The following is a 72,089-nucleotide window of genomic DNA, read 5'->3' as shown; positions in this document are numbered from 1 at the left end:
TCAATCTAACCTATATGAAGTTGACTCTAGTACATAATCAAGCGACTCTTAAAATGAGTTTTGATTCACTAAAATATGACAACCAAACTTGACATACCAACGCTTGGTGGGTTCAACCGAGATATGCTCTAACAATCCCCCCCCCCCCCCCTTTGTCAATTTTAGTGACGAAACTCTTACATCATATGGATAAACAAATTACAAGAATTCATTACACATACGCTTGATTCCCGAATTCAACAGCACAATAACATGTATACATTCAATCCTTAAATGCCGTTGTTGACATTATAATAACAAAGCCAATACTCCCCATAAAGGTAAGATAGGTAGATTTTATCAATCCGCACGTCTTTGTTATTCCCTTTGTAATGATATGTTACTCCCCCTTAGTTTATGCTTTCACTCTTTCGTTAGATAAACGTTTAAGCACCAATGTCCTTTCCCTTAGTGATACAAATCAATATAAATCAATACCAGTATCACTTTTTTACTCCATATATTTCTCACCCTTTTTGTCACAAAATGACAAAGAAACGAAAAAATAAAGGACAAACCGAAAAGAATCTTACAAATCTCAAAATATACTTGCAACCTATAGTGTTAAGCATGAGGGTTCCACAAACCATTTTTGATAACCAATATCAAAACCAAAACTACAAAGTAATTTTATTTTGATATGTTATCAAGGAAAAAATTGTCCGAAACAATTTTCCCTAATAGTTTAGCAAACCAAAAATCAACTAAGCACCTTAGTTCCTTTGCTAAACCGATTGTACAAATACAATCGCTTTATTCGATAAGACCAAAATAAAGATAACTCTATTTTTATCATCAGGTTCTAATTATCCATATAACTTAGACCTTTAACTTTTAAACAAGACAAGTACTAGGTTAGTTAACTAGTATTTCTTGTTAAGGCATTCGATTAGACTTGAATAACCAAAACCTCCACTTTGGTAAGTCTAGCTAAGATCATAATTAACTTAGTTTCTCTTATCCGGAATCGAATTGGACTAAAAAATTCATCCCGTAAACCTTTTCTTTCGTTAAGCCATAAATAATTCATACAAACCAAATAAATCAACTTGCATAATTATTCACCTCAACCGGAAGCAATTGAAACAACATAGACATTAAAGCACCGCAATTGCACCAAAATTTTGTAAGCTTAAACAATTAATACCACACAATAAAGCAAGATAACAATAGTTTTTCTTAACTGGAAACAATTGAACCACACACATCCATACACAAATAATGGAATAAAACATCAATTGTACCAAAATTTTGTTAAGCAAAAGCAATAAATATAGGTAGTAAAATCAGGCTTTTCTTAAACAGGAAAACAATTAACTAACAAGATTGTTACCTCAAATTTCGCATCCTCTTCTCCAATATGTTTGCATCTTCGTCCAGGGAGAATTGATATCGAAATATCATTATGTTGTCATCCTTATGCAAAACAAGAGAATAACAACAACCAACCTTTACCAGAGAAAGGTTGAAAAAAAAATTTAACAATTGCAAGCAAAAGTTGAAAACCACCGAAACACATATGCTTTTATGCTAAATCAAAACCGATTCAACATATTATGACTTTTTCACATATTGTTTCTATCAGAACCCCTCATGATCCTTTGATAAAGCCTACCAACATGGGATAAAATTTAATCCTGCTAAATCAAAAATTCACCCAAACCATAAGGGTTCACAACATATGAGATCCAATATCAAGGTTAGAAAAACCGAAATCAAACATCCCATAAACATACATAGCAATAATATAAAGCATTCAAGCACAGGCTACGTAAATCAAAAACTATCACAAGAAAAATTATATATCAAATAATTTTATTTATAATAAGATAGTTTTATTCATAATAGACCTAATACAATCATTGAAAGAAATCAAAAATTGATGTCTATTTTTCCTTGCAATTCAATTGTTGGGAAGAACATTCCTTGTGACCAAGTGTTTTTGACGCTCTTCTTCAATTTCCGATTCTTGATTCCAAAACTCTGATTCAATTTTTTGAATTCCTTCAAGAGTTTCTGGATCTTTTCGAGCAGCAAAGCCCAGCTGTTTCTGAAAACAGTCAAGTTGTTTACCAAGTTTTTCAAGATGAATAAGAAGAGACTTTTTGTAGGAACTTGGTGAAATTCTTCTAACAACTGTTTTATTACTAGATTGTCCTTCAATCATTTGACCTATAGTCTTATTAGAGACAGCTGTAATTCTTCTTATGTCATCAAACTCATCTCCTTCGATGAATTCGCAAATCTCTGTAATTATACAGGAAAAGTGATAAGCACGTAAGTGCAACATTTTTACTCCCATATTTATACTAGCTAGGTCTTGTTAGTTATCTAATAATATCGTTTTAAGTTAATTACAGAAATTACAAGGAAATCTGATCACCGAAAAGATAAATGACTAAAGGGAAACAAAATGGTGTTTGCGACAAAATCATGTAAGCTGCCACTCAAGGCATCAAGGAAACAGGGCCTCATTATCGTGGTCCACTTTATTATTTGTTGAGGATGGTCGCACCACCAAAGCCTCATCGGACCAGAAGTTCGAATGGTGAAAGAAATGTTTTTTCTTACCAAGCACGTGAAACTCCACTACGGAGTAAACAATGAGTGACTATGTGGCAACTCCCTCACCACATTCTTTGTGAAATGTACAAGGCATAGTCTATTCCTTATCCTTAGTAAAGGGATTTCATTTCTCATTTCTGCTAGCTGCTGTTACAATCAAAAGAGATAGATTTTGAGCAATTTCAGAGATGGTTACCACTGCCAATCAGTGAAAGAAGATGGTGCGAGTTTGAAATGAAGTTGAGCTCGATCTGTGGTGTTTTGGAGTTTAAATTTCAACCAATTTTCGTTTCTTCCGAAAACAACAGATCTGGGGGTCTCGATGGATGGTGTTTGGGGTTTTTTGATTGAGCTTGAAAGTTAATGGAAGAGGGTTCTTAGAAGGTCAGAATAAGGGGTGCAGTGATTGAATTTGGATGTGAATCAGATTGATCTTGGGGTGCAAACTATATGGGTGTTTGACAAGTTCTTGGCATGGCATCGATTGTTGAACTTAAAGAAGAAATTAGCTGGCTTAAATGAAAGCAGTGGTGGTTTTACGGTGAGTTATTCTCGAGCAGGTCAATTGAGTGAAATCAATGCAGCACCAACAATTGAAATTGGGGGTTCTCGATATGGATTGAGGACTAGATTCAGTGAGAAGAGCAGGGAGATGATGATACAAGATTTGTGGTGTTTTATCTCTTACTAGCAATGAAATTGTGGTTTGTATGACAACTGATTTTTTGTTTTGGGTTGATTGATTTACTTTCGAATCAAGTGAAGAAGTGTCATAGATTTACATGGAAGACTGAATTAGTGCTGCTGCAATTGTTGTACAACTATGAATGGAGAGGTGTTATTGCAGTTGGTGGATATTTTGCTGGCTGTATGGAGCTTGGTTCTGAGATGGAAGCTGTTATTGTTTGCCTTACAAAGACATAGGAGAAGATGGGAACGAGCTAAGTTGAATAGTACTGGTGATGGTTTGATTTGAACTGAAATACAAGGTGGGCTTGATGTGTTTGAGAAATTTTCGCAGTCAACTCAGTTGGGTGATGATTTATAGATGAACTAAAGATGGAGCTGGATGCAATCGGTGCAAGGAGTGGCCAGATTTTGAAGTCCTGGAGATATGGGTATTGGACTGGGCTTGAAAGCAATTATCTGTATGGTGTTGGAAGGGTTCTCATCACCTTATATATATCCAGTTACAACAACATGAGGTGGGGGGGTGTTTACATGGAAGAAACTAGGTTTTTCTATTTTGGCCTTCTGCAATTCATATGCTTTACTTGTTATTATCTATATCATTTTTGAAGGCTTTTAAGAAAACCATGTCTAGCTAAATCTCTTACTAGGGTGAAGGATGAACTTGTAGATTAAATTTGCTTGTGTTCTAAAACAAGGGTTTCCACCATTTTAAGCTTAATGATAATTGTTTGATTTTCTCCTAATGATTTGTTTTCTATTTGATTTCTCATGTTCTATGCCATGTATAGTCCATTGTTAGATTGATAGAAACTCTCATTGAACCTTGATTATAATTGATCCATGAACATTGTTAAGACTATTTATGCCATGTATAATTAGTGCTTAGAGTTTCTACTTTAGGTCGAGAAAAAACATAGATTTTGATAATTCTTCGATAAATCTTAAACGTCACATCTTCCATGTACTAGCTAGGTTTGCTATTATACATGAGTTTAATGAGATTTTTGTGGAAGACATAAGTGAAACTTATCCTACAACGTATTCCGTAGCCCTAATGTTACCACGTCCTTGATTTACAATCTTTATAATTTTGTTTTATTTACTCGTCATCTTATTTTCTCAATGAAACAATCTCTGAAATATTGCATCTTGATTAGTTAGTTCTTGATATTAATTAGTAGGATTCTCACACTCCTTGAGGGAACGAACCACATTTGATGTTGTCTAAATTTTTGACACCGTGCACTTGCGGATAAACAAAGTCGGTTTTCCTTCCTATCAAGTTTTTGGTGTCGCTGCCGGGGAGTGGATGTAAAGTACTCTCTGGTTGATATCATTGATTTTCTAGTCGTAATTTAGTTTTTATTTTCCGTACATAGTTTATTTTTGTTTTTCTTTTAGATTTCTTTTAGTTCCCTTTTACGTAGCTTGTTTGATTATTTTTAGGTACCTTAGTTTAAAGAACGCAGTTGGAATCTCTCCAAAACAGGCAGAAAAATAAGTCTTTCGCGAAGCTTTACAAGGTAAGTTTAGACTGAATTTTGCATTTTGTTAGCATATGAAAGATCTAATAAGTAGTTGGGATAGAGAATAATTATTCTTCTTGTTAAAGTAACCCGTTACACATGACGAGAACAGATGATGAGGGTATGAATCCTCCGATTAAAAGTTTGAGAGACTATATGTACCCTACCAGAGTCTCTCAACTTTCTTGTATTATTTTGCCTACCACCACAACAACTTTTGAGGTTAGAGCAAGCACCATTCAAGCACTTCCTAATTTATATGGTAAGGTGAATGAAAATTCTTACCACCACATTAGAGATTTTGTAGAATTTTGTGGTGCAATGAAATTCAAGGATTTAGCTAACGAGTATCTCAAACTTATGTTGTTCCCTTTTTCCTTGAAGGATAAGGAAAAATCTTGGCTGAATGCATTAGCTACTTCATCAGTTAGCACTTGGATGACATGATTAATCTATTCTTGTATAAATTCTTTCCTAGGCATAAAATTATTGTCGTTCGTCAAAAGTTGAATAGTTTTTCGCAACAAGAAGGAGAATCTCTTTATGATTATTTAGAGAGGTTCCATGATCTCGTGCTACAATGTCCAGACCATGGATTTGATACTCCTAGGCTCACATTGATTCTCTATAAGGGATTAGATTTCAAAACACTGACTTCGATAGAATCACTTTGTGGTGGTAATTTCCCTGATGAGACTGTCGAAGAAGGTTATAAGTTTTTGCATGAAGTAGCCGAAAAAATTCAAGAGTGGGAGGATAGAGAACCCATAATGACTAGTAGTAAAGGGGTTCACAGAATTGTTAGTGAATTATACTCTGAGGCCAAGATTTTTGTTGTGTTACGAAGACTCGAGTCGTTAGAAAGAGATGCTAAAATAAAGCATGTGTAGTATGTTACACATACATCTTCCATTACTGATGATTTATCTAACCAAAGAATTTCTAGTTTGGAAGAAAGTATGAGTTTGTTTATGCAGGATACTCAAAGATCTATGGCGAACTTATAGTAACAACTAGATCATATTACTAGCTAGTTAAATGAGCGAGACAAGGATCAGTTCCCGAGTCAAATACAGCTCAACCCAAAGGGTTCTGTTGAGGTAAGCACATTTGGTGCTAAGCCTACTCATCATTTCCAAGCCTTCTATACCCTAAGAAGTGGACGGGTTATGGATAACCATGTTCGTGATGTTGAGGAGAATGTACAAGATAGGAACCTTCCTACTATTACACAGGTTACTCCTTCAACACATAAAGAAGCCAATGAAACTGAGAAAGGTAATTCTGAGATTTATTATGTTCATCGTGCTCCTTTTCCACAAGCATTAGTACCTCGTAATAAATGAGTTATCCCTAATGACATCTTAGAAGTGTTTAAACAGGTTCAAGTTAACATTTCTCTCTTAGATGTCGTTAAACAAATTCCTTCGTATGCCAAGTTTCTAAGAGATATGTGCACTGTGAAACGAAAATTGAATGTACATAAGAAAGTTTTCCTTACTGAACAGGTGAGCTCGATTATTACACAGAAAACTCCACCCAAATTTAAAGATCCAGGTTGTCCTACGATTGCTTGCACTATAGGTGAACATAGGATTGAACATGCATTGTTAGATTTAGGGGCCAGTGTGAATCTCTTGCCATATTCTGTGTATGTGCAATTAGAACTTGGTGATTTGAAACCCACTAATGTCACTCTCCAACTGGTTGATAGGTCAATTAAAATTCCTAGGGGAGTGGTAGAATATATTCTTATACAGGTTGAAAGTTTTGTTTATCCCATTGATTTTATTGTTTTAGATACTCAACCTTTTTCTAATACTAGTGGGCAGATTCCTGTCATCTTAGGTAGACCTTTTCTGGCTACCTCGAATGCAGTTATCAATTGTCGCAATGGAATCATGGAGCTTACTTTTGGAAATATGAAAATGGAGATAAATGTGTTTAGCCTTTCAAATTCGTATGCGATTTCTGAAACTTGTGAACATTTATGCATGGTTAATGGTGTGGATGATTATACTCACTGTTATAATGAGAATCTCGAAAACATGTCTGAAAACTTTGCAGGTTGTAAGGAGTTAACAAAAACTGAATCATCAGATATTTGCTCATCTTGTTTTGCCAAGCCTGATAAACTAGTTTTTCGTGAGACTAGAAGTAGTTTTCAAGATGCTTATATAAGTGTGAAACATATGGATACTGGTCAGTTAATTCACAATAAGAAATTAGAACCAAAAACTGTTTGCTTAGCTCCTTTTTCCAAGTCCTGTGATCTTGTGCTTATTGACATTGCTAATGCATTGCTCCCTCCTAATCTAAAACCCAATTTCGAGTCTCCACTGGGAATCAAAATTGGTAACCATTCTGAACTTATTGTTTATGGGAGTGAGTTATTTATGGATTCACATATATTTTTTGGTGTTTATAGTGCTTGAAGGTTCATAGTTGTAGCTGAACTTGTGTGTTGGGTTGATCCCCACCTTTTCAGGCTTTACATATATGCTGGCAGGTTGCTGTTATGCATCATTATTCACTTTGTTTGAGATTACTTGCTGCGCAAGCAGGGAACAGACATCATTCGCTTTGTGGGAGTCAACCCATCAGTTTTGTTCCGTTTACTCTATCTTCTATTTTTTGTTTGCCTCTTGCATATCGCATTTTAGAATTTCCCACCTTAACTCTACGTTGGATGACTTAATTACATTGAGGACAATGTAATGTTTAAGTGTGGGGGAGTGGTTAAGTATATATAGATTTGTGGTAGGCATTCATTTTCATTATGAATTTTCAAAAAAAAAAAAAATTGCATAACATGACCAGCTGTTGAGCGGGTCTTAAAAAAATTTCCTTCGAACGACATGACCAGCTGTTGAGCGGGTAATTCTGATTATTTGTCTCGCTGTTTAGCGGACTTCTCTGCACCACTATTTAGTGGTTCCTCTCGCTGTTTAGCAGACGCATATCCAGCTGTGTAGCGGATATAATTTTTTTCTTGTTTTGCTCGGGACTAGCAAAATGTAAGTGTGGGGGTATTTGATAAGCACGTAATTGCAACATTTTTACTCCCATATTTATACTAGCTAGGTATCGTTAGTTATCTAATAATATCGTTTTAAGTTAATTACAGAAATTACAAGGAAATCCGATCACCGGAAAGATAAATGACTAAAGTGAAACAAAATGATGTTTGCGACAAAATCATGTACACTGCCACTCAAGGCATCAAGGAAACAGGGCCTCATTATCGTGGTCCACTTTATTATTTGCTGAGAATGGTCGCACCACCAAAGCCTCATCGTACCAGAAGTTCGAATGGTGAAAGAAATGCTTTTGCTTACCAAGCACGTGAAACTCCACTACGGAGTAAACAATGAGTGACTACGTGGCAACTCCTCACCACATTCTTTGTGAAATGTACAAGGAATAGTCTGTTCCTTATCCTTAGTAAAGGGATTTCATTTCTAATTTCTGCTAGCTGCTGTTACAATCAAAAGAGATCACTTTTGAGCAATTTCAGAGATGGTTACCACTGCCAATCAGTGAAAAAATATGGTGCGAGTTTGAAATGAAGTTTATCTCGATCTGTGGTGTTTTGGAGTTTAAATTTCAACCAATTTTCGTTTCTTCCGACAACAACAAATCTGGGGGTCTCGATGGATGGTGTTTGAGGTTTTTTGATCGATATTGAAAGTTAATGGAAGAGGGTTATTAGAAGGTCAGAATAAGGGGTGAAGTGATTGAATTTGGATGTGAATTAGATTGAGCTTGGGGTTCAAACTATATGGGTGTTTGACAAGTTCCTGGCATGGCATCGATTGTTGACCTCAAAGAAGAAATTAGCTGGCTTAAATGCAAGCAGTGGTGGTTTTACTGTGAGTTATTCTCAAGCAGGTCGATTGAGTGAAATCAATGCAACACCAACAATTGAAATTGGGGGTTCTCGATATGGATTGAGGACTAGATTCAGTAAGAAGAGCAAGGAGCTGATGATACATGATCTGTGGTGTTTTATCTCTTACTAGCAATGAAATTGTGGTTTGTATGACAACTGATTTGTTGTTTTGGGTTGATTGATTTACTTTCAAATCAAGTGAAGAAGTGTCATGGATTTACATGGAAGACTGAATTAGTGCTGCTGCAATTGTTGTACAACTATGAATGGAGAGGTGTTATTGCAGTTGGTGGATATTTTGTTGGCTGTATGGAGCTTGGTTCTGAGATGGAAGCTGTTGTTGTTTGCCTTACAAAGACACATGAGAAGATGGGAGCGAGCGAAGCTGAATAGTATTGGTGATGGTTGGATTTGAACTAAAATACAAGGTGGGATTGATGTGTTTGAGAAACTTTCGCAGTCAACTCAGTTGGGTGATGATTTATAGATGAATTAAAGATGGAGCTGGATGCAATCGGTGCAAGGAGTGGCCAGATTTTGAAGTCCTGGAGATATGGGTATTGGACTGAGCTTGAAAGCAATTATCTGTATGGTGTTGGAAGGGTTCTCAGCACCTTATATATATCCAGTTACAACAACAGGAGGTGGGGGGCCGTTTACAGGGAAGAAACTAGGTTTTGCTATTTTGACCTTCTACAATTCATATGCTTTACTTGTTATTATCTATATAATTTTTGAAGGCTTTTAAGAAAACCATGTCTAGCTAAATCCCTTACTAGGAAGAAGGATGAACTTGTAGATTAAATTTGCTTGTGTTCTAAAACAAGGGTTTCCACCATTTTAAGCTTAATGATAATTGTTTGATTTTATCCCTAATGATTTGTATTTGATTTCTCATGTTTTATGCCATGTATAGTCCATTGTTAGATTGATAGAAAACTCTCATTGAACCTTGATTATAATTGATTCATGAACATTCTTAAGACTATTTATTCCATGTATAATTAGTGCTTAGAGTTTCTAGTTTAGGTCGAGAACAAACATAGCTTTTGATAATTCTTCGATAAATCTTAAACGTCACATCTTCCATGTTCTAGCTAGGTTTGCTATTATAAATGAGTTTAATGAGATCTTTGTGAAAGACATAAGTGAAACTTAGCCTACAACGGATTCCGTAGCCCTAATATTACCACATCCTTGATTTACAATCTTTATAATTTTGCTTTATTTACTCGTCAGCTTATTTTCTCAGTGAAACAATCTCTGAAATATTGCATCTTGATTAGTTAGTTCTTGATATTAATTAGTAGGATTCTCACACTCCTTGAGGAGACGAACCACATTTGATGTTGTCTACATTTTCGACACCGTGCACTTGCGGATAAACAAAGTCGGTTTTCCGACCTATCAGAAAGCCTATATTCCTCTTTATTCCTGAGGAAGCAACAAAATCTGAGATTTTTATCATTTGAATGACAATGATTCCACAGATATCAATTTGAGGACCTCCTTTTAACAGAAAATAAACAAATTCTGCAAAATCTTTGTCCCAAACTGATGAATCTCTAGTGCTTGCAAATAGGGTAGCTAAAGAAAGTTTACCGAATACCCTTAGGTGGAAGGGTATGTAGCCTACCATTTTCCCATTCTGTTGATCTTCCAATGGGATGTGTTGAAATGGTACCGTGTTCAATTTGAACTCCAGTAATCAAGTGATTACATTCTACATTGTACTCAATAGCATTAGAGATTGTCTTACGATCAACATAGTAGAGTCCTCGACCAATAAGAATAACAAAAGTAAGATTTTTATGATCAACATTATGAATATTTGCATTAAAAATTCTTACCATATCCGGTGAAAATTTTTTCAAAACCAAAAAGTTTTCCCCAGTTTCGATCTTGAACAAACTTCACATGATCCTTATCTTGGGCATCTGGATCGAATTTATTTTCAGTAGTAAACTCCATTCCCTTGAGTGTTTCGTATTTCCTAAAACATGAGTTGTCAACAAAACGTGCAAATTCATGCTTGTTATCAATACTGTTAGGAAGTCTGATCCTATCAATATCATCATGTCTGACTCGATCATCAGTAGATTTGTTTCTTGATTTCCTTATTCTCATACTTGCGAAAATATGGAAAACCCTAGTTACGGTTTTGATCAACCTTCCCAGATATGCTTGAACACATAGCAAGAGATTATCTTTTATAGGAAGACTTGATATCAAAAACCGGAAATAACTAGTTTTAGGAAAAACACTCAAAATCGGAAACCAAGGCTTGTGGGGAAACAATTCCGATTTTGTGTCTAGGTCCTTCTTTTGGAAAACCGGTTTTCTATGGACTGGATCTTTATTTCGGGTTGATTCCATATTTTTGTCCAATAATCTGTTTACTCTTTTATACTAGAATTTGATAATATCACTTGAAATTTATTCAAGAATTTACTAGAGTATACAGAGATAAATTTGAACAAAATATGATATTTGTTATAAATACCATCAGAATCATAAACCCTGTAGAATTTCAAAAGATCACTTGTTTCATTAAAACAGTTGTGAGGTGTATGAAGCAATCCATTGTTTATAGAATTATTAACTGAAAACTCATTCCTGGTAGGAATACATACTTTCCAAAATCGCATCCTAGATAGCGATGCGTTGACAGTACTGGATCTGAAAATTTACATATATATACTTTGAAAGGTTTTCCAAAATATATTTAAGATTCCATATTTTTCAGGAACACAACAGCCATGGTTCATAAAATGAAAAATTCTAAGAGGAATCTTATGCATTTTCGAGATACAGCCAGTCTCATAGAGTATTGTATCATTGCTACTAAACATGTTAGTATCCAAGACAATGATATACAATTCTACGATATCCCACTGATTATGTAAGTCTTTCAAGACATACATGGACAAAAGTCTGATTCCTAAAACATTTAGGAATAAGAGTATTACATACTTCATCCAGGTCTTCCACCACGAATTTTTGAAGTAGTCAAATCCTGCCGTTACGTTAACTGAATCTACCATTAGATTCAATTTCTTATAGATAGGATCGCACCAAACACAGATTGTTTGATCTTTTCGTGTTTGCCTGCTCTGATACCAATTGAAAAGGCGAGGGTACCCAAATATACCTCAAGCTAAAAAAATTCCTACCTATAAGTCCTTTCTCCGAAAGTGATTGTCTATGGACTGCGTCGAGACAATACAACTAATCGGTTCACACTTTGTGTGATCGTCTATGGATACGAGATCGGGACAATACAACAACGAAGTATGTTTACTTGATAAAAAGGTTCGGACTTAACCGAACATAATAGGATTACTTATCAAGTAAATAGGAATTAACATTTGTGTAATTTACTTTAAATTATAATAACAACAATTATAATTGCGGAAAATAAAATTAAATGACATGGCAATATTTTGTTAACGAGGAAACCGCAAATGCAAAAAAACCCCGGGACCTTGTCCAGAATTGAATACTCTCAGGATTAAGACGCTATACAAAATTAAACCAACTTCGTATAGTTGAGACCAAGCAACTAAACCTATATTTCACCTAGTTTCATCTGTATTCCCACGCCTCCGACCTGTAATAAGTCACATACTTGGAACAATTCCTTTGGTTCGTCTTCCAAACAGTAAAGGAATAACAAATCTGTTTGGTAGAAACTCTCTTCAACCAAGTGATATGAGTTTGACAAAGGCTCTTCAGTTTATCTCAGTAAACTCCTTCTTCAGGTCCTTAGGTATATCTTATTCTCAACTACCGAAGTAATTGTTAAGATTTTGCAATCAATACTTTTAATCCCACAGAATTGTATTGATGCTGATCTACACAACTAATCAATCTAATCTACCACAAGGATAAACCGATTATAGTTGAATCCTCTTTACCGAAACAAGTATTGTGCACACCAAAGATTATGAACCCCAAATCAGAAATCTTCAATATCTTCTTTGTCTTCAAATATTCTTAGATCTTCAATAAACACCTGCACACAACAACTAGAATCTCTTGTGATCAATCACGCACAGAACGGAGTCTGTTAACAATGGATTATCACAAGACGTCTTTAGATCTACAAAAAGTCTAAAGATCCCTATCGAAACTTCGATCTAGTTTGAGTGAATCTTATATCAGAAGAGAAGATTCTCAAGCATAAAAAAACTAGGTGCAATCAAAGTTCAACCACCGTTAGTCAATCAAATCATTCAAAAATAAAAGATAAACCGCAATTATCTAGTTTCCCACCAACGGTACTAATAGAGCTTCTCAATCCCAAAGAAGACTTTAAACTGAGCGACCGTAAGAGATTTCGCCTAATTAGGTTACTCTCCTCTCCGAATAGGCGGCTTCACTAGTAACAACACAACCGAGGAAGTTTGCTGTCACGAAGGATTAGTTTGCTCGAAATGAAAACTTTCATATTTATAGACCAAGGAAGTTTTGACACCAAGGAATTTCCAAAACCGAAAATTTTCTCAAGATATGCACTAAAGCCCAGATTCGGTTTCCATAATTCCTGGAAATGATCTGTCCAAAATAATGATCAAAATCTCTTTGGAAAATCTTCAATTAGTAAATGCACATTACTAATTATCATTTTCCTAAAATAAAATTTAAAACCTTAAATAAAAGATTCTTAACTTATTTATGTTTCGATCCTGGGATTTTCTTCCTTTAGCTATTAAGGAATAACTTTGAACAATTAAAGATTAACATTTACTGCACGTTCAAAGTATGTCGACATCCTTACTTTGTAAGTCCTCTTTCCTACTTACAACCTTGAAACCGATTTTCCACACTTCCAAAAAAGTTTAGAATTGGTTCATCTGACTTTCAAGAACTATGTGATTGATCAAGAACACTCAATCACAAATCATGGGTTTAACGGTTCTACCAAAACAAATTTTGGTTTTACCTCCATGTGAGTATTGTGCATAGTCACACTAGATTTTCAAAATTCGGTTGACTGGGTACTAGGATTGTTTCCCCACATATATATGGTATCTAACTTGTACTTGATGCACATGTCCATAGGATCGGTTCCCCTTTGCCTAAAAACGTGTTGCACATGTCCATAGGATCGGTTCCTCTTTCTGCTATAAACTTGCTGCACCTCATACAAGGATCGACTCCTCTTTGTGATGTGTTGCACCTCTTACTAGGATCGGTTCCCCTTTACCCAGAGTTGGTCATACACAAAATCATAAACTCGATCATTCCATCTCAGGTGATTACTTAAGATCGGTTTCATTAATAAAAATCATACCAATACAAAAGTCAGGCCTTTGTAAATAGTTTTACCAAGAACATATACGAGTCATGAGAGGTTATAATAATCACACATATTGGTTTTTAAAAACATATGCAATGAATAACAATACCAATAATGCCTGGAGATTCCTTTTCGATTCACAAAACAAGTTCACGAATTTACTTCCTTAAAACACATGTAAAACATTGTTTCGTATGATGAAATCCTCACCTCATACCCATACATAATCACAATAGCATTCAAACGATTATGTCGATGTCTTATCTACAAATTTTAATGGTTAAGCAATAAACCTCGTATTGTATTCCTTAATACTATGTCTATCTAGAGTTCAATCATGCTTCACAGTTTTGTTTTCAATATGCACGACTTGAAAGATATGTTAGGGAATGAAACAGTTCAAGTCAAATATCACTAACCTCAAGTGGAAGGATGATGTTGTCGTTGTAGCTCCTTGTTTCTTCACTTCTTCAAGTCTTCACAATACTTGTAATGTCTCATATCCTAAAACATTCAAGCTAACATACATGAAGTTGACTCTAGTACATAATCAAGCGACTCTTAAAATGAGTTTTGATTCACTAAAATATGACACCCAAACTTGCATACTAACGCTTGGTGGGTTCAACCGAGCTATGATCTAATAGTTCCTGAGCATGCACCACCTCTGGAATCACTTGGTTCATCAAGCTTCTTATCTGTGCTACGTCCTCCAAAAGTTGGAGCTTTAAGTCCACCTGTTTTATATGTTATATCACTATTTCTGTCAGGTGAATTTGCATGGCTTGAACTTCCTCTTGATCCCTTCAAACTAGAAAATCCTCCACCTTCCAGAGAACCTCCAATGGTCTTGGAAAGACTGGAGAGAGTAGTTGTTGCAGTTGGATGTTGGGCTCCATCTATTCTTATGCTTCTTAGAGTCTCAGTAGATTCCAATTTTCATTTCCCTTTATTAATAGACCCATCAGTAGTAAATTGTCTATCATTGATGTTCCCTACACTAGAAGAATTAGTGTTGTTGCTACTCTTTCTATTCATATTCTTTCCATGAACTGCTTGTAATAAAACCCCATCACAATGAAAGCCACTATCATCATTCAATTTCTTAATTTGTAATTTTCTATGCAAGCTTTTAGCATTCCTGCCATTTACATCAGTAAGTTGTGTCTTACTGTTACTATTATTAGCATTAAATACCCTGCACTAATCACTCCAGTTCTATCACAATGGTCAACTTGGTCAGAGGCATTCAACTCAACAAGAGTGGCAAATCTGTTTGACCCCCTTACTTTTATCCTGCACCATCTGGTTAGCCACACGAACACCAGGTCCTCTAGCCTTATTCTTCTTTTTGTCCACCAGCATCCATGGACCAAAGCTCTCCTCTGCATTAACATGACAATCTCTACCACCCAGCATATTCCCCTCTGAACTTTTTGCACCTGCAATATTAGTAGAATTAGAAGCAACACATGATTCATGAACAATCTGTGGACAATTTTCCTTTTTGTGCGACATTTTTCCGCAATGAAAACATATCAAATTTACTCCTTCATATTCAATTTTTTGTTTTATGGGACCTATTTTAACTAGAGGAACTAATGGTTTATCAATACAAACTTCAACACAGACTCTGGAAAATCTTCCTTTTAAAACTAATCCAGTTGTTATGTCCACTTTTATGAGTCTGCCAAGTATTGCACCTACTTTCTCTAACACAAACTTATCAAAATACTCAAGGGGAAGTTCAGGGAGCCTAGCCCATACAACAACCGTCATAATTGAAGCTTCAGAGGGTTTAAAATTAGGGGACCATCTTAATTAGGAGTTTACTTGATACAAAAACTCTTTATTCAATTTTGACGTGTAGTACATGAATAGAATAATTATTTTCCCTATTTATTTACACTAACAAATTTCTAGATTCGTTTATTCTTCCAAAAAAATCCTTAGTAAATCTTATATTTACGTCTACATATATAGGTAAACTACTATCACATGATTTTTTACTGGTAGTTAAAAGAAAAAAAAACGTAAAAATTTGAGGAAAAATTATATTCAGGATTTTTTACGGTTACGTATTATTAGAGTCGGACCCAACCATAGATCTATTTACGATTACAAATCTAACCGTAACAACACTTACAACCATTTTTTATTTTGATCTACGGTTAGGAGATTTTAGTATCCTAACCGTAACAACTTCGGAATATCTAATCGTAAATGGTAAAACCTAATTTTTTTCGGATCAATCTAATCATGTCAAGGTAATTGGTTTGTTGACTACCATCACTTCTATCAATTTTCTTTTTCAGCATCATTAATGAAGACTTTAATCGATGATTATGAATTTTTTGAATCGCCTGTTAATCATAGACGATAAAATGATTTCAATTGAAAAAAAGAATAGGGTTAAAGGTTGATGAAGGATAGGAGGTTTAGAAGAAGAGCAGATTTTTTAATTAGAATTAGGTTTTCATTTTAGTTTTTAGGTTTTTATTTTAGATGGAGGGTAACTTACACATTTGATATTGCATCAAAACACCTTATAACCAACTTTTTAGTCACTAGGAATCCATATAAAGCCCCTCTACTGGAATGTGAAGTCCCTGTATTAGGTTTCCGAACAATACTTGAATGTATTTTACTCTACCTGAGAATTATTTTACTAACTTTTAATTAATTCATGGGCAATGAATCCAACAAGCTCATCGACGTGAGGCTCTATAAATGAATGATTTTTTAGGGACCATGGTTTTTTTGGGGGGGCCATGGTCTTATTAGGCCAACCTCCCTATACTTATAAGGGGTGTCCTAAAGTTAGGTAAATACACATTTACCATTTACTTTAATTTAAATTAAAACAAACTAATAACTATATAAATCTAATCATATACATCTAATCTAAATGAATCTATTATCAAAATCAAAAACAAAAATAGGAGGGGAATCGAAATTTTTTAGTTTTGAAAATAAATAAAGTATGCTCTTCTTCTTCTCTCTTTCCTTGACGTTCCTCGTTCGATTGAAATTATACTTTTCTCATGTTCTTCTCTTCTTCCCCATTACTTTTAATTGAATATATATCATAAAAATAGGGTTCATATGGAAGTTACAGTGCTTTGTTCGGTTATGACGCGTTTCAAAAAAATCCTAGTTTCTTAACCGAACTTCCTGAAAGGAAGAACACGAAGAGCAGTGTGGTTCAATAGGATTTAAATTAGGTTACCGAACTGCGAGTCGGTTGGTTCGTAAAAATTTCTAAAACTATATAGTAACCGAACTCTACCCATATTACAAAAAGAAAAAAAGAATCCAATGTAACCGAACTGTGCTATTTTTCCCACTATGTTGAATTCTCATTCAACCGAACTTTTCCCACTCTGTTCGGTTGGTTCGCAAAAAATTCTAAAACTAGTTAGTAACCGAACTCTACCCATAATACAAAAAAAAAAAAAACCAATATAACCGAACTGTGTTATTTTTCCCACTATGTTGAGTTATGATTTAACCGAACTTGTCCCACTATGTTCGGTTTGTTCGCAAAAAATTTTGACAAACCGAACTCTTCACTAATTGCATACATGTGGAGTTCGGTTAGATATGTTGTACGTTAAAGTTTGTGAACCAACCGAACATGACTCTGTAAATCCTATAAACAAAGTTCGGTAACATGTCTGTTAACCGATCGACTAAAAACCTCCATTAAAGAGCGAGTTCAGTAACCTGCGTGTTTTGAAAAAGTAACCGAACTACACTTTCAGATGAGTTCAGTAACCTGTTCTTCACATAAGGTAATCGAACAAGCCAAAATCTGCTCTAAAAATTTACATTTTTTTGAAAATTTGGAGCAATTCAACCAACATTATCTAAGTTCGAAGCATACCTGGGTACCAAATACTCTTCCTCCAATTGTGGTTGGTAAAATCCATCGTTTTTCATGTTTTCCTTCTTCATCTTCTTTAGCTTTACTCTCTCAATAATTCTACTTCTTTTAAAAAAAAAAAAAAAAACATCTAATTTTAATGTCACTAATTATCTTTAACTTAATCATTACACTAACTATTATTAACACTAACTAATCATTACCCAGAACGGAGACTAATTTAGGTATTAATATAAATATCTAGATAAGGGGTGACTTAAATTTACTTCTAATGTCTTACCCAAAACAAAATAATGGTCCCCATAAAAAAATCATGGTCCCAAAAAATCGTTCCTATAAATGACACTCAATGTCATCGAATGTTATAAGCCCAACCTTCTGGGAATCAAATGCACTCGAGTAGCATCTCAGGGCCCAACCCTACATAATTGTAGCGACGATCAATTTTCCAGTGAAACTGAAATAGGTGCTGCCAGAAGAACCACAACTACAAATTTGTCAGTGTTAACTAGTCTTCATCCAGTATGCATAATGCACCAGCCAAGCAATTTAAATACGGAAGTAGATAGATTTCCATTGGCAGCTTCAATATGAATCTAAACCAATTTTTTTTCAAATGGCATAGCCTTTTCAACCAAGATGTTACAGCTTTCAAAATACTCAAAACTCAAAGTAATTTTTGGAAATGAACATGTCATTACTGCAGATGTCTTAAGGTAACTCCGTAACAAGGGGAAAGAGGGAGCATCAGGAAAATATCTCTTTATCACGGACGTAAAAAGTTCTGTATGACAAAATATAATCAAAAATAGCAATATTTAAACATTGATTTGTTCTCTACAAATGTATAATAAATTGATCTTACAACAAGAACCCCTTCTGCTATAACATGCCCCTCCAAAACTGCAAGAACATTCTCTCTTGTATTTTTTCTCTATAAGCATGAACAGATTAATTAGTGATCAACTGATTCAAAGTTGACCAAAGAGATCACCCCTGTTGTGACATTACCGATGCTACGGAGTTAGAAATGGTATCTGATCGACGCTCCTTTTGCAGTCTGGCCCATATTTGCTCATGTTAAGAGAGAACCGTCACCATATACTTTAGAAAAGTAAAGGTAAATACCATTAGGCAGCAAATACTACTTAAATTTACTATATTCACAGCGGCTGGAGCTCACTTTCTTGAACAACATCACCAACATTAACTGGTTTGTAATTATTAAGCGCCTGCTTCCTCCTCCAGACAAACCATATACCAATGCTTGTGAAACCAAGAATCAATGTTATAACAACTCCTCCAATCACCGCAATGAAATGTCGTGCCCACCAACTTCTGTACCAGTCACGAAGAAGAAACAGTAAGGTGAAACCCAAAAAACCAACTCCATGCAGAAAAAACCCATACAGCCTAATGAATAAACAGGTTACAAAGAGATGTGAGTACAAGACACAGTACGGGAGCAAGTTTACTAATTAGAATCGTAAACATTGATTAACAGGGGAGTCTTGTTGAGATCTGCAAGGTTTGACTGTCTTGAACAACTGTTTTCAATATTTGATAGTTTCATACCCAATGAATAGTGGGTTCTAACTAGAGCCTTTTAAGGCATAATCAGCAGAGATTGAACTGACTCAGATGGTTGTACTCAACCAATCAAGGGTTCTAAACACTCCGCCCAAAATCTAGTGGGAAGCTACTGAGTATTGGCTTTATTATGTGTTTGCAAGCTACAAATCCCCCGTAAGTAATGGTTTATTATGCGTATTGAATTCAGATGCTAACAGGCAGTTAACCCATAGTCTAATGAAAGAAAACTGCCACTAAATTAGAAATGACGTTGACCAAAATCTACAATTTATAAATATCCATGGGCCAAGAAATAATACCGCTTAGGAGGTGGCTCAACTTTCCACTCAAGCAACTTGTAGCTTCCGAAGTTTTCAGGAAGTTGCAGACGATGTTCATTTAGGCGAGAAAAGATGCTCTGCAGCATTAAAGAATAGTCAGATCCACAACTTAGTCCCATCCACAAAAGAACTTCTATGTTCGATCACAAACTTCTTCCAATGCCAGAAAAACAATATTATTACCTTTGCAGTGGTATTAGAGATATAATAATCAGATTCTGCTGGACATATCACCCATCTTACTAAGGATTCATTTCCTTTGAGCCTGAAATTCAACAGATGAACCTACAAACAAATTCTCAGTTATTGGCACAACAAGAATGATTCTGTGGTCTTGACCAACACCAAATAATACTTGTTCTTCAATATATAATTAGATAATAAAATAGTAATTAAATGGATTTAACTGTACCTGAGAAGCATTAACTTCTAATTCATGAGCAATAAATCCAGTAAGTTCATCGATGTGAGGCTCCAGATCTGTATAATTGACGCTCAGTGACATATCGAATGTAATTAGCCCAACCTGAAAATCTTCTGGGAACCGAATGCAAAAAGGAATATACCGTCAGAGAGCAATTCTATACATGCCAGCCAAAGTTAAACCGATACTTGAAAATTTAAGGTGCCATTGAAGTCGCAATATATAAGTCGATTTCAATGGCCAAAATCTTTGACGACGTATCTAGTTCGCCAACAGAAACCAAACTTCAGTAAGTCGTTGAAGTAAAGATAATCCAGAAATAACAAATGACTTGAGTAGCTGCAGCCATCCCCATGTATTAGGGATGACAAGTATAATTTTTTAATACATGGCAAGTGTATCTTCATCCAGGAAACATGTCCACCTCATAAATGATGTATTATGTATAGTGCACCAGCCAAACAGTTCTTTATATGAAAGTAAATTAATTAGTATGAAGCATTGACAGCTTCGATAAGAATTTAAACCAATTATTCTTTTAGATGACTTATACTTTAACCAAGATGTCTCAGCTTTCAAAATCCTCAAAACTTAACTTTTGAACTGATAGTTTATTGAATTAAAGTGTTTAACATTTTGATTAAAGCCCTTAAACTCGCCACACAAAGTCCTGCGGAAACTGTTAGATGACCCTGTTGACTTTTAATAACAATAGAAATGTGAAACCTGACCATTTTGTGAGAAGCAAAAAAGTTTTGTTACTGTAAAAAGTAGAACTACAACTACAGATGTCTTTACTCTCCTAAATGAACAAGACATCTATACAACCCTGAAAATATTCTCAAAAGGCAAAGTGTTGTGTGGGGAATAGGAGGTAAGGTAGCCGTCACAAGGACACTGCACTTTCGAGATATTTGCCATGTCAACGCTCAGAAACTTAAACACTTTCGGTGGACCTTCTACTTTGTTTTAGATATATTGTTTGCATCTGCAGACAATTGTCTTTGAAAATAACAATACAATATACTGTTCTAGGTTCGCGTCCTGTGAGTATATGTAACAATTTCTAATCAAAAGTGCAAATTCTAACTTGTATTAAAGCAAATAGGTACTAAGGCATGCATCTTTATGGATGTTGATTTTAATCATCCATCTCACGATTCTCACCACATCTGATACCAACACATGTATATGCGTGATTTGTTATATACTTTTACAAGGATTTCATTTCTGTGCATTCAAAATTAGATTGCAGAATAAAGGGTGCTGCAGAAGGTAAAAGTTACCTGGATCAATGTAATTTGGCAGTCCACTAGGAGCCAACATAGGTGTCAATCCAATAGTAGAGTTGCTGCTACTTGGAGTAGGTGCTGGTGAAGGAGCTCCAGGGACATTAAGTGTCTCCCACAATTCTGAACAATTGGTTTTAAGAAACCCAATCCTTTCGTTTTGACGATCATAAGTCACAAGTGTATTACGCACGACAATACCTGCAAGTGGAAACATTACTCAAGGAAAACGATGGATGTTTTCTATTAAGGCCACAGGAAGATGACTTTATATGATTCAATTGAAACTTTAATAATTAGCTACTTGATTCAGGTTCATCATTAAGCCAAAAACAAAAGGTAAAGTAGAATCAATTTTCTCTTGTTTTCGGACATCTTGGAAATTTCTAACTAATGATGTGGACAACTGGACTCAAAATGTGATCTGAGACGTGGCAGGAGGCTGACGCTTATGCTAAAATAGAAAGATTGTGTATACTAGACGAGTAAATACAAAGCATAAGCACCAACATACCTCCCAAAAGAGTCGTGGGGTCCCTTCCATTCTGAAATATCCCCAAGCAATATGCACCACGGACTTTAGAGTGCTTTATGCAGAGACATGGTAGCCAAATCGAAGAATCAGTCAAATTAACACAAATGATACAACAAAATTTCATTTCTATAACAGTATGATGCCTGCAGTACCAAAGGAACACGGAATAAATAGGCAAGAAAATTTACCCGAAACAAGTAATTTTCAGGCGAAAGTGGCAGCTTCTTTCCATTTTCAAACACCATGTCGACCTCGGGAAAGTTTTTTGACAGTTGTGTAATATCACTGAACAAGTTAAGAAACGATAATCAAAATAAATCCGCGGTGCTTCAAATATTCTACTACACAAAGACATTACCTTCCAGCTCCGGCGAAGCAAATATCATTATAGTTGGGATCAGGACCATGAATCTGTTTAAGGTGACTAAGTTTCTTCATAATCTGCAAATAAAAGTCAGAACTTTCAGCACAACAATAAGTCGAATATTCTACAGTTATTTAGCCTTGTGTAGCAAATAAAAAGAACAGAGAATGATAACAGTGAGGAAAATATAACAACAAAAAACAGAAGAATGAGTTTCACTGGATCTGGATCCATTTGAGAGTTGAGAGGCTTCTTTTACTAAAGTACTTCTCATAAATCTACGACCTATTCACTAATGTATTAGCAAAAGCTTTCTGTAAAAACTCGGACTCTTAAAGGAAGTAACAATCTATATAGTGAAAAATACAAAATAGGTTTGTGAAGCCAATAATGTATTTACTAATCCCCAATCCGGGATTTAGACCATATCCATCAAAAAGGACAACTGTAGGTTTTACTCAGGCAACAACAGTTGAAAAAAGAGTTGCTCTTTTGACCAAACAACCTCCTCTCGACACTCGTAATTCTCTAGCTGTGATAGCAAGTTGATAACCTATGCTCACAGCTTTGCAATACCAAATTCAGCATTTAGACCATGACCATGGAATGGGACAATCTTTTTTCTGTTACCTATACGCAGTCCATTCAAAGATTTTTGGGTGTCAGGCACAGGCCGCTGTCAAGAAAGCACATACTTCTTAGTTATTTGGACATCTCAGTTATTCTAGTGTTACAATTATAACCAATTCTACTGTAATCGCATGAGCGAGTCAGTTTTGCCATTTATGCACCAAAAAGAAACATTGTTAACCAACTTGTCTATAACAAAAGAAATAAAAAGCTTTCACAAATATATCTCAGCCAAAGGTTAATTCTAGCGCATGATGGATTATTGTGTTGCATTTGCAGAACATGTCATTGTGTGTAAGTTTACAAACGAGAAGTTTGGAGCTCCATATGTTAATGTCGACGGTTCTATGGAGCTCTAGATTCCTAACTGACATTATTGTATCAGCACTATTGACTCCGGCTGGTATACCAAAAGGAATTGAACAAGCAAAACGAAGATCAAGCGCACAGATGTTTATAAGCTTTCTGAGGGGGGTTGGTGTTATTGCATGCACAAGACATCAAACCAGTAGGACAAGCTTCATCACACAAAAAAAATACGCGCTCTAAAATGATAAATACAAATCTGAAGACACTTATAAAATGGAAAATGGCTCAAAATGAAAGGGATCTTACAGCATCTTTAAATGGGACAAAGACTGGTTCAGGTAGGTAAGCATATGTGGTGCCACTATCCAGGACAGTTCCATGCTTTTCGTCAAAGACACTTGGGTTCACCTTCAGCCGATCCCCGCCAACATGTAGTTCCTTCAGCTCAATGTTGTAATACGGACTGTTGCCATCCCGAGACTATTGTAAATGTGTGAGATGTATCAAATGTATTTGTTAGGGAAATCCACAAGTTACTATCTCCTCTCAGAGAAATTAGTATAAAATCATACCTTCGATTAGCATCTGAATGAGAGAAGACCATCTCAGGGAGAGGATTAATTGCACCAAGAACCATTGCACCACCACCAATTTTCATCCCACCGTAACACAAGGAAAAAGAATCACTGATTATACCCTTGTCAGTAAGTTGATCCATTATACTAAGCGGTCCACGGCCCAATCCCATAATGCCATCAGCACGTTGACTATAAAGATCACCAGTTTCCATATTTTCACAACCAAAAGTCGCACGTTGAGGCTCAAGAGCACTTCCGTTACCAAACGATATAATGTCCACACCAAGCACACCACTACTAGAACTCATTTCAGCATACTGTCTCTCATAAATGCATTGATTATTATCACTATCACAAGTACAATCTATGTTACATTTCAATGCTGCGTACGTGCTCGATAAATCTGGCTGGAATTTAGGATCCTGGATGATAACAAACATTACTTTCCAAAAAAAAAAAAACACTAAAGAAAATCATAAACAGATATTTGTCCAGTACACACATTTAATCACCAAATCAATACAGAAACACAAATCTCCAACAAAAATCCCTTGCGTGCTTCAGATATATTCTCCCAAAAAGCTTTAAATGAAGCTTAAAATCCTTATTAAAATTCACAAAATTACCTGATGCTTTCCACACTGTTCACAAGTAGAACACGGAACATATGTTACTGTGCTTCCAGAATCAACAATAAGTGCAAATTCTTGAGGAGGTGTTCCGATCAGAAGATGCGTAGTATAATACCTACAAATCACAAACACAAACTCTAATATCAACATCAAATTTCATACAAAACTCGACACAAACTTCAAAAGAACAAGAATCTCACCCATTAGTAAGAAGATCATCATGTAGCCTCATACGAGCATTCGGATGCCGATGTTCAGCCTCTTTAAGCTGCCGATGGAAGTTCTCTTGAACAAATTTTGATGAATTCGGAGTTTTACGATATAAAGGTAAAATCATTGGCGTACTTAATAATGACTTCTGATGATTACTCTGATGATGAATCTTTTCACCGTTCACAAATCCAATCACAGATATTACTAAAAAGAAGAAAAAACTCCGTGGATCCATCACGATGCCTTTTGATTCTGGCATCGGAATGATCGATTGAAAACCCTAGAACTAGAAATAGAGAAAAGGATTTTCAAAGTCACCGCTTAAAACAAACAAAACAATTTCATACAAGTGAAGATGAATCTATTTTTCATTAAAGTGACTTAAGATTCACACAAAGAAGCCTGTTTGGATTAAAAATTACTCTTAACAAAAAGTCATTCCTAACTGACGACTTATACCAGAAAGGACTTGAAGATAGAGATGGATAAAGATCGGTATGACCGCGAATTTAAAGGATTTACACGTGTTGATAAGACTATATCTAGGGTGTTTGGCGCACTAGGAGATTTGGATTTTAAAATGGGAGTGAAAGTTTATAATGCGACTACTAGCACTGAAAACAGAACATTTTCTGGTAGAAGCGGGTATTGCGTGTTCATGAATTGGTCCCACCAAAAACAAAATTGCAATTTATAATTAGTCTTTGTTTCGTATCTCTAAAAGAGAAAGGGTAATCAAGGTTTCGCACTATTGATGCTTTTATCGATTTTCAGATATAAAATCGGATAGAAAACAGACCACTTACACGTGTAATAATTACAGATAAAAAACAGACCATTACACGTGTAGTGGCGATATATTGTTCCTTGGAACTGAGGAATTTTTTCCAGGGTCACTGATTTTCATTAGCATCTTTAGCAAGTTTTGTTTTTAGTTCAAGAGTATTAAATGTGGATTTCATCAGACTCAACTGACTCGCAGCCAATCAGCAAATTCGGAAAGGAGCAACTGAAAATACCTGTAGGAATCCAAGGTTATATGAATTTACAGGATGTGTGGTACAAATGCATATATGTGATGATAGACCCCGTGCAAGAACCAGATTCACTGAATGTTTTTTTGTGGGAACTGCTTAGGAGATACCTAAGCCTAGCCTTCCTTTCTTAGCCGTTGGGAGAAGCACATACCTATCAGGCAGCAGCCATCAGTCGTTGTCATCTGACATGACAAAGATAAGGAAGTTGTATGTTTTTGTTAAGACGGTGCAGAAGCACATCGTTGATTTCTTCTAAACTAGTTAGCCTTGTTCAAGTATTTCCAAATGCGTGTTCATGATGCATTGTCCTGAAATGGATGGAAAAAGAAATTTAAGGTATTACTAATGGCAACTGCAAGATGAAACTTAGCTTATATAAAGACAACTCTCTTTATTGATGTTTAGAAAATCTCTCAAAACTAAACACAAGCTCTAATCTTGCTCATATGATCAACCACAACTTTGGTGATCATATATATATAGAACTATGAATTCCTTTTCCTAGTCCTATTACCTTATTACATGTCTTTCCTTTTCTTAGAACTAGATGACTTCTAATTCCCTTAGGATTACATCAATTGCCTTTTCTTATCCTAACCAACTTGTTAGAGATTATCTTAGGCTTAATGTTGAAGTTTATCCAACATTTCCCCCCTTAAGATTCAAATGTGCTTGTGAAAAATCTTGTACGTATGATGGTGCTCTCGTCTCCCATGGCTCGGTATAGACAAGCTCTGATACCAATTAATGGGAGACGAGAGCACCATCATACGTACAAGATTTTTCACAAGCACAGTTGAAGCTTAAGGGGGAGAATGTTGGATAAACTTCAACATTAAGCCTAAGATAATCTCTAACAAGTTGGTTAGGATAAGAAAAGGCAATCGATGTAATCCTAAGGGAATTAGAAGTCATCTAGTTCTAAGAAAAGGAAAGACATGTAATAAGGTAATAGGACTAGGAAAAGGAATTCATAGTTCTATATATATATGATCACCAAAGTTGTGGTTGATCATATGAGCAATATTAGAGCTTGTGTTTAGTTTTGAGAGATTTTCGCAGTGGAATGAGTTGAGTTATTTCATCGATCTCTTCTTATTCTTCTTCTTCTTCTTATACTTCTTCGTTATTGTCAGTGGTTTCATTATTCTCTTCTTCTTCTTGATTAACATCATTGTTTCCATTGGTATTGATGATTATGGGTCCTTCGCCTTCATCAATTACTTGACCCCATCTCATGTGAAACATTCCTGGATCCCTACTTGATCCATCATTAGTTTCTTTCCAGTTCCAGTTTACTTTTTCATCGAATACCACATCTCGACTCACTATCACTCTTTTCGTTGTTGGATTGAATAATCTGTAAGCTTTGGATCCAGGCTCAATTCCTAGATTCACAACAGTCTGAGATCGATCATCAAGTTTCTTAAGAGTTGCAGAATTAACTTTTGCGTATGCTTTGCAACCAAACACTCTTAAATGATCTATGTTTGGTTTTCTCTTTCGCAAACTTTCATATGGAGCCATGTCTTTCATAGATTTCGTAGGTATCCTGTTTATTAGGTATGTGGAGTGTCGTACAACTTCTCCCCATAGATAATTAGGTACCTGCATAGCCTTTAAAGAACTTATTGTCATCTCCATTAGAGTCCTGTTTCTCCTCTCCACCACTCCGTTTTGTTGTGGTGTATATGGTGTAATAGGACCACATAAATCAGCATGAAGAATCTCTAATGGCTTTGAGGCTCTGAATGTTGTTACTTTTGGAAAACCTTGACGCGTTTGTTTCCCAACTAAACATGATTCACAGATCCTTGATTCATCATTTATCTGTGGTAGTCCTCGAACCATCTTTTTCTGAGACATTGTCTTTAAAGTTCTAAAGCTTATGTGTCCTAACCTTGCGTGCCACTTCCATGTCTGATCTTCCAGTCTCATATTCAGACACAATGGCCTTCCAATCATGAGACTTATCTTGTAGAGTCTATTTTGTGAGCGTGAGACTCTAACTAAAAGTCTTCCACTTGGGTCATGAACTGTTAGATAATCTTGTCGCATTCTAACATCACATCCAACTTCTGTAGCTTGTCCTAAACTTAGAATGTTGCTTTGTAAGTTTGAGATGAAGTAGATGTTTGTGACAAGCTTCTGTTCTCCGGTCTTGCTCTGAAATAGAATTGATCCTTTCCCTTCAATTTCTACAGAAGATCCATCCCCAAACTTCACTTGTCCTTTGATTTTCTCATTGAGTTCAGAAAAGTAGTGTCTCTTACCAGTCATGTGATTGCTGGCTCCATTATCTAAATACCAGATTCCTTCTTCTCCATCCTTTGATTCGTAGTTCTTTGGTATTAGTTTCCCTTCGTTTAAGAATACAACTTCGTGCATGAAAAGATTGTATCTGCTTCCCTTGTTTCATTCTTGTTTGCTTCTTCCATCTTTTGTATTCTTTCAGGGCATACAGAGGAGAAGTGTCCTGGTTTATCACATCTGTAACAAATAATGTTTGATCTATCCTTTTTCTTTCCCTTGGTTTTGATCATTCTGACTTGTTGTTCTATCTTGTGAGTTAAACCTTCCTCCCCTTCCTCGGCCTCTGTTTCCTCTACCACCTCTTCCACGACCTCTTCCTCTTGTCGCAGAGTTTTGTTGGTAAGAGTTTGTGTACAAGAGTTTTCCTTGAGTTTCTCCATTGTTTTCTTCATCAAGGATTCTCTCTTCATATGCTTTCAATCTTCCAATTATATCTTCATAGCTAGTCTTCTTTAAATCTAAGACTTGTTCGAGAGAAGCTATGATATGAATATACTTGGATCTTGGTAAACTATGGAGAAACTTCTTTACCAGTTTATCTTCATCAATGGATTGTCCAAGTGACGCAGCTTTTGAGGCTATTTCTGATAGCTTTCCTGCAAAGCTATCAATAGTATCAGTGTCTTTCATCTTCATTCTTTCAAATTCAGATATTAAGGTTTGCAGACGGGCTTCTTTAACTCGATCAGCTCCGAGATTACGTGCCTTTATTGCATCCCAAATTTTCTTTGAAGTTTCCTGTTCACCAACTTGTAGAACAAGACATTCTGGTATTGCTTGAAAGAGTAATCCAATGGCAACATTGTTTTTGTCTGGGTCCAATGTACCAGGATCAATTGTTTCCCACACCTTGTAGATTTTCATCAGTACCTTCATTCTCATGGCCCATACTGTGTAGTTTGTGGCGTTGAGGATTGGAACTTGTATTGATGGTGGCGTGAACTGTTTTGCACCCATAATGGTGGTTTCGTTTTCCATGGCTCAGAAACAAGCTCTGATACCAAATTAATGGCAACTACAAGATGAAACTTAGCTTATATAAAGACAACTCTCTTTATTGATGTTTAGAAAATCTCTCAAAACTAAACACAAGCTCTAATCTTGCTCATATGATCAACCACAACTTTGGTGATCATATATATATAGAACTATGAATTCCTTTTCCTAGTCCTATTACCTTATTACATGTCTTTCCTTTTCTTAGAACTAGATGACTTCTAATTCCCTTAGGATTACATCAATTGCCTTTTCTTATCCTAACCAACTTGTTAGAGATTATCTTAGGCTTAATGTTGAAGTTTATCCAACATTTCCCCCCTTAAGATTCAAATGTGCTTGTGAAAAATCTTGTACGTATGATGGTGCTCTCGTCTCCCATGGCTCGGTATAGACAAGCTCTGATACCAATTAATGGGAGACGAGAGCACCATCATACGTACAAGATTTTTCACAAGCACATTTGAATCCAGCACTGCTAGGCGAAATGTCGGTACGTGACCACGTGTTTGTGGATGTCTATCAACGCGGCGAAATACAGTATACTAGGTAGATACATGTGGAACCGCTGCGGGATTAGCGTGTACAATGATCGCTGCAGGATTAGCATGTGGAATCCGAAAACAGAAGGTCATTATTGAGTTAAACAACTTGCCATTTAACTTAACCTTCTTAAAATTATCTTTGTAATAATCTACTCAATAAACCGCGAGAAACTAAATTCACCAACTAAGGAAAAGTTTTCGTACGAGAAATTACCTGTAAATGTCAATAATGTGACTACTAAAACAGCCACAACTGATTCTAGTTTAACTCGGGATAGGCAAATACATTCTTCTTTTTACTTTTCGACTTTCCTCACGAAAAAATGCTGAGTAGTTTAGTTTTTACAAAACCTCTAAATGGAGCCAGGTATGATATTTTGAAAATTTGAAATGCTCTCAATCTAGCTGTTCTAAATTTGCAAATGTTTGGACTCCAAACGTCACAATCACCAGACACGCTCCACTATTGGATGAATTTCAAAATCGACGGTCTTGCATATGGTGTTCTTAAAGTAAACCACTCTTTTATTTACCCCTCATGCATCCCTTTTTTCATTAACACAATTCGTGGGGCAGGTGCAGAAGAAGGAAAAGAGATGTTTAGGAAGGAACTAACTTCATTAATGAAGAAGCAGTACTTTCCGGTAAATAAAACAGCCGGCCGTGTTGTTATCAAGGGGAATTGGAGCCTAGATGAAGACCAGTAAGCCAAGCAGCCAACTTTCCTCTTTGTTTTCTATCTTTAACTCACAATTTGCAACTTATTTATTTCCCCATCCAGTGCAGATTGCTAGTGAGACTGGTACAAGAATATGGAGTGAAGAAATGGGCATTTATTGCCTCCTTGATTGGCAGAAGAATAGGGAAACAATGTAGAGAACGATGGTTCAATCATCTACGTCCTGATATCAAGGTGGTTGTCTTTAATTTTATATTATCTGATACAAATTGTAACTTTTCCTGATTTGCATGCCACATTAAGCTCTTGATTCACCATTGTTTAATCTTTGGTTCGATGTTTTTTACTTGCAGAGAGATGCATGGACTTTAGACGAAGAGATCGCTCTGGTGGAAGCCCATTCTGCAATGGGAAACAGGTGGGCAGAAATAGCAAAAAGAATTCCTGGAAGAACTGAGAATTCTATAAAAAATCACTGGAATACTACATGGAGGAGGCAAATGAATAAACGGAAGAGCCGGCGAAGTACAGGCAATGGAAGAACCACCACTGTTTTGCAGGAATACATAAGGACCATTGCTTTGGCCGGCCAAAAAGGACTGGAGAAGCCAAAAAGGAAAGTTAATCCAAAATTGTTGTTGCTGAAAGACAAGGAGGATCAGGGAAAAGAATGCAGCAAAAACGGCATTCCAGACATGCCAGTCTCATCATCTGCACTTAATGGGGATATGATAAATGTCAGAATGGAGAATAATATTGCAGATGATCCAAACGATGGGGTATTTGACGACATGGATCTTACTTCCTTACTCCAATGGCCTAGTGCATCTTCTTCATCTTATGATTTTCTACCTAGTTTTTATGACAATTCATTTTCAAACGAGTTGGGAAATTTGAAGAATGAACTGGATCTGGTGGAGATGCTTGCCACATCAATGAACATAGATAATCAGCGGTAATAACAAATTACAGAAATACAATAAAGCAGAGATTAATCTCTGACTATATAGCTGAAATTAATTTTCTTTTAGTTTTTAGTTAAAGTTTTGTGGGTTTATACAAAAATCTTCGGAAAATCAACAAATTATAATAGTAAATTATCTAATGTCTATTCTTGGCATAACTGTGTTTGAGTGTTTCAGACTCAGTTATGATAAAATGTTTGTTTGTTCTATCCTCCTTTCATTTGCATCCATTTCTAAGGAAAATAGAAGTAAGTCAAGAGAAGTAAGTCAAGCCTTAATGATTTTGAGAATAGAAGCAATTACACTCAACAGATCTGAACATGGCCTCACACCCTTTAGGATGTCTTAGCTAGGTTGAACTGAAATCGAGTTATCATTTGCTTATCAGCATTCTAAATTATGACAACAAAAAACAGGCATCTTATATATGACAAGCCTAAAAATATTTGCATCAAATACACGATTACATAAAAAGCAAGATTAGGTAATCCAGCATTTTGCAAATGCATAAAGAAAGTGGCCTATTCTACAAACAAATAAGAGAGAAACAGAGGAAGTGTGCATTAAGAAGCAACAATAAGAATAGTAGTCAAACAAATAAATTGCAGAATTCGAGGCCAAAAGAAAGCTATAACACAATATCTAAGAAAATGAAGAAATGATAGACTCATCAAAAAATAATCTATAACAAGCAACAGTAGCGGGAAGACCTTGTGAATGAATATACAGTTCTGTGAGCACCACACCAGACCGTCTCTTTACATCTTCCATCAGATGGTTTTGTCATTGTGTACACGGCTCTACCCCCACAAACTTCAATAGCTCTCCTGCAGAGCAAAATTATTGACTGAAAAAATTCACAGCTAACAGCTCACTCACTTCCTGGCCTTCCTGAAAAAAATAGTAATAAAACAGACAACAATAACATAAAGACCCTAATAGTGACACACCTAAAGACTGACCAAAATACGAACAAAACAAACTAGCTATTCACTCAAAAGCTGAAACCCCAGAAAATCTCTTCTATGCAGCCTCTCTACCATCCCCATCAGTCTCTCTACACTTGTACATGTTTATATATGGTGCTGGAGCTGGTGAGATGATGGTGGTTGTACTGCTGGTCCCTGATGAGCTGATTCATATGTAGTACAACACGTTTTCCATAAGGATGGTTGCGCAGAGACTGGTAATGCATCTCAATAACATTGACTATCAGATTGAACATGGAAACCTCCTATTACAACAAAACGAGGAAACATTAGCAAGGCTTTTCACCAGCTAAGAAAAGATTAATGAAAAACATATGGATGAAATGCAAAGCTTAACTAGTCATGCAAGAGAGCAAATTGCGCCCCTAAAATATCTAAAGTGTAAATTCCCTGAACAAAACAATTTAACAACATTATTTGTTCCAACTCCTCAGTATTTTGTTCCGGATATGTCTTCAGTACATCATCGAGTTTGTGAAAATTAGGTCACAACTAAAAAGAGTACAGGGGTCTAACCTTAGCAACATCCAAAGCTGACTGCATAACAAAGTTGGCATACTGATCTTGAAGAAGCATCAGAATGTTAGACTTATTGATCAGCTCGTCAATGATAAACTTAATAACGAACTCATCATCAGATTCTTTCAAGAACTTCTCAACCAGATGGCTGCTAAACTTATTTGTTGACAGGGTCTCAAAATGTCCTTTCAGATTCTTCACAAGAGCCCTTGTGGTCTCCTTTATCTTCTGACCCACTACATATTGCACAACATAGTTGCTATAACGAAGAAAAGATAAAAACGTAGTGAGCTTGGGGTTTAGATTGCATGTCAGAGGACATGATATCTAATAAAAAGAATGCTGGGGATCTCGGGTAAGAATTACAAACAGACTCACCCATATGGATCTTGTGCTAAAACCAGCGCATTTTGTGTTATTTCACCAACAAAGTGATCTCGGAGATGTTCATCTATTTTCAGTATAAACTGCTGCAAAACGCAACACCCATTGCGGTCTCTAGCAATGTCAACACAGTGTCTTGCTAAAGCACGGAAAAGATGCTGCAAGAAACAAGAGTTTTGATTGATAAATACACATCGTCAAAAAATCTGTAATGTAGATACAATTTATATTAAACATAGGTAAAGTGCGAGAAAATTAAAACCATCTTATCCACATAATTTAAAATTTGACCGAAGATTTCGTTTGTACAAACTGCACATCGACGTGCTGGGAATTTAACAGAACGCAGTCTTGAACCATAAGTAGCCATACTATTTGCCATAAAGATTTGTAGGACCGATAGCAAATAAGAACACTTTAATTTCTAAAGATGCTATTACCTAGAAAGACCAAATTCACGTAAGAGCTTCAAAGCCTCATTTTAAGGTGCCCATTTTTTGGTGAGCTTTGGGCGTTAAGGGTGTCATGGATCAGACTTGGGGATTTGTGGGTTAACATGGAAACATGGGTTCTGCAACTATCAATATGAATAACAAATTGCATGGGTTAAGGTTGAAGGGCTATCCACAGCTCTATCCAAAAATAAGAGTGGAGTAGGAGTAACATGCAATCTTTGAATATCATCACCTTTTTTATGAGAAGAAAATTGTGAACAACCTATCTATCATGAGTACTCTGTGGTTATTCTAGACAGGCCATCATTCAACAAAATCCATTGCCAAAAATCATTTTAAGGTGATGTCTAAGTAAATGCAAAATACCGGAGATAGTACATGGAATAACTTGATAAAAAATACTAGGGGAAAAAGACTTTGAATTTTATAGCTAAAAGCCATTTTCTCATTGCATCCATCTCCAATTCATTGGAATTGGTTTAAATCAGTATCTATATAAACATGATATTCTGCAGAGCAAAGGAAAGGTAAAGTAACAGATATGATTGGATTTTAGCAATGTATATCAAGCAATCAATGAACAATTACTGATGCACCACATGAATTGATAAATCAAAAATAACTTATTTATGAGAGCAAAAAGCTCTAGAGCAGTACCTTATTCTCTTCATTTGAGAAAGTCTTCAAGCATCGTTGGATCACATGGTGACCATTTGTGTCCTTGGTCAATTCAACAGTACCTTTACTCAGCACATTCAAAACTTTGGTTATATGTTGTTCCGATGTCAAGCTTTCCAACAATTTCTGCACAGACCTAGTCCTGCAACACAAGAAAAACTCCATTAAAATACATACTTCCAAACTCACTTATTAACTATCGTAGAAAATTCAAAATTCAACAAAAACGAGAAAGAAAAAGTTCTTCAATAGCAAGTATTTACCCGTACCCATGATCATCGAGGCAAATATTAATGAGTTCATGTCCATTGTTGGTCAGTATATTAACAATCTCACCAATCTGTGCTTCAGTACACTTCAAAAACATCTTCTGTACAAGAAAATTCCCAGCAGAATTGACCACAAGCTTCTTAATATCAGTAGTCAATACAGTAATAATGAACTGAATATCTTGATAACTTCCAGTCTCCAATTTTCCCTGTATAAACTTAGACCCATTTTGATCTTTAGCCATATCTATTAACAAACTCCAATTCTGTTGATTCCACTTAATATTTTCAAAACACTCAGCATTCCTCCTGGTCCTATCCTCTTCCTCCTCAACATTAGTACTGATAAGAGTACTAGAAAGAACACTAGACCTGTTTAATCGACCATGATTCCTCCCAACAAACCCATTGACATGGTTGGTCAATTTTCTCATCCTTGATCTACTACTAGTAAGCTCTTCAGTGTACAATCTTGAACTTGGCATAATAGGCATAGCAGGATACAAAGAATTCCCTCTATAAAGACCAAAATCACTGTTCATAAAACCTCCTCTTAAACCCTGAGTCAACATACTAGTAGTATCAACCCCATAATCATTCATACCCAAAGCAGCCATACGAGCAGTAGTGTTGTAACTATTAATTCTATAATTTAATGGTAAACCAAAATCATCTAGATTATTATTAGTAGTAGTATTCCTACTAAGGAGCATTTCATTAGCATAAGGCTGTTGAAGAGAACCAGGATTAACAACAGGTAATGCTGATGGTAGTACTGGTGGAATAGGAGAAGGAAAAGGAACAATACCATAAGAAAAATCAGAATACAAATCTTGAAGATTCTGTTGTTGACGATGAAGATTATGTTGATTTTGTTGGTGATTGAAAAGGTTTAGGCTATTTAACTGGTCTTCTAAAGATTCATACAAAAGTTGTGGTGGATAGTTGTTGCTGCTGCTGTTGTTGTTATACATACCCCCATTATTGACTACTTTTTCTTGATCATCATCTTCTTCTCCTTGATCAACAACTCTAGCACCACCACCACCTCTGTTCCAGCTCGCCATTAATGGACTCAACAACAACAAGAAAGAAAAAAACACAGACTAAATCACAAACAGAAGAAGAAAACGGAGAGACTGGAATGAGAAAAAGGGTTAGAGGAATTAGGGCTTTTTATATAGGGAATTTTTTTGTTTTTTTAGGATAGGGGATGAAGATTTTCCAAAGATTTAGAGAGAGAAATTTGGAGGAAAAGAATATATGAGAAAATCTTTGATAGCATTTATATATTTATGGAAATTCTTATTTTTTTTATTTTAATTAAGTTTCGTGAGAAAAGCAAAGAGATTTTCGTAGAAGAAGAAGAGTTTCATGAATTAAGGAAAGTTTTTTTTTCTGGGTTTTTCACTTCTTCTTCCTTTCCAGAGCTTAATATTGCATGAATCAAAAATATTAAAATAATAATAATTTATAATGCCACTATTGTCCTTCGTTCTGATAGGTTAGTAGTGGGACCAGATGGATTTGATACGTGGAGAATCGGAATTGGTTTCCTTAATTTATTTGTTGTGTTTGTACGGTGAGGATTTAGGGAGGGTTTGTAACACTAAGATATTTTGATTAGGTAGTCAAATATTTTTTTAACTTCGGATGAAAGAAATTACTGAGGGTAAAAATTTAGATAAACACTGATCATACTGTTTACCTTATCTATATCTGAATTATAGGTGGAAAAGATTTGGTTTAGCCAATTTGGTGTCAAATTTTGCTCAAGTGTTGCTAGAGCTCAACTGATACACAGTTGGCAACAAAAATACAATGTAACGGGGTAATTTTTCTAGAAACAAAAGAAAGTGTAAAAAAATAAGTCTTGTCAGTGGACGAGGACGTCTATGTTAAAACACGCAAAATATGTCACTAAGGACTACAGAGGTATGTCAAGAAAATGTGTTGGCTAAAAGGTTTTGATGTATTAAGTCAAAGTGCACAATTTCCGTGAAGTTTCTACCAATATAAATTAAAAATCTTTGAACTAAAAAAAAAATTACTACCGAGAAGGAATGAAATACTTTTTTGAATTAATGCAGAAATTATTAAAGTTAATAACGCTGAGGGGAAAAGGAGAAAATGACATTTACCATCCCAATAGTTGCCGTGTTTTCTATGAATTTGAGCCCATAGAAAAGGCATCATAAATTTCTTTTTATGGAAGGTTGACTGACCGAGTTAGGGAGCTTTTGACTTGACCATTTTAGGCAAGTGTTATGTGCTTATTCTCTCCACCGTGGAGTCTAGACTACCAACTTGCTCTCAAGGTTGTTTGTTTATTTCTTCAAAACCTTTTTCTAGTGTAGTGTAATTATCAGTCAGTAATTTGAAATGGTCAAACAATAAGACTTTTCTTTTAAGGTAAAAACAAGAAAGACTTTTATGACACTCACTGGTAAGCATTTCCATTTTGTATCAGTAATTACTGTGAGGCTAGGTGACTATGTGATTAGACCAAAGAGATTTTAATCAATCCACTGAGTTTTATCAATAGAAGCATGATAACTGTACAATAGTACCCTGAGAAGTTTGTTTGAGGTACAAAACCAACACCAAAAGGCAAAAGGCCTAAAATTTGTGTACCTATAAATGCTATGGTACATGTGTAAGATTGACAGGAAGGTTGATTTCCACTGGACATATAGACTGCTCAGTAATTAGTTGGTGCGGTCAGCGGTATTAGCAGGAGTAGCATTATATGTTGCAGTATTTTACAAGGATTTGTTTTTGTATAATCAGTCAGAAATCCAAATGGTAAAATGGTAAAACAATATGACTTTACTTTTAAGACACCACTAATGAGCATTTCCATTTTGTATCAGTAATTGCAATCAGATTGTGAGGTTAGTGCCAGGGGATTATGTTTTAACCAAAGAGATTCCAACTGAATGCTTTCCAGCAGTAAAACTTAATGAAAGAAAAACAAAATAAACCACTGAAATTTATCAACAGAAGCAGTATAGAGAACAGCAGAATAGTACAAGTACTATCTATTAACAATGAACTGAGAAGTTGTGAGACAAAAGCACAAATGGAGTGCCTAATTCTTTTAAAAATTATCTAGGTGTTGACAAAATCTGACTTCTTGTGAATGCTACGATACCATGTATCACATATAAGATTGATGGGAAGGTTGAATTCCACTGTCAATATAGCCTGATCCGTAATTATTAATTGGTGCAGTGGTATTAGCAGGAGTCGGAGTGGCATTATATGTAGTGGTTGCTCTCTCATCCTGGGAATAGTAATATGCAGCCCTCTGAGTAACGGCTTGCTGCTGAACATAACTCCTGCCACTAGTACCTTGGTTAGGAGGGATTTGGTGATAATCAGCAAAAGGAGAAATGCTGCCCACATGCTGCGGATGATACCTTTCTACTGAAGCTCCCATATATGATTCACCCCTATCTCCGTAAAATGATGCAGTTTGCTGCAGATCCCTACCAGAAATTGGCATTCTTGGCACATAATGTCTACGACCTCCATTTGCTCGAGCTCTCTTAGGGTACTGTTGCTTCACTCCTTCGCCCAACCTTTTCTTATCAGCTTTTGATTTTTCCAGTTGCTCCTCGCGCCTTTGAAGAGGGTGAAGCGGATACTCTGCTTCAAGCTTGTAATCTTCAACACACTTTATCACAGCTTTTAGTGCAGCAAGCTCTTGAGAATTTGCTTCGTTCTGCAATTGCACAAACACATAAGTTTCTCAATATAGGTTTATCAATATCGGATTTTCATCGAAAACTTAAGATTATCTGAAAAACCAAGAAAGACAGGTAGAGATTCTGAAGGTATTACTATATTACAAGAATGGAAAGCACGCACCTGGACACCAACAGCTCCTCCTGCAGCGGTAATCCTTCCTTGCAAGTTTCTCCTCAAATCTTTCAAGTAGGTCTTCAAAAGAGGAACCCGCGGATAGTTCTCAGTGAGCTTGAAGGCTTGCACAAAATGGACAGCATCAATCTGTTTTCCAGCACTGATCAATGCATCAATTACACCTGCCAAAAACACGGAGCATGATCAAAACAACCAGAACAATCTATCTAATAATTAACATTGTGGATCAGCCCACCCTTTGCCCTTCTATATTCCTCTCCGTGCTTACTACTCCCAAACAAACGTGAATTTTAACAGGACAACCTATACATAACATTGTTGTTTTCTTGTCCTCTACAAAGACCCAATTTTGGTCTCCATTATTACTTAGCAGAACACCAACCTGGCATTTTGTGTGTTAACCCAAGAGATCGGCAGAGGTCAGGGGCCTGCCTGCGGCGAGCGACAGCAAGAACAAGCTTGCAAAGTTCTTCTTCATTAAACTCTGAAGCAATCCTAAAAGTTGCAAGGAGCTGGAGAAATGCCTCTGCTTCCAATGAATTTCCATTGGAAGCATCAATGTCCTCCTCAGCCAACCTAGGTTTCCATTCATCAGCAATTGCCTTGGCTTGCTGCTTGGTTTCAGGGTTCAAAAGATGGTCATTGGCATCAGGGTCCTCTGGCCCCCCTATCAACAAGGGGGCCACAGATTCCATCAACATAACACATGATCTACGCATTCCCTGGAGGGATCCATCCCTCTTGTCAACTTGACGGGGACTATTAGTGGTAATGGTGGTTTCGAGATGAGGGTAAAATCCCTCCAGGCAAGCCAGGACTAATTGGGCCGGCTCTGTTGCACTTTTCAATGCAACAGGAATTTCCTCACGTAACTCAACAATGTTTTCGCGGTTCTCCATAATGTAATTCAAAAGTCCCTTTGCATCCATCTGTGCGCAAAATTGCGTCAGCTCTGGACGGGGCTGGACATCAACAGCCACAGCTTTTTCACTTGATCTATAAGGGGAATTCTCTTCTGTAGGTGAATATGTTTCGCCATTTAATGAGCTACCACTTACCTTTATAGCTTCATTGCTAGCAACCTCAACAGGCTCTGGAGTTGCAGGCTTGTATTTCTCCCACACCTCCAGAATAGCAGCAACGGCAGTGTCCTTCAGCTTTTGAACCCTATCGACCGAAGCTTGTTCTTTAGCAGCAACAATTACTTCTCTCTCAGCAACCACTGCACGTGCCTCAGATTCCTTCTCCACAAATGCCTTCTCCTTCTGCTCTAAATCGCTATATCCTTTCTTCAGAGATTTCTCAAAGTTCTGGAAGTATTCATCAATTTCCTTCAACTTGAGCTTGTTTTTAGAAGCACCGGTATGTGCTTCCAGTTCATTAAATGCCTTGCTCAACTCTCGGAAAATAGAGGTTGCTGATTCAACATCCAAAGGAACTGGTTCGGCCTCGGTTATAGGAATAGATGTTGTTGATTCAACACCCACAGGAACTGGTTCTGCGTCAGTCATGGCTACAGAGGTTGTTGATTCAACACCCGGAGGAACTGGTTCTGCATCAATCATGGCTTTAGAGGTTGCTGATTCAACAACACCCGAGGGAACTTGTTCAACATGAGTCATGGCTATAGATAAAAGGCAACTGGCCTCTCTGCACAAAATTCAGTATAATACAAATTGACGTTATCATTTAAAAAAAAAGCACTATCAATTTCATAAAAAATAAATATGCGCAGCATAACATGAAAAAAATTAACTAGAGAAATGATTTTCCACTTGCATGCATGCACAAAGCACTGACCCAACATTCAGGATATAGTCGAATAAGGCCACGACTTCAAAGAGTTAGACAAGTTATTTCTCACGTGTTTTCTTAATCCAAAATGCTTCAACATATCTTCCCCTCCCCCTAAAGTTTGAATCTGCTCAAAGTTGTAATAGCTGTGGGACTATAACCAGCTCTAGTGCTCAATTTGACAATTTGCAATTCTGACCATTCAATTTCAGAGATTTTGAATCATACGAGAGCTGGAACCTGATATATATATGCATGTAATAGCATGCCCAGCTCCAAGTATTTGACCTCAAGCGATCTATACCAAAGCCAGAGTTGATTAAACACCCAATTAATATTGTGCCTGCCCAAAGCGTAAGACAACGATAGCTATATCGACAATGACTATGCTGGGTACTCCTAAGAGAAACAATAAATGCGAGAGGGGAGAGGGAATGAGTGACAGAACATGGTGGTTTCTGAATGCTGGACGCAAAGCATAGATTGATAAACAAAATTTGGTTTACGAATACTATTTTGTACGTTAGACTTGTCTAGTATACAAATACAATTACGTCATGTGTCTCCCTATCTGAAACTACTGACCATGTGTCTAAGTATAAATCCCTCAGGACAATGTATAAAAAGCATACTGAGAAAATCATGCCTATGCTGGAACTCCACCACTTATTCAAAAACTGAATAGTTCTTCCATCTCTTGTTTCGTTTCGTCTTTATCGATAAGAAAATGACAAAGATGCTCCAACTAGAACTCATTTGCAACAACAATGTAATACATCCCATAAAAATCAAAGACAACAGACCCTCTATGTGACTAACATAACACATCTTTTAGGCACTAATCCTACCCGCATATATAACCATTATCCAAGCAAAAAGGCCTTAAAACATAGAAACACCTCAACATAGTGAAACTATCCTTTACAACTAAGTATGCACCTCCTCCCCCACTCTGAAAATTGCAACATACTGCGAAAAATGCTAGGCGCAACCTAAAAATTACACCCAAAGAGCTACAAATGCGCCAAACACCCTAAGAGATTTGGATTTTAATCTATACTGAGCCCATAACTTCATGCCTCATTCAAGTTTCACCCACACCCGTAAACCCGACGAAACAACAGAATTTACAGTTCCAAAATCCACAAATGCAAAAGAACATAAAAAAAACCTAGGGAAACCTAGAATAAGAAATTACATTTCAAAAAGTTGAGAAAATAGAAGAGTTCGGAAAAGTTGCATACCTTGGAAAATCGGGAATGCAAAACCCTAATGAATCAATGAAGAACAATAGCGAAACCCTGGAATGAGTGTTTTATTGGCTGAGCTGAGGAGTTTATTGTCCCGCGATTTAACGAAACCGAAAGAGATTGGATTTTGTTTTCTGTAAGAGGAGGGGGTAGTGACGGAGGAACTAAATTTCAAGGCTAGTGGGTTATAGCTATCTTGGGAGAACCCTATTTCATGACGAAGGAAATGAAAAATTCTTTCCTAAAAAATATGAACCCAAGGCTAGTGGGTTATAGCTATCTTGGGTATCTGCAACGGCAAGCACCATGGCAACTGGCAAGGCTGTTTTGTAATGGTGCGATCAAAACCAAAGACCAAAAAAAAAAAACGATCAAATTTGAGTTTAGTCCATGGTGTTACGCTAGAATGGAAGAGTAAATTTGGTCGAGCACACATATAATGTTCGTTTGGTGTAAAAATATATATCAGAATCACTTTATACATCCGCCCCATCACAGGATCACTTTATACATCCGCCCTATCACAGGATCACTTTATACATCCGCCCCATCAGCCATCAGGATCACTTTATACATGTGCCTCACTGAGATGTACCTTATATGTACGCCTCACTACACGGACGGAAGATATACGTTTGCTTCAACTCAGGCGTAACTTAAAAGCTCGCCTATTAGCAAACGTACATTATACGTTCGCTCGACTATATTTGGTTTTGGTCTTGGTCCCAGACCAAATATAGTCTGGGATTTGGTTTTGGTCCAGTTTTTACTTTTTAGTCTGTCCCACTGTGTCTCGTTTCTGGACCATATTTATGGGTTTGATCGTCCACTGTGGTTGCTCTTTGTGAGATTTTGGGTCCACAAAATATAAGGCAGCACAAATGGAGATTTAAATTGCGGGTCCAAAAAGAAAATTCTCAAAAAATCCTGATATTAAGAGGGAAATAATGAATTTGAGGAGGGAGGATTAAAGGGAGGGAATTAAAATATTAGAGGATGCATTGATTGTTTTATAAAGTATTAAAATGTCTATAATATTCTTTTTTTTTTCACTAATAATAAATTAACCTAAAATCATTAAACCCCTCACAATTACCTCACGTTTTGTTACGAACCCTAATTTTTTTCAGTTACCTCAACCTAACAGTATGTAAAGAAATTGAAAATTAAAATCGAGAAGTCGTGTAGACGACATCAGTACCCCATATTAGTTTTTTTTTTTGTTTTTGTTTTGGAAGTAAATCATGCTCTAATTAACTTAGAATCATGATACCCCGTTGTAGTTCCTCATGAACTCCCATCGTGTGTGTGCTATTGTGCTTGGAAAGAAGAGGGCGGCAATATGAACATCTAAAGGAGGAAGGAAGCAGTCAAATTTTTGATCGAAAATGGTTGTGTTATTAATGAAAGCAGGTTTAATCCATCCGGTCTTTGTTGTCGAGCATATATAAAGAGCTCGAGCTGATGAAAAGAAAACTCGGCATCTCCACGTAGTCTTGAAATTAATAATATGCTAACAAAATCAACCAAGTGAAAGTCTAAATTAACTTGGATTTTCGTTTGCTGCTTTTAGTTTGCAAAACTGAAAATGATAATAAGAATAGACTTGGTAATTCATGAAACATAAAACCCTTTTCATCATTTTGACTTTGGCCAAAACTTGTCGAATTTATTTCCTTTCTCAAATCCGTTATTTCCCTTCCAATAACATGAACTGAAGCTGAGTTTGTGTTTCTCATCTCTTAGCTTAAGGGGATCAGATGTGATCCACTTTAGCTAAACGAACGGAATTCGCCACTTTAAAGTTAAGTGAAGCCCTATAGTATTTGATCAACATCAGTATCCTATAGTCCTAGCTTAGTTTTAAATATTTTTATTTTCCCTCTTCCATATGATCTCTAATCTTTGGTTTTTTGTTTTTCTTATCTGACTTTTCGATTGCATTGTGTTCTAAAATTCAATCTCTGATGTTTTTTGTTATTTGTCATATTGTTTTTAAAACACTTGTAGAAGGTTTTGAAAATCAGTTTATTTTGTCTTTGCGATGTAACTGCCTTTCGCTGTTAAAATCATTTGTAGACTGATGATGTTTTCACTTGTTTTTGCAGGTTTTCATAGTTGATTTTGTGTAGTCCCAGTTGTGGTTAATCAGTAGTGACTCCAGTTTGATTCAGATCCGTCTGATGTTTGTCACAGTGATGTTTGTTTAATAAACAGTAGTGTTCTTGGGTTCTCCTCATCATAATTGTGGTTTCAAAAGTCGTTTGATTCATTGGTATTCCTTCCTTTTGATCTAAATAATCTGAAAAAATTCCTCTTAGATTTGTGTTTATCTTTCATCATGTTGTCTATCAGATTCGCCCAGTTAAATCAAAAACTTGGATTTTGGTGACAAAGAGGTCAAGATGAAAACTTGGCTTTCGGTGACTCTAATACTAGAGGTGAATATGAAAACTTGGCTTTTGGTGACTCCAATACTAAATATTTTCATGAAAGAGCCAACTTTAGGAGACGGAAAACACATATAGAAACCATTCAAAACACTATGGGCATTTGGTTGACTGAAAGGCATGAAATTGCCTGTGAATTGACTACTCATTTCTCTAAAAATGAGTAAATCTACTAGGACAATTGTTACCTCTGATTTTATGGATGATATTCAGACCTGTGTTAACAATAAAGTTTATATGAGGTTATTAACTATTTATAGTAGTGACGAAATCAGAGATGTTGTCTTCAAGATGAAGCCATGGACCTCTCCAGGTCCGAATAGCTTCCCACCTGGGTTTTACCAGAAAATATGGGACATCGTAGGTAATGACACAATGTTTATTGTTCAATCTGTTTTTCATTCTAAGTACATTCTTAAACAATGTAACCATAACAATTTCCTCAATCCCAAAACTTACTTGTCCTAAGAATGCTTCAGAATTTCGACCTATAAGCCTATGTAACACCTCATCCAAAATTGTGTCAAAAATTATAGTTAATCGTCTAAGGCCCATTCTGAAAAGAATAATAAGTCCATTTCAAGCATCTTTTCTGCAAGGTCGTCAAGTGTATGATAATATAGTTTTAGTTCATGAGTTGGTAGATTCAATGAAAAAGAATAAAAACAAGAAAAATGGTCAATTGCTATAAAATTAGATATGTTTAAGGCCTTTGATCGTGATGAATGGTGTTTTGTTATTCATTCCTTACTTAAGCTTGGATTTTATGAAAAATTTTACAAAATTATTGAGCAATGTGTCCCAACAATCTCTACCTATGTGTTGCTTAATGGATCTCCATGTGATATCTTCTACCCAGAGAGAGGTCTTCGTCAGGGAGACCCTCTTAGTCCATATCTTTTTTATCATATGTATGAAGTTTTTTTCAAAGTGTTTGTTGACTGCTGAAAGTAAGGGTCTATTGCATGGAATTAGAGTTACGTCTGATTGTCCTCCAATAAGTCACCTTTTTCACAGATGATTGTCTGATCTTCCTAAATGCTAGGTCTAGTGAAGTTAGAGTTTTACATGATATCGTAAAAAAGTTCAATAGTCTGTCTGGTCAATCAATCAATTTTGATAAATCAAGTATATCTTTTAGTCCTAAACTGATAATAATATTAAGAATGAAATTGCAAACATCCTAGGTATTAAGACAATGAGCTTGCAAGATAAATACTTAAGAGTTCCATTGCTCTTACAGAGTAACAAAATGGAGTCATTCAAAACCATTACTAGGCAAGTTCAGAGATAGACTATGTATTTGGAAACCTAAAACATTTAAACTTGGCCGATAAAGCAGTTATGCCTCAAACTTTTCTAGATTAGATTCACATCTTATGGATGTCTTTCCAATGCCTAAGCATATGACTAGGAAAATGGACTCGTACCATATGCATTCTCGGTGAAATCAAGATTATGAGTCTAAAGGTTTAATCCTCAGGAAATAGGATTATGTTGTGATACCAAAAAAAAAATTGGTGGTCTAAATTTCAAAAAATCTGATATTTTTAGTATTGCTTTGCTTGCCAGGCTTGCTTGGGGATGTTAGATTATCCTGATGCTCCTTGAGAAGTTATCCTAAGACATAAATACTTCATGAATCTTGACCCCCTTACGGATGAACTAACTACTCATGGTATTTGGATTTAGAGAGGTATTATGGAAGGTTTAGAGATATTGAAATCTAATCATTGCAGGGAAATAGGGGATGTAGCTAGAGTCAGTGTTTGGAAACACAAGTGGGTTCTAAGGTTAGATGGAATCTAGTAGATGGTGTATGAACATTAAACAAGCTTAGTGACCTTATAAATAGTGAAACCAAATCTTGGAATGTTGAACTGCTGAGTGTTATTTTTAATGAGCAAAATGTTAGTCAGATCACTCAAATTAGGATTCTTCTCAATGGAGTTAATAGGATTAGATGGACATTGACTAATAATGGGTGTTTTTAGTGTGAAATATTTTTATCGTTTTATAATTAATAGTAGAATTGATATGTCTTTTATTCCTAATAACCTATTTCCTTGGATTGGGTTTTGGCAGGTGCAACTTCCTCAATACATCCTGTTTTTTTTCTTCGATGGAAATGTATTTAGGAATGTATCCTATTGTTAATGGTGGATTTTCGACAAAAGGTAAAATCGTAAAATCATAATTTTGCATATTTCAGACACTGCTTCAGACACTTATGTTAAATTCATATTTTAGGATTCTACGTGAAAGCTCATGTCATAATCTCTGACTGAGCATACATCCTATCAAAGCGGGCATGAATATGCGATATTAAAGTCTCTCAGCTGAGCTTTCAATACTTCGCATATTTCATCGACACTTCTATATATAATCGATATTGATTGGACGGCTCTTAGACATATTGCATGCTAGTATAGAGTGTTAATGTCTTCAAGATGTCGCGGTGTTCCCTAACTACATATAATTCACATGTATAGAATCTTAATGATTGTACGACTCGTAGACATATTGCATGCTAGTATAGAGCGTTAACGTCTCCAGACTGTCTCAATGTTCCCTGACTATACAAAATCAATATTCATAACAAGTATGATGTCTCTACCATCTCATACCTTGATTCTCGAATAAACGCTCCTAAACATATTGCATGCTAATATAGAGCAATTCCTAGATTAATTGTGGCGCAACTCTCGTCAATTGAATTCCTAGAAAATAATCTATTTTATCTCATGACTCTGTTTCATGGCTTATTCTCAGCTGCATTCCATGAATTAGTAATAGATATTCAATCTATCTCATTACTCCGTTTTATGGTTTATTCTCAGCTGGATTCCATGAATTATTAATAGATATTCAATTTTCGGGCATTTAGGCCACCACCGAGTAAGCCCTTGGAAAATGATGCGAGTGTACTTAATAATAATGCACGAAAAAGCACCCAAATATGCATAAGTGAGCACCCAAATGCATAAATGAGCATTCAAAAATATGGAAGAACGAGGAAACTTATACAAAATAGAGAAAGAAAATAATATAAAATAAAATAAACAAGAGGCGCACGGGACAGGGCCCACCGGCCGGTCATGCCGTCGTGGCCGGTCCCGCCTCTCCTTTTATTTTATTTTATTTTAACCTATTTTATTATTTTCATTGTCTCATGAAAACTCCTTGTTTGAGCAAGACTCCTAGTTTCTCCATATTCCCCCGTATGATGAAAAATAATAATATAAAATAGGGAAAAGCACGGAACCGGGCAGATGTGCCGGCCGCCTCTTCCTTGGCCGTGGCTGGTCCAACACCTCCCTAATTCCATATATTATTGTTAGTATTTCTTCTCTCATCTCATGAAACTCTCTCGTTTGAGCAAAAAAACTGGGTTTTCCATATTTCTCAAATATTGCTCAAACTACCAAAAGCCAAAAAGTTAAATGGTCACATGACCAGGCTCCTCATGAAAAATATTAACATATCATTATTTAATATTCTCAAAATATTGGTCGCGCGAGCAAAGTTATACTTGCTCGTTCAAGCAAAATCGAGAGTTTCAGTCAAGATCAAACTCTCCTGAAAATCCAATATTGCTCGAACGCGCACCAGAAAATATCAAAATTCTCAGAATCAAGTGACGAGCAATATGGTGCCACGGGAATACTACCTTGACCGACCAAGGTCGGCCATGTGGCTTGCAAAATCCGGTCTCATACCTGTTATGATTTTTAGCCTAATTAATCATATTGGGTTCAAACTCTTTCCAAACAACTTGGAATTTGGTCAATCGACCATCAGTTGGTACCACGAACACCAAGAGCCGGCTCTATACTCCTTTTCCGGTCCCTCTCTTTTCATAATTAGGTTTTATCACCTAATGCTCAGACGAGCACTATTTTAATAATGATTCAAGGGGAATTTAATCATCTTTTCACCAACTGGTATACAAAGGACTCTGGTGCATGCTCATTCGAGCACCTAGGTGCTACATGGTCGGTCATCATCCCATGTAACAGGTTCCTCTCTCACTCATTGATTGATTTTCAGTAAATCATCAGTTGATCAACAACCGATCAAAATTAGGGTTTCAAACCAAATGCTATATAAATCATAATTCTGGGCAAGTTCAAACACTAATTATTTTATGTTGATCCAGCAATACACATCCTAATTAATTATAGAATATTCGGTCCATCTGCCAGTTTTTTTAATTAATATTTTATTTGGTCCCCCTACCAATAATTCATGAATCGAGCAATATTTGCTCAAACAAGCAATATTTGCTTAAACTAGCAATATTTATATTTATTTTGCTCATCTATCAATATTAAATTGCTTAATTTAGCAAAATACACGATCAACTGGGTTCAGAACTCATTGATTCAACTATTAATTGCTCGACCGAGAAATATTTCTCATGTTGATTCAACTATCAACATTCGAGAATTATATTGATCCGGAAATCAATATTCTAATTTATATTTAATGTTTGGTCATGCTACCAACATTTTTGCTCGACTGAGCAACATGGTCTGAATGAACGACCATCCAGTATTTCTATTCCTACTTTGTCATTCGATCATTCATGATATATTAGATTATAAACGAGGCAATATCTTTGATTTCCTGTCGAATACTCGACATATCAAAATGAACCCTTGATCGAGCAATCTCATATGACACTTGATTCAAATTATCAAAATATCATTATTACCTCGACTGGTAAAATGATATATGGCAATCTTCATGACTCGTCGTCTTTCCATTATTATATCTTAGCAAACACTGTATGCTCAATAGATGATTCTCAGAGCATACCACATCCGTTTATTATGATAGAATCATCAAGGCTAAGACTCATTGTTTAGTCAAGTCAACAACTGACTAAGTAAATACACGCCTTCCTCAATGACTCCACGTTCGTGAGACGTCAATCACGTCACATGGGGGATATTCACTAGGGTTTTGGTATGGAAGACTATGGCACGTGTGTACACCCATACTGAGAAATGTGAGTAAGTTGTGCAAGCAGTTGAGGGAATTAACAAAGTAGTGGATGGACAATCAACCAAGTCTCCGCACGACATGGAACTGGTTTAACCACAATTTCCCACTTTCCCACTCTTTCACGCCAGCATATGTCACACTTATTGGGATCAATGTGTCTACTATTCTTGCAATATAAATAAGTTTCTGAATCCACGATTGAACAACAATAATTTCTATCTACAAGAAATTATCACTCAATCGATAAAAACTTATTTCATCTGAACTCAACAGTTCACAAAATTGCAGAAATCATCAACACATTTACAATCCTTGATCTCACACACACTTCTCATCTTCCCTCTTACAAGTCGACGCTTATCCCTCTTTGTGTCCGAATTGACTCTGGAACGGTCATTGTCTTGGTTTAGGCCAGAGTCCTACAAATTGATCTCTCGAGCTCAAAGCACTCCCGTGCAGTGCATCTGTTTGAAAAGGTTTAGGAAATTTGCTCGGTCGAGGAGTCTCTGACTGTACGTTTGAGTCTCCACTTTCCTAAAAACCCAGCAAATCGTTTTCTCCCATCAACATCCAGTAAAAGACGGTTTATATAAGATCATCAACAATATAGACAACTTCTGTCCTTTTTGTAGAAACTGTTCTGAAACTGCTCAACATCTCTTCATTGAGTGAAACTATGCTAAAGAGATTTGGATAACTCTTGATCATGTTTTATATAATAGAATTCAAAACAAAAACTTGTTTGATTGGATGAGGGGATGGTTTATAAGTATCCCAAGTGGAAGTGCTCAGATGCAGAAATGCATGCAATTTGCAGGGATAATTCTTTGGCATATTTGGAAGTTAAGGTGCCAGCTTTTATTTGATAAAGTCTACATGCCTGTTTCAGTTGTGATTTTGCAAGTTAAGAAATATATTTCTGACTGGGAAAAGATCCTAGTTATAATGCCAATAAATGGGAAAAATATACAGGGCAGAATTCACAGAAGTGTTAGATGGATTGTCCCTATAAATCTATTTGTGAAAAATAATTTTGATGCAAGTTTCCAAGATGATTGTAATAAATGTGGAATTGGAATAATCATGAGGTCTTTTGCAGGTGAATGTGGAGGGGAAGCAAGCATTCCTCTAACTGCTTTTGATAAAGAATAGGCTTAAGCTCTAGGTGTTATGCAGGCGGTCATTTGGGCCAAATAAAATAATATTGAACATCTACATCTAGAAGGAGACAACATAAACATGGTGGCTGCGTTGAATGGTTCTTCTATGGTTGTGAAGTAGACTACGAGTTCAGTTATTGGTTATAGTTTAGTTCTTCTTTATTCTTTTAACTCTTGTAGTTGTAAATGTAGTTATATTCCAAGAGAAGCAAATAATACGGCTCATTTGCTAGCCAAGGAAGCTTGTAATGTTACAAGCAGCTTAGTTAGACTAGGAACTGATTATGATTTGCATGTATGGTTAAAATTCTCCCCATATGAATACATTGTCCATTAAGCTTTCAATCAATGAATTTTTTTCCTAGTAAAAAAAGAATAAAAATAAATTGTGGGTCCAAAAAGCAAATTCTCAAACTGAAGCTCAGTTTTCGTTTTCCATCTTCTTAGCTTAAGGGGATCAAATGTGATCCACTATAACTAAGCGAAGGGAATTCGCCATATTAAAGCTAAGTGAAGCCCTATATTACTTGATTTTCGCTACAAATAAGCTATAACTAAGCGAAACTTCCCATCATAGTACTTTGCCTAATAGATGTTTTAAAATGGCTAAATTACTAAGTTACTCTTTTCATACTAATAGGAAACTTAGATCTAAAAATAAAACCTAAAACATAATTTCTCAATTCTCCACCCACTATGCCGACGTCTCTTTTTTCTTTTTTATTATCCATGATTTCCTTCGTACTATTTAATCATCGATTAATCGTCATTTGGAAATTTCTTTGCCGATTAATAACCTCCATAAAAGTGACTTGAAAGAAACAAGCTTTTTGTACCTAAACCTAATCTTGAAGTCACAGTAGCAGCTCAAGAAAAATCAAACAATTACTCAAAGATAGGTTACATAAACACATTGATCAAGAAAAATAGTCAGTCGACTAACTTTTCAGTTAAAAGGCTCCAGCGAGAAGGTAAGCGATTCTCGTTTTATTTTTAAATGTTCTTATTGATTCAAACTAGTGTGAATAGGTTGGAATCACTAAACACAATAGAAAATTTTCAGTTATAATTTACTGCGTAAGCATTGGATCGATGATGAAAAACATGCCAACAGTAGTGGTTAGTATTGATCTGTAGATGAATCTCATGCCAGTAGTTTCTCTCGATATGACATTCGAGTTGAATACTATACCGATAGTGATGGTTATAATCACCAAATTTCGCATATACTTAGTCGGCATGAATTTATAATTGAATGTCATGTCGACTTTCTGAATAGTCGGTGTTGTATTTGATCTTTTGTTGCAATGCTGACAGTTGAAAAATTACTAGATTGAATTTTACATTAGTCGACATTCTTAAACATATGTTGATACTCTAGTTAGATTCAATCCCTACCTATATTGGGAACTTGGTATGAACAATTCTTAACCTATGTTTGGAACCGATCTCTACCCATTTTCGGGAACTTGGTATGACCGATTTCTTAACTTATGTTAGGAATCAAGGTGGAATTGATCCCTAGTTGTTAAAGACTTGGTAAAACCAAAATTTAACCTATGTTAGGTGTCATGGTATAACCGGTCCCAAAGGAAAAACCGAATCTCAAGTTCACATATTACTTCGCGGTTTTGCATGAGTTTGGAATTAGGGTTTGCTAAGATAGGAAAATTATGGATATAGGTATATATAATTTGAACATGTACACAATTTTTATTCATAATTGTTCAAAGATATTCCTTGATACTCAAGGTGATCCCAAATCGAAATATTGAGAATCTTTTAATTAAGATTTTCGATTATATATGTTTTGATTTATCAGCAATTGAAACATAGCTCTATAAAAAAGAATATTAGTAATGTGCTAAACTAATATTGGAAGTTTTTCTATGAGAGATTTCAGAAGTATTGTTTGACATTTATTAGAAATAGGAAAAACGAAATTAGGTATTTATTGCATATCTTGAGAAAATTTTCGGTGGAATTTCCTTGTTGTCCAAACAACCTTGGTCTATAAATAGTTGAGTTTGCATTTCTTGAAAACTATGCTAAGAGCCAGGAAATTTTCATTCGTGTTGTTTCTGGTGGAGCCGTCTATCTGGAGAGGAAATCCCCCTAGTTACGCGAAATCTCTTAAGACCGCTCGTCTAAAGACTTATGTGGGATCAAGAAGCTGTATGAGTACCGTTGGTGGGAAACTATATAATTGCATTGTTATTTTAGTTTTAAATTATTGATTTAATTGGCTAACAGTTGTTGAAACTTTGATTGCACCTGGTTTGATTATTCTTGAGATCCTGCTCTTCTGACATAAGGTCACTCAAACTAGATCAAAGTTTCAATGAGATCTTCAGAACTGTTTTTAGATCTGAAGACATATTGTGATAATCCGTTGTTAATAGGCTCTATTCTGTGAGTGATTGATCACAAGAGCATTCAAGTTTTTGTGTGCGGGTACTTTAAAGATAATTGAAGATTTGAAGACAAAGAAGATTTATCTGATTAGTTTTCTAATCTTGTGAACTTTGTGCACACATCTTGATCGGCTAGGATCCGACTTGGATCTGATTTGTCTTTGATAGATTTGATCATAAAGTCAAATAGATCGGAAACTATCATTTTGTGGTATTTTTCAGTATCTAATAGTTGTGAATCCGAATCTAAGTTACTGGTTCAGAATGATCTTTCCCGACAAAGGAGTTTATTAGATTAAACATAAGATCCTTTGTTAACGACTCAACATATCTTTATACTTAAGATTGAATAGAGTGGTTACCAAACATATTTGTTCCTTTACTGTTTGGAATACGATCAAAAGGACTTTACCTTGTAAACCAACTCAAGATAATGATTTATGTCTTGAGATTCACGTGCGTGACCAAAAGGTCGAAGATGCAGGGACACTGAGGAAACTAAGTAACTAGGGGTAGTTTACTTGGGCCCAACTATACAAAGTTGGATTTTTTTTTTTTATAGCGACTTAATTATGAGATTATTCAAAACTGGACAAGGTCCCGGGTTTTTTCTGCATTTGCAGTTTTCTCGTTATGTTATTACTTCTGCATTATAATTGTTTAGTTATAATAAAGTAAAGACACTTGTACATTAATCCATATTACTTGACATTGATCGTATAGTCAATCGATTTAAGTACCGTAACTATTGTCAAATAAATATCTTATTGACGTATTGTCTCAACTTTGTCCATAGACGATCACACAAGATATCGGACTTGTAGGTTGAAACAAAACGATTATGGTGTATTTGAGTACCCTCGTCATTTCAATTTTAATTTTCAAATAAAAATAATATCATAGTTATAGATCCATGATTCGTTCTGGAAAATAAAGTTTTCGACACTGATTTTCAAAAACAAACATATGAAGGGGGACTTCCAGAATTTCACAGTATGTATAATATCTTCAAAATTTATCCAAAATATAGGTTCAGACCATGCTATGATCAAAGATATAGTTGACCATTAGAACACAATACCAAAACCATGCAAGTCTATATTACAAAATTCATAGTAACATATGCCTTCAAATTCAATAAGGCTTGTGTTCTAGAAAATATAATAGATGTACAACTTTCCGGAAGACATTTTGAAGTTTAAAAATTCATCGAGTTTAAAAACTGGTTCAACTCGATACAACTAAATTTTCAGATAAATTTTCAATTGTTACCTGTATGAAAAATCATTTTTAAAACACCTAAAAAACCTAGAAAATTGTACAATTTATACACAAATTTTTGAAGACGTTTTTATTTATTAGAAAAAGCAGCGACTAAAATACCACACATGGTTAAGTTATATACAACCTCATTATAAAACCAAAATATTTGTAGATTAGATCAATGGGGGTAATGAAATCCCACCACCATAAGCATCTATTTGGTTTCAGTTCCATCGTTGATCTTCAATTCTTATTTGTTCCTCTTGGCATTTTAATAATTGAAACATATTAATTTGATTACCTCTTAGGTATTACTTGTCATGGAAAGTGTTTATAACCGTGCCAGGAGCGGGATTGTGAATTTGGCAATCGGAGATCCTGGAAATCAAACGACCAAACCAACAAAAATAAGAAAATATATAATTGAAATGGATATTTTGATTATTTTTTTTTTGGAATCATCTATTTCGATCTATGAGTTGTATGGCTAAGTATAAATAGGAAGGCCAATATTTATATTAAAAAATCTCCAGAAAATTGATTCCTATTATATAATTTGTTCAAATTTTTTCTAAGAAAAAGTGAAAGTTGGGAAAAAGGGTGGGGGGTGTGGAATACAGGACTACCACCGACTTTTTTCTCCGGCAAGGATATCAACTACATGATCTTGATGACTATTTCTTCAATAGCTGCTCGTGAGATTGAGTTCCTTGTATTATACAAAAGAAAACTAAACAGAGAAAATTACAATCAAATAGCAAAATCGAGACGATGTTGATATTATTCTCTTACCACCAATAAAAAAAATTAATAAAAAAATATTATTACCGAAACTGCAAACACATAAAAATCAATTGTGCAAAGAAAATATAATAAAAATATAAAAACCAAAAACAATTATGATAATCATCTGCATTACTAAGAAAGTTAATAGTAAAAACGTTGTAAATCAAAATTGTGATATTATGTTGTTGATATATGATTATCATGATTACAGTCGGCTGGACCATTGTTATACATTCCATATCACCTATAATATTTGGTCTTCAACTATAATATATTGAACGACGTTGGTATTTGATATATATGGAGATAAGCACGTATAAAAGAAGACATTAAATGACGGGCATCAGTCAAATCAGTTTATGGAGATAAGCACAACAATCACTCGCAGGAAAAAATGAACTCAGAATGACAAAACAGTAACATCACCAGAAAGAAACAAACTAAAAAACATAAGAACCCTAGAGCGAAATCTTAGAGTGAGAAGTTTTGAAAACAAACTCAATAAATAGATTCAATATCTCAAAAATAAAATGAAGAAACAGATACAAAATCTCAAAATAAACATAGAGCTCTTCAGTAAGACACAGATAAACCCTAGAGTGTAGAATCAAACAAAAAAAAACAAAACAAATCAAAACCCAAAAAATAAATCAAAACCTACATATAAAAGTCGTCTTTAAAAACAAATTCAAAACAGTAATATCACCATAAAGAAACAAACTAAAAAACATAAGAACCCTAGAGTGAAGAGTTTTAAAAACAAACTCAAGAAACAGATTCAAAATCTCAAAAATAAACCGAAACTGAAGAAACAGATACAAAATCTCAAAATAAACATACTACCATTAGAGATCTTCAGTAAAACAAAGATAAACCCTAGAGTGTAGAATTTTTCGCTACAGCAAACCCTAGAGTGATTGGTGGACGTGATTGAGAGAGGAAGGGGTTTTTATACCTGATGGAAGCAAGTGTTTTCAAATTCACACAACCCGCCTATAAAGTACGGCATCAACTATGAGCCAATCTTCCTGCAGTTGTCGTAATTTCGATTTAAAAAAGTAATAATATAAGGAAAACATGTACAATCATTGTACCAAATAACAAAAAACATCGACCTTCCACTTGAATACTTGTATTCTCAATCTCCAGATCCCTGGTTCATCCTTTATGCCGGTATTTCATAGAAAAAAAAGAATCTTAAAAGAAAAGATGATTTCATTAACAAAACCAAATTATATAGGCCATATACAATGAACCCTATACAATTAATTGTTGCATATGTCCAATTTATCCTTGCGAAAATCTATCAGGATTCCCATAAATACTTCCGAGCTTCCAGTGAGCAAACCTGCAAAACAGAAAATAAACAAAAATCACTTATCAACAAACAGGAAAAATAAAAAACACAAACAATACGGTAGAAGAGATAAGCAACGGGCAAACAATGGATTCCCATAAATTCCAATGAGCATACCTGCAAAACAAAAAGTAAACGGAAATCACTGATCAACAAACATTAAGAGAAAAAAAAACTGGAACAATACCGTAGAAGAAAGAAGCAACGTGCAAACAATGGCTTGGCCTTTTCTTGGGTACTATATATATATATATATATCAAACCCGAAAACTTCATTACCGTAGTTTTGGAAATAATATTAATCAATATCTTAAAGTTTCCATAGTTTTTAGTATATTTTTGGATAGAACAATATATTCGGATATCTATTGCGATATTTTGTCCCAATGATCCATTGTTTACCGATTAAAAAAATATGTTTGTCCAAAAAATATTAAATATCTATTAGCACGTCCACGTTTCTTTGTTTTCGCTTTTGTATAATATCGAGAGAAATAATGTTGAAATATGTAAATTTTTTCCAAAAAATAAGGATCGAATATATTTAATTAGGAAAAATAATTGAGCATTTTTTAGACATCCATGAGTGATTTTGTTTTTTATGAAAAAAATTAACATCGAAACTCATTCATTTTTATGTATTGCATTTCTCTACCTTCGTTTTTTGTTTTCGTTCCCAAAATTTTTCTTAAAAATACCTCCACAATTTTCTTTTAACAATTTTGTATTTCAGCTGCTGGATAGGATTAAGATTCATTTTTAGCGAAAGAGGAAGAACACTTCAATTTACAGGTAAGTTCACAACTCCGCGAGGATAATCCATTTTTAGCGAAAGAGGAAGAACACTATTTGCAGGTAAGTTCATAACTCCGCGTATTTTGAGTTTAAATTTGAATCGTTAATCTAAATTTGATAATTGTAAATAAAATTAGTTTATCAACTTGTAATTATGATTAATTTAATTATAAAAACAATGTAAGAGGATTGGACATTATTTTTTAACTTTTTTATGATTGATTTAATTTTATTATGAAATCATGATGAACATTATGCCTCTTGATGATGGAATTTTGTTTCTTTTTTATGATTGATTTAATTTTATTATGAAATCATGATGAACATTCTGCATCTTGATGATGGAATTTTGTTTCAATTTATTCTACAACTTTAAATTTTGAACTTAATTAAGACATAAATATATTTTAGAAGATTCTCTCTATTTATTTGCGATTTAAATTAAGATTAAATATATCGGAAATGATTTTTTGATATATTTTTGGTAATACTGTGTTTTAGGTAATTTTTTATGCTATGCAATTGGTCGAAAATTATAACATTGCTGAAAATAAAAATCTGGTGGGGCCAGAATCAACTAGAAGCTCCGGTTAATGAGAGCTCTCGAAAAAACTCTGTTTTTATACAGAGAATATGGACTTGCGAATGAACTTGTAACTAGGGTGGCTTGATAATGTAAACAGGATTGAAAACATATTTGGTAGTATTTCTCGTAAATATTAACCTTTTGTTATTTTCTTTTTATGAGTTTTCTTACTTGAAAATTCAAAATAGAAACTTATGTTATTTATGTTTCAGAGACATTCAAGCTTCCAAATTAATAAAACATTCTAGTTTTAGATAGTGAGTTTTTATTAGTCACATTGGTCCTGCAAGTATGTTGAGCGTGTAAATGGTGCAAAAAAACTTCGGCTAAAAAAAGCAAGAGCTACCAAACATTCATTTGAGTTCTACGATGTTTTTTTTTTCCTAGGATGATCACCCAAGAGATGTTATTGACTAGAAATCATAAAATACATTTCTCGCTTACCTTCATATGTCTTAAAATCCTGACATTTTTAGGGGCGAATTTTTTATTCCCAACCCATATACAACGTTAAGGGATGTACAAAAACGCGGAGAATACGTTAATGCCCTTACATAATCGGAGGATGCCCGATTAGTATAAAAAAATCGGAAGTTTAGTGACGCAAAGATACTACCGATTAATATCGATTTTGTGCCAAACGCGTATCTGGCTTCTATAACAATCGGTAGGAACAAGAACCTCACGAGACTACCGATTGTTAAAGTATAGAAATAAGAAATCTTTAGAATTTTGCAATATTGAAATTTGGGGCTCCTATATAATCGGACGAATAAAAAACAGTCTAAGCTAACGATTTAGGGCTTCCCATAATCGGAATGGTACAAGTAACAAATCCTACCGATTATGGTAGATTTAAAATTTCCTTACATGAAGGATTATAGAAAAAACTCATTTTGGGGAAACCTATAATCGGTAGGTTTGGTAATCTATTTATCGTCCTATTAAGGCTACATCCAAAAGACGAACCAAATGGTTATGGTCGGCTCTGTACCCTCAAAACATATGGAATTTGGCAAAGGTTCGATTTGGGGCTTCTTACAATCAGTACGTTATAAGTAACAATCTCTACCGATTTGGGGCTACTTAACAATCAGTAGATAATGAGATGGTATTAGCTACTGATTATTAACCGCTTGACCGATAAAACCAGCGTCAACCTAAATTCATTTTATTTCTTTTCAACTTCAACTCCTCTTCTCCTCTTCCCTTCCAACTACAGAGAGAAAGTTTTCCTCCTCGTTGAACTACGCCGCTATACATCGTTATCGTTAATCGTCGAATCGAATCATCGTTGATTATTCTCTATAAATATGAAAGAAAAGGAACGTAAGAAAGCTAAAACCAAACACGTTTGTCGCGATGAGGATCCAAACATTGGATTGCGTGCCCGTAATAAAGAGGTTTTAACTCACGAACCCGAAGAACACGGAGAAGATGAAGTCCCTGAAGTAGGTAGTTCTGATAGCCAAACTCTCAGGCAACTTCAAATGGCCCCGATTAGGTAAGATTCTACCATTAATTTGGTTTCTACTGCTTCAATTCGACGATTCCATGTTTTTTTAGGGTTTTCGGTTATTACCCAGATTCGGTAGTTTAGTTATTGTTTTAAACTTCCGATTGTGGTCGAATTCTTCATTTAACAAGAACATTGGTCATATTCGGGTGGTAAATATTTAGGTTTCCTACCGATTGTAGAACATTTTTCATTACTGAGACCTAAATCGACCATAATCGGAAGTTAAATGTGTTTTTGTCTTTCGAATATAATATGTAAGAACAAGTATTAGAGACGCAGTAATCGGGTGATATGTTTTGTAATTTTCTTCCGATTATTTAGGCTCAACCACTTTAGTAATTTCTGGACACAAAGTGATGCATATTCGGTAGAAGTTAGTTTTGTAAGGCTTCCGATTGTGATGTATTCGGTAGGGTATACTGTTTCTGACTTTCGAGTATGAGTATTCGGAAGATTATGTTGAAATATAGAGTCCGATTATAATGTATAGGATAATTATATTCGAACACCAAAAATGTTCTTTTGTTTCCGATCATCCGTATTCGGCAGCTTATGGTTAGCTTAAGTGTCTGATTATGTACAATCGGAGGCTAATGGTTAATTCAACCAACCGAATATTTATATTCAGGACTCTGGATTTAGATTAACTTCTGATTATATATTTTGGTAACATATGTTCACTAAACTGTTGTACTTTCTTTTGTTATTTAGGGATAGGCGAGGTAAAAAAGCCGAAGATGCAATTCTCTCAGATAGTGCAAGGAAGGAAAGGCATAAGAACTTGACAGCTAGTGCAAGGAGAGCTAGACTGCACAAGCCAATTCAAGTGCTCAAGATGGGACTCAACTATCAAGTCAACAAGGTGTTCAACCATCTTCCCCGCAATCAGAACCAGTTCAACAAAGTGTTCAACCAACTGCCCCTCAATCAGAACCAGTTCAAGAAGGTGTTCAACCAAGTGCTCCACAATCAGAAACTGAAATTTAACTAGAAGCACCGGAAGATAGAGTACCAGAAGAAGGAGAAGCCGAAAAGAAAAATCCTCCTTGAAAGAAAGCGAAACACCTTGTCCCACAAGAACTGAAAGTGAGGGATATTCCAGAAGGCGTAATCCTTGGGCTGCCGGAGGATGGAGAAAATTTTGTATTTGGATATAAAGACTCCTGGGCCAAAGAAATATATGAAACCGAGGTAATAATCATATCCATTTTATTTACGTATTATCTTTTTCTTCGTAATAGTTTTAAGGGTTATAGTTTTAGGTTATTTTAAATTTTTTTAACTTGTCCTGTGTTTAGTATTATCATTCCGATGTGGTTTGTATACTCAAACCCACCGCCGCACTAACTAAAATGCTGGATTGGCATTTGAAGGATGAATGCTAAAGGTTCAAGACAATTATTGCAAATTCGGGGTTGGCTGATGCTGCCGAGAACTCTATGTTGGAACATGACCGTGTGTCTATATCGGCATTTATGGAGAGACTTTATCCTGAGACCAACACCTTCTATATGTCGTTTGGGGAGATGACGATTACCCCAGATGATGTAGCGGAGATTCTAAGGCTCCCTGTTCATGGCAAGTACACAAAGCAGTTGGAAAGGGACAAACTTTATTCTCTAACTAAGGATTGTTTTGGTTGGGATGAAGAAACATCAAAAACTGAGTTCAATAGATGCATGAAGTATAAAACTAGACATCTTAACATTGACATTCTGATGGATATGTTCAAGGGGACCAAGGAGAAATAAGAGAAAAGAAATTTAACTGATGAGCAAGTGAACCACGCGGCCACCGCATATCTCCTATGTGTATTAGGATGTATCATTTTCCCCAATACCAGTGGCAATCGCGTCGATTCCAACCTTTTACAACTTCCGCATCCTCTCGATAAAGTGCATGAGTACTCTTGGGGCACGACATGCCATTCATGGTTGAAGGAAGAGTTGAGAAAGGCGTCGAGACTTGGAATTAGCCAAGTGGTCGGGAACGTGAGTCTACTACAAGTATTATTTATTAATTCTACATACTTGGTTATTTTTTTATTTTTCTACCATTGAAGAATCAATTTCCTAATACTTTAAAAATGACAATATAGACATGGATCTACGACCACTTCCCTATCTTGAAATTGGCCATTGAAAACCCGGCGTGGGAGGAAGGTGACCCTATAGGAAAAAAGTACGTCTTCGATGATAACCATTCTAGGACAAAGGAGCAGCAGCTGATTCGTTGAGGGAGATTTTGGACTCACTGAAAGCCCAAGACGTATGCTTTGATTCATACAAGGAAGATCGAGCTAAATACCGTCTCATTCCGATTTGGCCCTTTATTTTGGACCGTTGTGGTACCCCACAGGATATGTGATGTACAATGCCTCAAGGGTGATGCGACAATACGGTTATGTACAAGGTATACCAAAGGAGGAAATCCATGGAAATTTCTCTTTGGATCTGGAGCAGTGCAAGTTTGATAAAGATTCTATCACGGTGTTTTACAAGGGTAAACCGTCCTGTAAATTCCATTGGGATAGAAGGGCGCATTACTTGATCAACCAAGGAAGGCCAGCCAACCAAGGTTTTGAAAATGCTCCCAACTATATGGATTGGTACCAAAATGTTTCTCATATTCGTGTAATCCGTGATCTTAAACCAAAACCCACAGCTCCTTATAAGAGTATCCCCAAAGACAAACCTCAGGGTTTTGATAGATTGGTACGTATTGTTTTCTTAATTTAGTTTAATATTATGGGTCAAAATAGAGTAATAATTGTTTGATGGTATGATATGTTTTAAACAGATGAGCAGGTTCAATAGTTTGTCCAAATGGTGCACTAATTACATAAAGTCCGGAGAGCCTGTGTCAATTGAGAAGATAAGAAAGCACCAAGAGTTAATTGATAACGTTGATAATGAAGCATATGCATCTCAGTTCGGGGAAAAATTGCAAAAGAAACCTGCAACCAAGGTGAACAAAAGAACTCGAGCGTCATCGAGCACTCAAGTTGATGAAACCAATGACGATGTTGGTCCAAGTCATGGAGGTGTGATGAGTGCCAAATATTGTATAATTTTATCCCTTTTTGTTGGCATTTAACTCATCTTTTGTGCAGTAATTCTACATTTTATCCCATATTCTGTATTTTCATTGTTTTCAAGAATAAATATTTTTCTTACTTAATTTTGCATTTTTAGGTAATAAATAAAGTCTGGATGACTTGCGGAGCGGAAAAGAGCTGAAGAGTGGTGAAAAGCCGGAAGAAATTACGCAAGGAAGCCGCAAAGAATGGAGCGCACGTCCAAAAAGCTAGGAATGGGCTCAAGAAGGAAGAATTGTTCTTAAAGAAGATATGGGCTTGGCATACCCAAGGCCCAAAACCCTTACCCAAACCCATTTTCTATATCCATACCCGCCTCCATTCTCAGCCGTTAGATCAGATCCATCTCATCATCCAATGGTCGCTTCTTCATCGTTCATCAAAATCTGAAGTCCCTGCAAAACACCATAGTACCTAAATTCCAAGCCTTCAGATTAGATCACATTTAGATCCTACGGTCGCTTCTTTGCCTGCTCATCAAATCTCGATACTTCCGCTTAACACTACAACACCTAACCTCGATCTTCGCCGTCAGTTTTGATGTATCTCGTCATCCTACGGTCTCCCCTCATCCATTTCCATCACGCCGTTGGATCATTCCATCATCCTATAATCCTACGGTCCAGCTTCGCGAAACATCAAAATCCTCTACACCTGCTCAACACACTAGTATCCTATACCTATACCCTAACCAAACGCCCCCTCCTTCCTCCATCGACTTCTTCTCTTCCCCCCCCCCCTCTCTGCAGCAGAACCCGTACCACCACCTTCTCCATCATCACCACTACCCACTCCACTGCCACCGCCACCAACTCCTCTACCACCACCACACCTCCACCATCATCACCCCTACCTTCCTATAGCTATTACCCATCTTTATAGCCCCCTAATTCGTCAATTTCTCCCCTGCCGAAACCCTAGGTGAATGGTTGACGAATTAGTGAAGCTAGAAAAGCAATTGAAGGCATGGGAATGGAGCTGGTGAACGAGGAGAGGAATGGGTTGAAGAGGGAAGCGTCAAATCGCAGGTTTGGTAAGAAAAATCCCTAACCCTAATTTTTCTGTCCATTTAGGGTTTGTTTGATAAAACCTTAATTACCGCTAGGGAGAGCATGAGGAAGAACAGTGGCAACATGGGTATGATTAAATTAGTCGAATTAGGTGAGAAACCCTAATTTTGTCACTGTTCAATTTGGGGATTTGGGGGAATTTTTCTGTAAACCCTAATTTGGGTGTCTGGGTATAAAAAGGGGACTGTGGGTGTGATGTGAAGGTATGCTGGACTAGCCAGTGTCCAGAACTTTGCTGTTATGTATATGTTCTATTCTTGGTATTCACTGTGTAATGTTCATTTTCTGTTTATGTTTAATTTCTGAATTCATGTTTCAATTATCTTGTATGATGTATGTTAGTGTTAGCATGTTAGTCATGAGCTAAGTCTCACTAGCTGAGGCTCAGATGAAGCTTTAGTGGACTGTTAGGTAGTGGAATGTTAGGTTAGAAGCCTTAGTGCCTGTTTTGCTTGTGCAATGGGAAGAAATTAGTGCTCTGGTATGCCTGTGATTGACTGTGCTGTCAAAAGACAGTCAATACTAGGGGCATATCAGTGAGCAAGCTGATTTTCCTCCCATTCTAGATGTATGCATAGGATATTCAACTCAACCTAGGATCACATTGTCTGGCTAGGTCACAAGGGTGTATTCAAAGCCTTAGCTTTTACCTCCACTGTTACCATTTGTTTCATTGCTGCTCCCTTGCCTTAGGCTAACTGCCTTTGTGCCTCATTGCCACTGATTTTTGCTTCTTTCCCATGATCATTGTTAGTTTGTTTCACTGCCATTGTTAATCCTTTAGTTATTGTTCCCTATTCTTCCCTGTTCCTCATCTCTGTCTGTGTTCTCTTTTATTCTCTTTCTTTTGCTATCTTTTGCTCTTCTAGTTTCTCTGTTTTGCTCCCCATTAGTCCATTGAAGCTCACTGTGTCCTAAGTGCATTGATCATTAAGAGCCCAGTCCAGTTCACTGTGGACTCATTCAAAAACCAAACTGATAGCTCTATCAAGCCCAGCTCACAGTTCACTTTCCAAGCTAAGGCCTGTCACTGTCAAGCCCAGATCCTCATACAAGCCAACTGAGCCCAAAGCTCACTTCAACACTGAGCCCAAGTTCAGTTCATTGAAACCAAAGGCTAAAAGCCCAGGTTCATAGCTAAAAAGCCTAGCTCCAGCTAAGGCCCAAATCATACCAAAAGCCCAGGTTTAATCCCAAGCTCAGTTCACTACACTGAGCCCAAGCCTAAGTTTAAGGCCAAAGCCTAGTTCACAGTTCATTCCAAAATCATTCAAAGGCCCAAGGCCTAAAGCACTTCATCATTACAACAAACCCATAAAGCCCAACAGTTCCAAAGGGTATTCATAACCCATTGGTACCACAACCCTTTGATACCTAAAGCCCAATAGCCAACTAGAACCCAAAATAGCTAAACACTACAAAACACCCCCAGTCTCTGTGGATCGACCCGTACTTGCACGAGCTACATCTGACGACCGTGCACTTGCGGTATTACTGTAGGCCCGCGTTTCATTTCGCTTCAATTTTATACGTTTTCCCGGGTCCACCAAGGTGGTAAAGGTTGCAAAGTCAAAGGAAAGAAGAATTGGTAAACTCTCAATGTTGTAAACTCTTTATTGTTGTTAACTTTACGGATAACTCGGATTATGTCGTTTTCAAAGTTTGTGTCGGATTATTAATTGGTAAATTATGTTTATGGTTTGTGAATGATTCATGTTATGGATTATGAATGGTTTTATTTCCATGTTGATGCATTTAACGATGACTCGCAAGCGAATCACATGAAGAGATATGAAACTGTTGAATTTTGTAGCATAATCATAAGCTAAGTTTATATATAAATCTTCTGATTCTGGGGATTTTGCATTTTTTGGTCAGAATCGGGATTTTGTATATTATGAATCTACCGATTCTGGAGATTTTGCAAAATATTTTGTCAGAATCCGAAGATTTCTAATTTAGTTGTTCCTCCGATTATTCTGTGTGAAGAAAACTTTGTTTTCTGTATCCAAACAACACCATAATCGGAAAGCAAATGTACCTCTGAGCTTCCGATTATGGGAATCGGTAGGTTTAGTTTATATTGTTCCTCCGATTATTCTATGTGAAAAAACTTTGTTTCCTGTAACCAAACAACACCATAATCGAAAATTTAAATCACTCCTTACCTTAATCGGTAGGTATAGTTTATATTGTGCCTCTGATTATTCTATGTTATAAAAATATTGTTTTTTGTATCAAAACAACACCATAATCGGAAAGAAAGCTAACTCATAAAATATCCGATTATTTGAGTCGGTTGCTTTTTTAACAAAATAAACTACCGATTAAACATAATCGGGTATACTTTTATATTAATATGCTTCCGATTACATGCATTACATAAAGTTCAAAAGACCTTAACGTTACAATCACGTTAATAGCACCTAAATCCATACTCCTAATTGTAACCTGTTTGATTTCCGATTATGTCTACATCAACAACACGAACCAAATGGTTATGGTTGGCGTTGTACCCTCATAACCTATGGAATTTGGCAAAGGTTCGATTCGGGGCTCCTTATAATCGGTAGGGTTGTAAGTAATAATTCCTACCGATTACGGTAGATTCCAAAATTCATTACATCAAGGATTTTAAAAAAAACTCATTTTGGGGCAACCTATAATCGGAGGTTATTGTAACCTGTTTGTTTTCCGATTATGTCTACATCCACAACACGAACCAAATGATTATGGTTGGCTCTGTACCCTCATAACCTATAGAATTTGTCAAAGGTTTGATTCGGGGATCCTTATAATCGGTAGGGTTGTAAGTAATAATTCCTACCGATTATGGTAGATTCCAAAATTCATTACATCGAGGATTTTAGAAAAAACTCATTTTGGGGCAACCTATAATCGGAGGTTATTGTAACCTGTTTTATTTCCGATTATGTCTACATCCACAACACGAACAAAATGGTTATGGTTGGCTCTGTATCCTCATAACCTATGGAATTTGGCAAAGGTTTGATTCGGGGCTCCTTATAATCGGTAGGGTTGTAAGTAATAATTCCTACCGATTACGGTAGATTCCAAAATTCATTACATCAAGGATTTTAGAAAAAACTCATTTTGGGGCAACCTATAATCGGAGGTTATTGTAACCTGTTTGATTTTCGATTATGTCTACATCCACAACACGAACCGGATGGTTATGGTTGGCTCTGTACCTTCATAACCTAAGGAATTTGGCAAAGATTTGATTCGGGGCTCCTTATAATCGGTAGGGTTGTAAGTAATAATTCCTATCGATTACGGTAGATTCCAAAATTCATTACATCAAGGATTTTAGAAAAAACTCATTTTGGGGCAACCTATAATCAGAGGTTATTGTAACCTGTTTGATTTCCGATTATGTCTACATCCACAACACGAACCAAATAGTTATGGTTGGCTCTGTACCCTCATAACCTATAGAATTTGGCAAATGTTCGATTCGGGGCTCCTTATAATCGGTAGGGTTGTAAGTAATAATTCCTACCGATTATGGTAGATTCCAAAATTCATTACATTAAGGATTTTAGAAAAAACTCATTTTGGGGCAACCTATAATCGGAGGTTATTGTAAACTGTTTGATTTCCGATTATGTCTACATCCACAACACGAACCAAATGGTTATGGTTGGCTTTGTACCCTCATAACCCATGGAATTTGACACATGTTCGATTCGGGGCTCCTTATAATCGGTAGGGTTGTAAGTAATAATTCCTATCGATTACGGTAGATTCCAAAATTCATTACATCAAGGAATTTAGAAAAAACTCATTTTGGGGCAACTTATAATCGGGAGGTTGTGTAACCTATGTGACTTCCGATTATGTCTACATCCACAACACGAACCAAATGGTTATGGTTGGCTGTGTACCCTCAAAACCTATGGAATTTGGCCAAGGTTGAATCTGAGGCTACTTATAATTGGTAAGTTTATAAGTTAGATAATTTACCGATTATAAAAGGGCATATTAGCCGAAATATCCACACATTGATCGGGAACAACTTAGTACATATTTACCTACCGATTCTTGTGTTTGCTACCGATTGTATAAGGGCATATTGATCATTTCGAAAAATCGAATATAAGGGGTAGCTTAGATTTACGCTTGGGTGACCTTTTTTTGTATTCTTGTGTCGCCCTAATTCTTTTGAGCTCCCCTGAAAATGCAGGCTTAAAATAGTTTCAAAATTCTACTCAAATTAATTAACTTCATTCGGACTTTCTAAAGTCTAACCCAAACCCATCACAACTGGGGGTCCAAGATGTCCCTGATTTTTTATTTAGGGTTTGGTTTTGCGGGAAAACAAAATCAATTCCTTTCTCCGTAGAATCTCCGAGTTCTTCAGGAAACTCCATCAATGAACCTCACTTTAGCTTTCAAGAAACCAGAAATTTTAGGGCATTGAGTTGACTCAGTACAAAACGATCTATGCTTGATCTTTTCTAGCCGTCACAGTAAGTGGAAAATAGAAGAAGAAGAAGAAGAAAAAAACCCTTTTACTCCTGAGTATAAATTTCAGCTCAGATAATCATGAACGTTTCAATAATCGGTAATTTCCATCACTGTTTGACAGTTTCTTTTACTTCTGCGTTTCAAATTGATTATTGATATACGTGATTTTTGTGTGTGGGGGGGGTTTGTGAAGATCCTTTACAGGGAGATTTTCCTGAAGTCATCGAGGAGTTTTTGGAACATGGGGTTATGAAATGTATTGCATTCAACCGTAGAGGAACTCTTCTCGCTGGTAAGGAATTCTATCTAGTTCATCTTTTAAGTGTACTCTTATTGTAAACATTAAAACCTAGAGTAGTTCTGTTCGGAGTGCAATGTGTAAACATAAACCAATAACCTAGATCTCGGCGATATCAGGCGAGTAATAAGTTGTCTGTTATTTTCTCTGTTAAGTATGTTGAATGAATTATGTATGTTTGCGCATGTAATAAATTTGTAGGATACCAAATTATGTTTCATAGGATACTTTATTGATCTTTTGGAAGATTTGTGCTGGGTTCAGTTCATCTTAGATTAATATGGAGGATTGCTAGTTGTGAAGCCTCATCAAATTCTTTGTGACTTCAAAGGGGAGATTTATGCATATATGCCAGGGATTAGGAAACTTGATACATGAATGTGGATGTTGGATAAATTCAAATAAGAGAGCCAGCAGTTCCGAATGGCCTTGAGCTATAAGCTTCGTCTTTTCCACAATCCTAGTGGCAGTAAAAGAAGTGGCTATTGACTGCAATATACTATTTGCAGACTGGAATTAATATATTGCATTCATATTGTTGTCTTTACCAGCGAAACGAGTTCCTCTACGGTTGAATGCCATAGATTTCATAACCACCTGTTCCAATAACTCCTGAAAAATCACACATATTAATAATCAATTTGAAAAGGACTATAAAACTCAATGCCTGTATGAGCATAAACCAATAACCTAGATCTCGGTGATGTTAGGGATTAATATGTTGTCCATTATTTTCTTTGTAAAGTTCCCCTGTGCAAGTATGTTGAACGGATGTCTGTATGTGTGCACGCGTGTTAAATTTGTAGAATGCCAAATTATGTTTCATATGGGGCTTTATTGATCTTTGAAGATTTTATGTTGGTTTCTGTTCATCTTAGATAACATAGAGGAGTGCTAGTTCCAATTGAAAAATAAGCCTCATTTGATTATTGATGACTTTAAAGGGAAGATTTATGTATATCATGTACATCAGTACATGAGATTAGGGATTATTTTAGAACTGATAAGGAAATTCAATACATGAATGTGGATGTTGGATAGATTGAATAATGATAGCTGGCAGTTTCGGATGGTCCTGAGCTATAAGCTGCATCTCTTCCACCATCCTAGTGGTAGTAAAACAGGTAAACATTGACTGCTTATCAGTCTGGAACTAGTATATTGCAGTCATCGCAATCACTTCTCTGCATTCATGTTGTTTTTGTTGTTGTTGTCGTCGTTCTCTTCCTTTTTTGACTGGTAGATGTTTTGTTCTTGTTTCTTCAGCTGGATGCTCTGATGGAAGCTGCATTATTTGGGATTTTGAGACAAGGGGAATAGCCAAGGAACTTAAAGACTCAGAGTGTAAAACTCCTGTCACAAGCGTTTGTTGGTCAAAGTATGGTCATCACGTACTCGTAGCAGCCATTGACAAATCCTTAACACTTTGGAATGTTGTCAGTGGAGACAAAGTAACGCGCATAACTCTGCAGCAGACTACACTTCAGGCTCGTCTGCATCCTGGATCTCACACACCATCCGTCTGCCTTGCATGCCCTCTCTCTTCTGCTCCACTCCTTGTTGAACTAAACACTGGAAACACTACAGTGCTACCAGTGTCACTATCTGATTTGGATAATGGCGCTGTTTCTTCCCGCAACAAGTTTTCAGATGGATCTGCTCCTTTAACCCCAACATCTGCTTGCTTTAACAAGTACGGAGATCTAATTTATGTAGGGAACTCCAAAGGGGAAATACTAATTATTGATTACAAGAAAGTTGAATTATACGGAGTTGTCGTCAATCCAGGTGCTGCTGTTATCAAGAGTATTTCATTTAGTAGGAATGGGCTGTATCTTCTTACAAACTCAAACGATCGCACCATTCGGGTTTATGAGAACCATCTTTCTCAAAAAGATGGAGTTAAAGCCCTTGACGAATTACGTACTAGCTTCGACGATCTTCAGGGTGTTGAGAAGTTGAAGGCAGTAGGATCTAAATGCCTAGTACTTTCTCGGGAGTTTCAAGATTCAATAAATAGGATACATTGGAAAGCACCTTGTTTCAGTGGTGATGGTGAGTGGGTAGTTGGGGCTTCTGGTAATAAAGGAGAGCATAAGATATATATCTGGGATAGGGCTGGACATCTTGTGAAGATTTTAGAAGGTCCTAAAGAAGCATTGACAGATCTAGCATGGCATCCAGTAAACCCCATTGTGGTCTCAGTTTCTATATCTGGGTTGGTCTATATTTGGGCGAAAGATTATACTGAGAACTGGAGTGCATTTGCTCCCGACTTCAAAGAGCTAGAGGAAAATGAAGAATATGTTGAGCGGGAAGATGAATTTGATTTGACGCCTGAAACTGAAAAGGTATAAATATTGATTTTGGCCAGCTCAAACTTTAGATTTGGGCTTATTCTTTCTTAATTTTTGTTCGTTGTTTGATTATGGAAAGTGGTGATGTAGGTGAAACATTCAGGTGTGAACGAAGATGAAGACGTTGATATCCTGACGGTGGAGAAGGATTCAGCTTTAAGTGATTCAGATATGTCACAAGAAGAGCTGTGTTTCTTACCAGCAGTGCCTTCTCCTGACGTTCTTGATCTTCAAGACAAGTATGTCGGGAGTTCATCAAAAATGATCGATAGCAATCACTCTGGTTCTCCACTCTCTGATGAGGCTGGTCAGGATGGGCATGGAGTAAACCTTGATTCAAGTCCAGTAGATGGTAGCTAACTTACAACTTTATCTGGATATTATCATTTTGTGGGTAGAAGCACATTGTAATTTACAGTTTGTTTATTGCAGCATCAGGTAATTTAATTGCAGATGATACAGGTGCAACTACTGCATCCATGAAGAGAAAACGGAAACTGTCAGAGAAGGGGTTGGAGTTGCAACAGGCAGAGAAAGTGCGAAAGCCATTAAAAAAACCTATCAAATCTTTCAGCGGCAAGATATTGAAAAACCGAAATAAATCTGTTGATGAATATTTGTCGGCAGATGATGAAACTGACTGAGTAAATTGTTGGCAATTCTTAACTTCTTAGTTTTGTATCCTATTATCAGTTTTCCACTTGCTTTTCATGTGGGGAACTTTTCTTATTCATATATCATTTATGGTTGAGGAACACAAAGAATACAGAACTGCCAGAGGATGCATGTTAAGTATGCTCATGGTCGGGATTCAAAATTGCCATTACTTAACTATATGTAACTGAAACACAACTTTGTTGTAACTCCCTGGCTGGCTCCTTATTAAGCAGTCCGCGTGCTCCACTCCTAATCCTCTGTGAATGTACCCTCCTTTTTCTCCAATTATTCCTTTGTCTAAGTGAAATGTCTCTCTGAAATCTTGTTTCTCCGGTTCTGATGTTTGAAACTTTTTTCTTCTTTTTTGCCCTCTCACGGCCACAAATGTTTTGATTTGGTGGTATTAAATTGGCAAATTTACGTTAAATCTTAATCCCCAAAAGTTAGAACTTGTGCACTGCAAGATTCAAAAACCAGTTATTACTGGTAAATTCAAAATAGCCCAAAGCACAACTATCAGATTTGTAAAAAGAACAAAGATAGGGTCAGCATCTAGCCTATGCTGTCAGTCCTCTAAGATCATCATTCATACTCATCTTGACTAGGGTTGTACTATCCTTATGGACTTCTTGGTGTTTCGATTGTAATAAAAAATGCTATCTGAATATTCTGATCGCAGGAAAATTTGATTTGTCCCTGTAAGAGCTTCAATTGAAAGATCAAGTTGCCCATTCCAGTGGGGAGGCATATCGATTACTTCTTCAGTCCACTTAATATTACCATCTGCATCTTCATGAAATGTCCATAGAGAAATTTCGACTTCACATACCCAGTCTAATACAGCTATGCGTCCATCGATTTCTGTTAGCTCAACAGTTTGCGTGAACTTATTTCTCTCGGGATCAATGACAAAGTCAGGAATTGGAATAACTCTGAACTTTTCAGTTGAAATATTAAATCTCATTATATATTCAAGTTCACCATCTTCATCTTCCTGCCTGAACCGCCAATATAAACAACCATCTACATGAAAAGGACGTTGATGGTCATCACTTATAGTGATGGGTGGAATTGCATGGATTCTTCGCCATGTATTTTTGCCAACAGTACAGACTTTAACTAGATGATTCATGTTCATGCTGGCCTTCTGGGGTCTAGACATAAACTCTTAACCATAACTTTATTGAGTGATGCGTTGATGGTAGTTGATCGTTGCTGAAACGTTGTT

General features: G+C 36.0%; 5 protein-coding genes across 8 annotated transcripts; 2 read left to right on the top strand and 3 right to left on the bottom strand.

Annotated features, from left to right (window-relative positions):
* Positions 1-18,650: 18,650 nt before the first annotated feature.
* LOC113289197 (aspartic proteinase CDR1-like) lies at positions 18,651-25,197 on the bottom strand. The gene is made up of 12 exons (XM_026538397.1): positions 24,778-25,197; positions 24,572-24,692; positions 23,940-24,367; positions 23,674-23,830; positions 22,423-22,505; positions 22,253-22,349; positions 22,044-22,116; positions 21,527-21,730; positions 20,229-20,353; positions 20,000-20,101; positions 19,796-19,893; positions 18,651-19,241 (listed from the first exon to the last, which is right to left on the bottom strand). Exons 1-12 carry the CDS (start codon positions 25,047-25,049, stop codon positions 19,067-19,069), a joined length of 1,935 nt encoding a protein of 644 aa, XP_026394182.1. The 5' UTR covers positions 25,050-25,197; the 3' UTR covers positions 18,651-19,066.
* A 4,841-nt stretch (positions 25,198-30,038) lies between these two features.
* LOC113291459 (transcription factor MYB98-like) lies at positions 30,039-31,319 on the top strand. The gene is made up of 4 exons (XM_026540991.1): positions 30,039-30,048; positions 30,258-30,384; positions 30,468-30,594; positions 30,714-31,319. The coding sequence occupies exons 1-4, from the start codon at positions 30,039-30,041 to the stop codon at positions 31,317-31,319; spliced, it is 870 nt and encodes a 289-aa protein (XP_026396776.1).
* Positions 31,320-31,882: 563 nt separating this feature from the next.
* On the bottom strand, positions 31,883-36,022 carry LOC113289196 (pumilio homolog 12-like). Of its 3 annotated transcripts, none has more exons than XM_026538394.1 (5): positions 34,614-36,022; positions 34,330-34,492; positions 33,212-33,375; positions 32,831-33,092; positions 31,883-32,559 (listed from the first exon to the last, which is right to left on the bottom strand). In XM_026538394.1, exons 1-5 carry the CDS (start codon positions 35,684-35,686, stop codon positions 32,383-32,385), a joined length of 1,839 nt encoding a protein of 612 aa, XP_026394179.1. In that variant the 5' UTR covers positions 35,687-36,022; the 3' UTR covers positions 31,883-32,382. The 3 variants fall into 3 exon arrangements, with proteins under 3 accessions (XP_026394179.1, XP_026394180.1, XP_026394181.1); XM_026538395.1 differs by having other exon boundaries at positions 34,620-36,022; XM_026538396.1 differs by lacking the exon at positions 31,883-32,559 and having other exon boundaries at positions 32,874-33,069.
* Positions 36,023-37,582: 1,560 nt separating this feature from the next.
* Positions 37,583-41,767, bottom strand: LOC113289195 (FRIGIDA-like protein 3). 2 transcript variants are annotated; one of them, XM_026538393.1, is made up of 5 exons: positions 41,546-41,767; positions 38,890-40,157; positions 38,493-38,668; positions 38,042-38,346; positions 37,583-37,960 (listed from the first exon to the last, which is right to left on the bottom strand). In XM_026538393.1, the coding sequence occupies exons 2-5, from the start codon at positions 40,127-40,129 to the stop codon at positions 37,780-37,782; spliced, it is 1,902 nt and encodes a 633-aa protein (XP_026394178.1). In that variant the 5' UTR covers positions 40,130-40,157; positions 41,546-41,767; the 3' UTR covers positions 37,583-37,779. The 2 variants fall into 2 exon arrangements, with proteins under 2 accessions (XP_026394178.1, XP_026394177.1); XM_026538392.1 differs by having other exon boundaries at positions 37,583-38,346.
* A 25,585-nt stretch (positions 41,768-67,352) lies between these two features.
* LOC113289194 (protein RBL-like) lies at positions 67,353-71,149 on the top strand. Its single transcript, XM_026538391.1, has 5 exons — positions 67,353-67,646; positions 67,743-67,841; positions 69,114-70,198; positions 70,295-70,556; positions 70,637-71,149. The coding sequence occupies exons 1-5, from the start codon at positions 67,628-67,630 to the stop codon at positions 70,846-70,848; spliced, it is 1,677 nt and encodes a 558-aa protein (XP_026394176.1). The 5' UTR covers positions 67,353-67,627; the 3' UTR covers positions 70,849-71,149.
* Positions 71,150-72,089: the final 940 nt, after the last annotated feature.

Source organism: Papaver somniferum, chromosome 6 (assembly GCF_003573695.1).
Source record: "Papaver somniferum cultivar HN1 chromosome 6, ASM357369v1, whole genome shotgun sequence".
Lineage (NCBI taxonomy): Eukaryota > Viridiplantae > Streptophyta > Magnoliopsida > Ranunculales > Papaveraceae > Papaver > Papaver somniferum.
The sequence above is the reverse complement of the archived record's forward strand: the minus strand, read 5'-3'. Positions and strand labels throughout refer to the sequence as shown.

Bases quoted from the DNA above. Each gene is read 5' to 3' on its own strand.
- LOC113289197 (XM_026538397.1), bottom strand. From the start codon at position 25,049: ATGCCAGAATCAAAAGGCATCGTGATGGATCCACGGAGTTTTTTCTTC. The intron at 24,693-24,777 runs GTGAGATTCTTG...TGTGATTTGTAG, and splicing joins GATGATCTTCTTACTAATGG to GTATTATACTACGCATCTTC. The intron at 22,350-22,422 runs GTAATGTCTTTG...TAACTTGTTCAG, and splicing joins TGCTTCGCCGGAGCTGGAAG to TGATATTACACAACTGTCAA.
- LOC113291459 (XM_026540991.1), top strand. The intron at 30,385-30,467 runs GTAAGCCAAGCA...CATCCAGTGCAG, and splicing joins TGGAGCCTAGATGAAGACCA to ATTGCTAGTGAGACTGGTAC. The intron at 30,595-30,713 runs GTGGTTGTCTTT...TTTTACTTGCAG, and splicing joins ATCTACGTCCTGATATCAAG to AGAGATGCATGGACTTTAGA.
- LOC113289196 (XM_026538394.1), bottom strand. From the start codon at position 35,686: ATGGCGAGCTGGAACAGAGGTGGTGGTGGTGCTAGAGTTGTTGATCAA. The intron at 33,376-34,329 runs GTACTGCTCTAG...TGTTTCTTGCAG, and splicing joins TCTCAAATGAAGAGAATAAG to CATCTTTTCCGTGCTTTAGC. The intron at 33,093-33,211 runs GTGAGTCTGTTT...TCTTCGTTATAG, and splicing joins TTAGCACAAGATCCATATGG to CAACTATGTTGTGCAATATG.
- LOC113289195 (XM_026538392.1), bottom strand. From the start codon at position 40,129: ATGACTCATGTTGAACAAGTTCCCTCGGGTGTTGTTGAATCAGCAACC. The intron at 38,669-38,889 runs GTTGGTGTTCTG...TGTTTTTGGCAG, and splicing joins GTTAACACACAAAATGCCAG to GTGTAATTGATGCATTGATC. The intron at 38,347-38,492 runs GTGCGTGCTTTC...GTGCAATTGCAG, and splicing joins GAGGAGCTGTTGGTGTCCAG to AACGAAGCAAATTCTCAAGA.
- LOC113289194 (XM_026538391.1), top strand. The intron at 67,842-69,113 runs GTAAGGAATTCT...TTGTTTCTTCAG, and splicing joins TAGAGGAACTCTTCTCGCTG to CTGGATGCTCTGATGGAAGC. The intron at 70,557-70,636 runs GTAGCTAACTTA...TGTTTATTGCAG, and splicing joins TGATTCAAGTCCAGTAGATG to CATCAGGTAATTTAATTGCA.